The sequence below is a fragment of the Dromiciops gliroides genome, chromosome 5 (genome assembly GCF_019393635.1).
Source record: "Dromiciops gliroides isolate mDroGli1 chromosome 5, mDroGli1.pri, whole genome shotgun sequence".
Taxonomy (NCBI): Eukaryota; Metazoa; Chordata; class Mammalia; order Microbiotheria; family Microbiotheriidae; genus Dromiciops; species Dromiciops gliroides.
In genome coordinates this window covers 100838641-100910729 of record NC_057865.1, presented here as the reverse complement: position 1 = coordinate 100910729, position 72089 = coordinate 100838641, and the positions used below count along the sequence as shown (strand labels likewise).

Here is a 72089-nt window from a genome sequence, read left to right as displayed (position 1 = left end):
AGACCTACCTTTCTTCTGAACTTCCTTATTACTGTCAAGGTCACTATGATTCTTCCAGTCACCTATGTTTGAAATCTTGGTATTATTCTTGTCTCTTCTTTCTCACTGACCTTATATATCCAATCAGTTGCCAAAACTTTTAATTTTTTCTATGACATCTCTTAAGTATATCACTTCTTGCTACTCATATGACTACCAACCTAGTTCAGACTATTGTATCTCACACCTGGGATACTGTAATAGTATCCTAATTTAATTTCCTAAGTCTCTCCCCACTTTAACTCCACCTCCACTATCTTACCAAAGTTATTTCCTTAAAGAAGAGATCGAACCCTGTCACACCTCAACTCAGAAAACTCTATTGCCTCTAGAATCAAATAAAAACTGTTAGGCAGTTAAAAATTTTAATAATCTGGTCCCCTTTTATTTTTCAGTCTTTTATAATACATCACTCTCCACCATACTATGGTCCCACCATACAAACCTAATTTATTTTCTTTTTGTCCACACATGATGCTCCATCTCTCATCTCAATGTATTTACATTGGCTGTCTTAGATTCATGGAACACTCTTTTTCCCAGCTTCTGACTCTTAGAGACCTTGGTTTCATTTAAGATTAATCTCAAGTGCTACCTCCTGCAGCAGGTCTTTACAAGCCCATCTGGCCACTGGTGCCTTCTGCCCTGAAGCTATGATTATGTGTTTATCCTATATATACCGTTTCATGTATATGTTATATACCCCATTTAAAAATATATATATAAACTACTTGGGCTTTCATTTTTTATTTTATATCTTTGCCCTGGAAAATAGTAAACAATTAATAAATGTTTGGTGGTTGATTTTTACAACTGTCTATAGCTAACATTTCTTCCTTAAAAACTGCCTCTTTATATTTTTGGAGCACATGACTATTGATGGTAGTGACATTTTAAGAGGTATATTGTCATGTGTGTGCAGGAAGTAACAACCAGGATGGTGAAAGATTTTGAAATGATGCCACATAAAGAATTGAGGAAGGGAAGAACTATCCAAGAGTTACTCACCTCACTATGAAACTAAAAAAAGATGTCATAAAGAACCAGAAGGGATCCCTGAAGAAATGTTCAGTTTCTTTTATGACCTAGACATCAAGGGTCAGGAAAGAGTAGCAAGGGGAAAAAAGCACAAAGATTGGTTGCTGCTCCTATAAAGAGTCAATTAAGGGAGGAATGTCTTAATTTAAGAAGAGCCTTAGTAGAGAAACCTTTGAAATTGGCAGAATCTAGGATGTGGCCAAAAGCAGTCACAACTTATCTATAGATAAGGCAGGAACTGAGAAAAATATTGAAAAATAGGACTGCACTTTTCTCACACATTTAACTTCTTGCTTTATGTCAATGATAATTACTTTTTTAATAATAAGCATTTTTATTTATAGTTTTGAGTTCCAAAAAAAAGGGAAAAATACCATGCTCAGTTTGTGCTCAATCAATATCAGTTCTTTCTTTAGAGGTGTATAGTATGTTTTATCATTAGTCTTTTGTGATTGTCTTGGATCACTGTATTGCTAAGAATAGTTAAGTCATTCATACTTCATCAAACAATATTGCTATCTCTGTGCACAATGTTGTCTTGGTTCTGCTCAGTTCACTATACATTAGTTCATACAAGTTTCTCCCAGCCTTTCTGAAATTATCCTTCTTGTCATTTCTGATAGCATAATAATATTCCATCACCATCATATACCACAGCTTATTTAGCCATTCTCCATTGATGGGCATTCCTTTGTTTTCTAATTCTTACCCAAAACAAAAAGAACTGCTATGAATTTTTTTGTAGAAATAAGCCTCTTCTCTTTTGGGGGGGGGTGTCAATGAGCATTTCTGACAAATAGAAAAATGATTATATCAAATTAAATTCATATTCTTTCAAAAAGCCTAAGCATCTCAAAACTCAATCTTATGAATTTATTTGTTTATAAATTATTTATTTGATTATATTTATGTAATTTATAAAATAATACTTGGCTACAAGTATGTGTAGGTTTTTTTTTTAATCTCAAAGATGTTTTTTTTTTAATTCAAATCAAAACATACCAAATTCTTAGTTTTTCTTAACTATATCTTGCAGGGATATGACTTGCATTCATCATCGACCATTCAAGTAGTGAGAGGACAGTATTTGGGGAATTCTGAGATCATAATGTTCCATTCCTTTTGGAATGAGCTTTTTTCAGTATAAACTTCACAAAAAGAAAATTTTCCAGAGAAATTTTCCCAAGTAGTCTATGTTCTAATCGATTAGTCTAATAGATAAAAATCTAACAACCTCCATTGGGACACGAGCTATTTTTTTATGGATTCTGCAATCCCCTATACTAACATTTTAATATTCCTCACAGACTTTCTATATTCTGCCTCTTGGATCTAGCCTCTTAGCTTGGTTATATAAAATTATTTACTTGTAGTAGATTATAGATTTAAATTCTTTGTTTTTATTACAACTCCAGTGTAGTAAGGGACCCAGGCCACAAGAGAAAGAGAAAGGATGAGTATCAGAAGTTAATGCCAAGCTCCAGTAGCCTAATGAGTCTACTTCCTCCGGTTTCTAATGAATTCATGTATGTGATTCTGGAGTTGGAGCAATCTCAGTAGTCATGAAATATCAGGGGAATTTAATTGTCTTTGTCTTTGAATATTATGACTTGTTTTTTTGAAGTTTTCAACGATCATCCTGTGAGTTGTCATCAGGTCTCTTTCTAATTGCCCTGAAATCATCTTGCTGGGATCCTGAAAGACTGAAAGAGATAAACCTTCTTCCTTGAAGGAAGGAAATAGTTGGGTCTGAGGTCCCATAAACCCTCCAATTACTTTCTTTATTCAGAATTATATAGGGATGAGTTTGGGTTGAGCTGTGCAAAGAATAAAACCTTTACTTGTGTATATCTCAGTGAAGAGGTCCCCAGTTTTTACCTTGGTCTTTGTCTGCCTGGGGAGTAAGGGCTCCTGAAACTGAATTTCTTCCCCACTAGCTGCTGATGGGAGTTGGATCTCCAGTCCCAGTTTGCATATGCCTTTCCCACTTCTCTGAGACTTGCATGTCTAACAAAGTGGAAAAGAGTGGGACTAACAACATTGTAAGTATAAATTTTTCATTCACTATGTGGTGACTTATAGGTTTTTTTGGGTAACCCAGGATGGTGTAAGTCACCAGTCCTGTGATGGAGACCAAGAGGCTACTTCTAAGCAGCCTCATTCTCAGGCTCTGATTCTGGGTTCACACAATTGGGCTAGACTTATAAGCCCCTTCCCAGAACAACTTCTTATGACTGTTATATCTATGGTGATGGTGATATCCCAGGACTTTCTGAGTTAATGATGAAATAAAGAGGGGTCAGAAAGCCATACAGTCAGAGCATGGCCAAGGACAGCTTCCAATACAGGGTAATATGCTGCTATCAACCCAAATTAAGATCCATGAGAGAAGCCCTTTTAGAGAGTAGTCTTCTCTAACCTTTTCATTCTCCTGGCCCTAGTACATCCAAAAAGTAAAATCGTTGAACAGTTATTAGAATATTGGAGTCTGCTGTTATTCTTTTCTGATACCCAGGTAAGAGATGAAATGACCATTCTAAGAATACATGATGTACAAAATGTGTCAGATATCAGCTATTGAAGACTTGGGCTTTCATTCTTGTTTTTGTCCCTATCAAATCATTAAGTTCTGTGGTGTGAAGAAAGCTGTTAAGAGTTAGATTTCATCCTCAATTTTCTTAAAAACCCTTTGCCATATTTCTCTCATTCCACTCCTTATCCCTCCTCATATCATACTCATTTACTCTCACAGGACTCGATATTCTTTGGGATCAATTTCTATCTTACCTATATTTGTATTTTAATTTTCTATTGGAGTATCTTGGACATAATAGATGTTAACAAATTATTATTGAATGAATTTTATTGAATTCAATCTCTAAGCCCAAGTTATTTAGTGATAGAAAATGTCATAAGTAGCAAGAAAGATATAGCAAAATGGAGAATCAAATTGCAAAGCAAAAGAAAAATACAATCAGTTCTGCTATAATGGTTGATTCAGTTTCATCAGTGAGAAATATAAAATTGGCCCCAGCTAAAGCACTGAACACAAAACATGAATATCTCAAACCTATACTAAAACCTCTATTCACTCCTTCTGTTATCTCTCAACACTGGATAACACAAACTCACAGTAGCTCACAAACTACAACCCTTCCCACGCCCACTTCCACAGGAAAACTACAAGTGTTTTTTAAATTAAAGTTTCATATTTGTTATATATCTTCTGGTACAGTAGGTGTTGTGGGGGGGGGGGGCAGCTAGGTGGCACAGTGGATAAAGCACTGGCCCTGGATTCAGGAGGACCTGAGTTTAAATCCAGCCTCAGACACTTGACACTTACTAGCTGTGTGACCCTGGACAAGTCACTTAGCCCTCATTGCCCTGCAAAAACCAAAACAAACAGTAGGTGTTGTGTATGAGAAAAGATAGTCCACGCTATCGACATGCCCAACTCCACTGCTGTCCCCTTCCTCTAAGACTTCCAGCCAAAGGACCAGAGTTGTGATCTGATTGCCCAACTTGGTCTTCCTTTTCCAAGGCCTTGGATGGCACCACTATTTTTTTCATTGTTATATATTTCTTAATCGTTTAACACATATAAAACTGAACTACCATTTTAAGTTCCTATCTTTTGTATGTTTTATTGATAAAATTTTGAGTATTTTTTCTCCTATCCCCATTGTCCTCATAAGGTCTGTAATTTTTATTGTACCATTTTGCAAAGCACAGTAATTTTTTTGGATCTCAGTATAGTAGAACTGACTGCATTCAGTAATCTGAGGATGCAACTAATCATGAAATGGTCACAAATCATGAATAAAAAAATAAGTAATTACTATGTATCAGGCACTGTGTTAAGTTTTGAGATTGTAAGTGCTGAGATAGCCACTGTTTTCAAGCAAGCTCATATTCTAACAGGAGAGTACAACACATATATAGAAGTAGAAGCCAGGGAACAGAGTTTTGGTCTAGTGATTCAGAGAAGTGATGAGGTGATATATAGTACTGTCAAATAACAAACCATTTCCAGAAAAAAATGGTAGCCAGAGGAAGGCAAAGAAAATGGCATAGCTTTGGGGAGACATGTGTGTATATATACATATGCATACATACATACATATATACAAACACATATATATGTGTGTGTTAATGTATACATATAAAATTAAACTCTAATGATGCTTTTTTTTCTTTTCTTTTCTTTTCTTTTTGTAGTGAAGCAATTGGGGTTAAGTGACTTGCACAGGGTCACACAGCTAGTAAGTGTCAAGTGTCTGAGGCCAGATTTGACCTCAGGTACTCCTGAATCCAGGGCAGGTGCTCTATCCACTGCGCCACCTAGCTGCCCCCAATGATGCTTTATTCTTGCATCTTTTTAATTTTGGTAATCCCATTAACAATTATTTTGTGTCCATGAAGATTCTGCCAAAAAGAAACAAGAAATTAAAAAAAAGAAACAACCCTTGAATCAAATATGCATTGCTACCCGAAAACAAGTATCCAACTAACTGTATCTGAAAATCAATGTCTCATTCTTCACCTTCAGTTCATCACTTCACTGTCAGGAGGGGGACAGCATTTTCCTAACTAATTCTATGGAATAAAGGTTGACATTGATCAAACCTCTTAAGTTTTTCTTAGTTGTTTTCCCTTTATAATGTCATTGTTGTTACATATTTTTCCTTAGGTTATGCTCACTTCACTGGATCATTGCATACATATCTTCCCAAGTTTATCTAAAACAATTCCTTTAATCATTTTTCAGATGCAGTGATATTCCATTAGACTCACATACCATAATTTGTTCAATCACTCCCCAGTAGGTGGCTAGCCTCTTAGAATCTAGTTCTGTAACACTACAAAAGAGTTGCTATAAATAGGTTGGGTTTTTTTTACATATATGCACTTTTCTTCTGTCTTTAATCTATTTGAGGTATGGGTCTGTTAGTAGCATTACAAGATTAATAGGTATGCACAATTTAGTGACATTTGGGTTATAGTTCAAATTGCTTCTAGAATGGCTGGATCAATTCATAGCTCCACTAACAGTATATTAGTGTGCCTGTTTACCCACAATTCCTCTAATAAATTTTTTTTGTATTATTTTTCTAATCTTAAGAGTATGAGGTAGAATCTCAAATTTTATTTCTGTATGTCTATTATTATATTGGATTTATTTCTTTGAGAGTTGACTTTTCATATATTTAACCATTTATATATTGGAGAAAGGCACATATTCTCATATATTTGAACAAATAATTTTATATCTTAGATATTGGACTTTTATCAGAGGAATTTGCTAGCAAGATATTTCCCAGTCAACTGTTTTCTATCTACATGGGATATTGTTTGTGGAAAAACTTTTCAATATATAATGAATTTTGTCTATTTCATCTTTTGATACCTTTTCTATCCCTTGTATGAACATGTCATCATCTTTTATCAATAGTTCCAATAAGTATTTTCTTCATTGTTCTTCTGATTTTAATATTATGGGACATTTAGCTAATTTTGACCTGATTTCTTTCTGCTTTTCCTGATTTTATCAAATAGAGAATCTTCCCTTCAGTAGTTGAGGTCTTTGGAAATAAAATATCATTTAAACAGGAATTCAGCTTTTAAGAATTCAAGAATGTCACAGCAAGGTCAATAAAAGTGTTTCATACTCAAAATACACAAAACAATTCTCAATATAGACATCTAAATTTACTGGACCTTGGTAATCTCTTTCTCTCTGTCACAGAAGCATGGCAAACAATCAGACAGTGGTCAGAGAATTCATCTTGATGGGATTTCCTGTTGGACCTGACATGAGAATGTTCCTCTTTGGGCTCTTCTCTCTGCTATACGCCTTATGTGGGCATAAGGATTTTTTAATCTCAATGATATATTTTTTTAATTCAAATCAAAACATCCCAAATTCTTAGTTTTCCTTAACTATGTCTTCCAGGGACATGACTTGCATCTATCATCTCCCATTCAAGTGATGAGAGGACAGGATTTGGGGGATTCTGATATTGTAGCATTCCATTCCTTTTGGAAGGGACTTTATTCAGCATAAACTTAACAAAAAGAAAATTTTCCAAAGGGAAATATTCCCAAGTGATATGTGTCCTAATCAAATACTCTAATAGATAGGATCTAACAAGTTCCATTGGGACACTAGAGATATTTTTTATGTGTTCTGAAATCCCCTATACTAACTTTTTATTATTCCTTACAGACTTTCTATATCCTGCCTCTTGGATCTAGCCTCTTAGCTTTGTTACATAAAGTTATTTATTTGTAATAGATTATGGATTTAAATTCTTTGTTTTTATTAAACTCCAGTGTGGTAAGGGGCCCAGACCACAATAGAAAAGAGAAAGGATGAGTATCAGAAGTTAATGCTGGGACAGCTAGGTAGCACAGTGGATAAAGCACTGGCCCTGGATTCAGGAGGACTTGAATTCAAATTCCGCTGTGTGACCCTGGGCAAGTCACTTAACTCTAATTGTCCCGCCCAAAAAAAAAAAAAAGAAAGAAAGAAAAGAAAAAAACTAAGGCCAAACTTCAGTAGCCTACTGAGTCTACTTCCTCTGGTTTATAATGAATTCACATATGTGATTCTGGAGTTGGAGTAATCTCAGTAGTCATGAAATATCAGGGGAGTTTATTTTTGTCTTTGAAGATTATGAATTGTTTTTGTTGAAATTTCCAATGTTCATTCTGTGAGTTGTCATCAGGTCTCTTTCTAATGCCCCTGAAATCATTTTTTTGGGATCCTGAGAGACTGAAAGAGATAAACCTTGTTCCCTGAAGGAAGGAAATAGTTGGGTCTGAGGTCCCATAAACCCTTCAATTACTCTCTTTATTCAGAATTATCTAGGGATAGGTTTGGGTTGAGCTGTGTAAAGAATAAAACCTTTACTTGTGTATATCTCAGTAAAGAGGTCCCCAATTTTTACCTTAGTCTTTGTCTGCCTGGGGAGTAAGGGCTCCTGAAACTGAATTTCTCCCCCACTAGCTGCTGATGGGAGTTGGATCTCCAGTCCCAGTTTGCATATGCCTTTCCCACTTCTCTGAGACTTGCATGTCTAACAAAGTGGAAAAGAGTGGGACTAACAACATTGTAAGTATAAATTTTTCATTCACTATGTGGTGACTTATAGGTTTTTTTGGGTAACCCAGGATGGTGTAAGTCACCAGTCCTGTGATGGAGACCAAGAGGCTACTTCTAAGCAGCCTCATTCTCAGGCTCTGATTCTGGGTTCACACAAGTTGGAATAGACTTATAAGCCCCTTCCCAGAACAGCTTCTTATGACTGTATATCTATGGTGATGGTGATATCCTAGGACTTTCTGAGTTAGTGATGAAATAAAGGGGGGTCAGAAAGCCATACAGCCAGAGTATGGCCAAGGGTGGCTTCCATTATCAGGGTAATATGCTGCTATCAACCCAAATTAAGATCCATGAGAGAAGCCTCTTTAGAGGCTAGTTTTCTCTAACCTTTCCCTTTCTCCTGGCCCTAGTACATCCAAGAAGTAAAATCTTTCAACTATTACTAGACTATTGAAGTCTGCTATTATTCTTCTCTGGTAAGAGATGAAATGACCCTTCTAAGAATACACGAAGTAAAAATGTGTCAGATATCAGCTATGGAAGACTTGGGCTTTGATTCTTGTTTTGTCCCTATCAAATCATTAAGTTCTGAGGTGTGAAGACAGCTGTTCAGTGTTGCATTTCATCCTCAATTTTCTCAACGCAATTTGTCTTATTCCATTCCTTATCTCTCCTATTATCAGTCATTTCCTCCCATAGGATTGAATGCTATTGAATCAATTTCTATCTTACCTGTCTTTGTATTTTTATTTTCTATTGGAGTATCTTGGACATAATAGATGTTAACAAGTTATTATTGAATGGAATTATATTGAATTCCATCTCTAAGCAAAAGTTATTTAGTGATAGAAAATGTCATAGGAAAGTAGCCAGAAAGATATAGCAAAATGGAGAAGCAAATCTCAAAGCAAATCAATTAATTAATGCATTCAGTTCTGCTGTAATGTTTGTTTCACTTTCATCAGTGAGGAACTAAAAATTGGCCCCAGCTAAAGCTTTGAACACAAAACACACATAAATAACTCAAACCTCTACCAACTACCTCTATTCAACTACTTGTGCTGTGTCTCAACACTTGATAAGACCACTTCATAGTAGCTCACAAGCTATAACCCTTACCATGCCCACTTCCACAAGCAAACTTCCAGTATTTGTTAAGGTAAAGTTTCATATTTATTATATACCTCCTGGTACAGTAGGTGTTGCTGGAAGAAAAAGGATAGTCCACACCATCTACATGCCTAACTCCACTGCCTTCCTCTTCCCCTAAGACCTCCAGCCCAATGCTCAGAGTTGTGGTCTGATTGCCCAACTTGCTCTTCCTTGTCCAAGGCCTTGGACACCACCACTATTTATTGTCATAGTTCTGTATTTCTTAATCATTTAACACATATAAAACTGTGCTACCATTTTAATTAAGTTCCTATCTTTTGTATGTGTCATTGACAGTTTTTGAGTGTTTTGCTTCTAACCCCATTTTTCTTAATAAGCTCTGTAGTTTTCCTTGTACCATTTTATACAATATAATGCTTTTTAGGATATCATTATAGCAGAATTTATTTATTCAATATTCTGAAAATGCAACTAATCATGAAGTGTAGTCACAAATAATGAAAAATTAAGTAACTACTATGTACTAGGCACTGTGTTAAGTTCTGAGATTCTAAGTGCTGGGATAGCCTCTGCTTTCAAACAAGCCCATATTCTAACAAGGGAAAACAAACGTATACAGGAGTAGCAGCCAGAGAACAGAGTTTTGGTCTAGTGATTTAAAAAGTGATGAGCTGATGTACAGTACTGTCAAATAACAGCATATCCAGAATCAGTGGCAGCTAGAGGAAGGCATAGCTATGTGGGGATATATGTGTGTCTATGTAGATATGTGTTTGTATGTATACTTATATACATACATATATACAAACACATGTATATATATATATATGTACATGTATATAATTAAATGCTAATTATCCTTTTTTTCTTGCTTTTATTTATTTATTTTTTGTTTTGGTAATTGCATTAACAATTCTTTTGTACCCATGAGGACTCTGCCAGAAAGAAATGAGGAATAAAAAAAGAAACAACCCTTAAATTATATATGCATTGTTACCCAAAACAAGTATACGACTGGCTATATCTGAAAACAAATGTTTCCTTCTTTATCTTGAGTTCACCATTTCACTATCAGGAGGTGGGAAGCATTTTTCATGACTAGTTCTATGGAATCAAAGTTGACATTGATCAAACCTCTTAAGTATTTCTAATTTTTTTCCTTTATAATGTCATTGTTACATAAAGGTTTCTCTGGGTTATGCTCGCTTCATTGGATCATTTCATCGATATAATCCCAAGTTTTTCCAAAACAATTCCTTTAATCATTTTTAAGATGCAGTGATGTTCCATTAGATTCACATACCATAATTTGTTCAATCGCTCCCCAGTAGATGGCTAGCCCCTTACAATCTAGTTATTTAATACTACAAAATAGTTGTTATATATTTTACACCTAGGTACTTTTTCTCTGTCTTTAATTTCCTTGGGGCAGGGGTCCAGTAGAAGTATTAGAGGATTAATATATATGCACAATTTAGTGACATTTTGTTATAGTTCAAGTTGCTGCCAGAATGACTGGATCAATTCATAGCTACACCAATACTGTTTTAGTGTGCTCCTTTACCCACAATTCCTCTAATAAATTTTCTTCTTTTCTGTATTATTTTTCTAATCTTAAGAGTATGAGGTAAAATCTCAAATTTGTTTCAACTTCATTTTTCCTTTAGTAATTTTGTATTATTGTATGTCTATTGTTATCTTGGATTTCTCTCTTTGAGAATTGACTTTTCATATATTTAACCATCTATATATTGGAGAAAGGCTCATATTCTCATATATTTGAACAAATAATTTTATATCTTAGATATTGGACTTTTATCGGAGGAATTTGCTAGTAATATATATTTCCCAGTCAACTATTTTCTATCTATACAGGATATTGTTTGTGGAAAAACTTTCCGATATATAATGAATGTTGTCTATTTCATCTTTTGATACCTTTTCTACCCCATGTATGACTAAGAATTCATCTTTTATCCATAGTTATAATAAGTATTCCCTTCACTGATTTCTGATTTTAATATTAAATGACATTGTATAACTAAGTCCTGAAATTATTTGGAATTTATATTGGTATATGATATCAATTCTTGGAATAAAGCTAAATTCTATCAGATTTCTTTCTGCTTTTCCTAGGAGTTTGTCAGAGAGAGTCCTTACTAAAGTAGTTGAGATCTTTGGAAATAAAATATCATTTGAAAATAAATTGTTTTCAAGAACTCTATAATGTCACAGCAAGGTCATTGAAAGTGTCTCATATCCAAAATACACAAAACAATGCTCAATATAGACATCTCTCATTTATTGGACATTGGTAACCTCTTTCTCTCTGTCACAGAAGTATGGCAAACAATCAGACAGTGGTCAGAGAATTCATCTTGATGGGATTTCCTGTTGGACCTGATATGCGAATGTTCCTTTTTGGGCTCTTCTCTCTGTTATATGCCTTCACCCTAATGGGAAATGGAGTAATCTTAGGACTTATCTGTCTGGATTCCCGACTCCACACCCCCATGTATTTCTTCCTCTCACACTTGGCCATTGTGGATATTTCCTATGCCTGTAACACTGTGCCCCAGATGCTAGCAAACCTATTGGACCCTGTCAAACCACTCTCCTATGCAGGATGCATAACACAAACTTTTCTCTTTTTGACTTTTGCTCATACAGAATGTCTCCTCCTGATGGTAATGTCTTATGATCGCTATGTGGCAATCTGCCACCCCCTCAGATACTCTGTCATCATGAGCTGGAAGGTGTGTATCACACTAGCTGTGACCTCTTGGGCCCTTGGATACCTTTTAGCCCTGGTCCATCTCTTTTTGTTATTGCCATTGCCTTTCTGTGGCCCCCAGAAAATCAACCACTTTTTCTGTGAAATTATAGCTATTCTCAAACTTGCCTGTGCTGACACTCATGTCAATGAGATCTTGGTCTTGGCTGGGGCTGTTTCTGTGTTGGTTGGACCCTTTTTCTCAATTGTGATCTCCTACATTCGAATCATATGTGCAATCCTGCATATCCAGTCAGGAGAGGGGAGACAGAAAGCCTTCTCCACTTGTTCCTCTCATCTCTGTGTAGTAGGGCTCTTCTATGGAACTGCTATCATTATGTACATTGGGCCCAAGCATGGGAACCCCAAAGGAGAGCAGAAATATCTTCTCCTATTCCATAGCTTATTTAACCCCATGCTGAACCCCCTTATTTATAGTCTGAGGAACAATGAAGTAAAAAGTGCCCTGAAAAGAGTTTTGGGGAAGGAGAGACCATCTTAAAAGACTTGAGCACCTTTATGAACTGCTGATAGATTAATCAAAAATTGTAACTATTGTCAAAATAGCAAGTTAAATCTTATCTCATACCACTAAACTGTTCCATAAAGTGGAGCCTGTGTACGTACATGTGTGTATGTTGCTTCTCTTTGTCAGTCTGTGTAAATATTTTATACAAGCCAAAATAGAAGATCCCACTGAGGACAGAAGCATTTCTATCTATTGGGCTGGCAAGACACCAGGAGCTATGCATAGACTAGATATACGAAGGCACAGAAGAAACAAAGTGATAAGGAAGTGCTGAGATAACAAAGAAAAGTTTTCCAGTACAGAGTAAATGCAAATGCCCTTTGACTTCCCCAGTCAAATAAAGATCCAGAGAAATTACTATTTCTGGAAATATTTCATCAAAGCTGGAATATTTTTGCAATTCTCAATAATTAATAATAAATATAAACTGTGCAGGAACATAAAAATAGTAGAATGAGTATGTGATTATGTGTGTACCACAGTACATGAAACTGTGATTAGTAAGTTTGACAAAAAGAATTTTATAATTATCCTAATACCTGCTTCATTCAATCACACATTATATGCACACTTGTGTCCATGGTAGCATTACCCATATTCATCTTGACTATAGCAATATTCATGGTCTGCTCAATGGCTGAGTATCCTCTTTATAGGTCAGAAAAATTAGTGGCTTCTCTCTCAGACAATCTTCAGAGATTTAGGAATCATGGATGGGGAACTGACTCTTTGCCCTTCCTGGCATCAGTCCATATATAGGATTCAGAAAATAACCACTCAGCTCCAGTTATTTCTGGATTCCAGAAGTAGAGATGCCATTTTTTGACATCTTCTGCTTCTTGCCGTGTGCTATTATGGCTTTTTCTTTCCACCTTTATGTGAGGGGAAGAGGGGAAAGGAGGGAGGAAACTGATTGTTTTACAATTTGATCTCTTTTGATCTTCACAACAATCCTGTGAGGTAGGTGATGTTATTATCCCCATTTTAAAGTTGAAAAAATTGAAACATACAGAGTTGTGCTCAGGTTCATGCAGCTAGAAAGTGTCTAAAGCTGGACTTGAACTCAGATCTTCTGACTCTAGGCCTAGTACTTTATCATCAGTGCCACTTAGCAGCCCCTTAGGTGTTTTGATTACTAATATATGGACATGCACATAGTAATTCGCTGATATAGGGAACTCCAGGCTGAGGAAATTACCTCTAACAATTTAGTTCAGTTCTTTCTCTGTAATTTATGTTCTTGAAGACTTTTCTACATCACTCTGACTTTAGTTTTCTTACCCAGGTTTATGCAGCCAATGTAGATCAGAGGTAGAACATTAAACAAGGTCATCCTGACTAAGGCTGATTCTCCATCTCTTAAACTATGATGTCTCGGCTTTGTACATGATACATATTTAATAAGTCCTAACTGATTTGAACAGCTGTGAATTATATAGCCAGGGAAAAGACCATAAAGAGTTCTGTTAGGTGTCATGGATTAATAGAAGAACAGAAAAAGTTCCCTATGAATTTGTACCCAAAATTCTACTCCCTGACTGTCAAAAAAATTAAATAGGATATAGGTGAAGCTTCAAAGAAAAATATAAATTGGTCTCAGGCACGAAAAGAATTCCTGGAAGAGTTTACAAAGGACTTTAAAAGGCAAATTAGAGAAATAGAATAAAAATTGGGAAAAGAAATGTATAATGCAAGAGAACCATGAAAAAGATTTACAAAAATTTACTGAGGAAAAAAACTCCCTAAAAAACAGATTTAGCCATATGGAAGGAGAAGTACAAAAGACCACTGAAGAAAATGATTATTTAAAAATTAGAATTGACCAAATGGAAACTAATGACTTATGAGACATCAATACAACAAAACAAAAAAGTTTGAAAATGTGAAGTTTCTCATTGGAAAAACAACTAACCTAGAAAATATAAGAATTATTGGGTTACCCAACAGCCATGATCAAAAAAAAAAAAAAAAAGAAGAAGTCAGAACAATAGCTTTCAAGAAATTATCAAAGAAAATTGCCCTGATATATTAGAACAAGAGGTCAAAATAGAAATTGAAAGAATCCATTGATCATATGCTGAAAGTCATCACAAAATGAAAATTCCCAGGAATATCATAACTGTATTTCAATGCTCACAGATTAAGGAAAAATATTGCAAGCAGCCAAAAAAAAAATCTAATATCATGCAGCTATAGTCAGAATTACACAGGATTTGTCAGCTTCCACATTAAAGAACCACAGGTCTTGGAATATGATCTACCAGAAGGCAAAAGAGTTGGGTTTACAACAATCACCTACCCAGCAAAATTGAATATAATCTTTCAGGGGTAAATGGACATTTAATGAAATACATGACTTTCAAGCATTTCTGATTAAAAGGCCAGAGTTGAATAAAAAATTTGACCTCCAAATATGACTCAAGTGAAACGTAAAAATGTAAAAAAGTAACAAGAAATTTAAAATGTAATAAATTCGATAAGATTAAACTGTTTATATTTCTACATAAGATAATATTTGCAAGTCTTAACAACTTTATTATAAGAGCAATTGGAAGGAGTATACCAGAAATTGTGGTTATAAGGTGACATTGATGGGATAACAGACATACAAAAAATAAATAAAATAAAGGGGTAAGAAGGAAATTGCATGGAAGAAGAAGGAGGGGGAAATTGAAAGGGACAAATTATCCTACAAAAAAAAAGAGGCATGAAAGTATTATCATAATGGAGGGGAAGATTGTGAGGGTGGCAGGTGAAGATTAAACCTTACTCTCATCAAATTGGCACCAAGAGGGAATAATACACTCAGATATAGAAATCTATCTTACCTTATATGGAATTTTCGAAAGGGACAGGGATAATAGAAAGGGAAGGGGGACTAAAATAAAGTATGGGAATTGGGGAAAGACTTGATCATAAAATATTTGTGAAGAGAGAAAGGGTGGGAAGTAACAGTGTGGGGAATAAACAGGTGAAAATAAAATGGAGGGAAATAAAGTTAGTCATCTTAACTATAAATGTGAGTGGGATGAATTCACCCATTAAATGGAAGCAGATAGCAGAATGAATTAAAAACCAAAATCCTACAGTAGGTTGTTTACAAGAAATGCATTCGAAGCAGAGAGATATACACAGGGAAAACATAAGAGGCTGGAACATAATCTATTATACTTCAGATGAGGCAAATAAAGCAGGGGTAGCAATTATGGTTTCAGACAAAGTAAAAGCAAAAATATATCTAGTTAAAAGAAATTAAGAAGGAGACTACATTTTGCTGAAAGATACCATAGACAATGAAGTCATATCACTAGTTAACATATGTGCACCAAATGGTATAGCATCTAAATTTTTAAGATGTTGAATAATTTTTTTTAAAGTTTTAAAATGAAGTTGAATAATATACAGGAGGAAATAGGTAATAAAGCTATCCTAGTGGGGGGGGGGCTTAACCTTCCCCTCTCAGAACTGGATAAATCTAACCAAAAAATAAACAAGAAAGAAGTTAAGGAACTGAATAAAATTCTTGAAATTTAGCTATGATAGATCTCTGGAGAAAACTGAAAGGGAATAGAAAGGAATATATCTTCTTCTCAGCAGTACATGAGATCTACACAAAAACTGACCATGTATTGGGGCATAAAAATCTTACAACCAGATGCAGAAAAGCAGGAATAGTAAATGTATCCTTTTATGATGAAATACGATAATGACTGTATTCAACGTTGGACAATTGAAAGAGAGGTTAAAAATCAATTGGAAATTAAATAATCTGATCCTAAAAAAACAAGTGGGTCATAGAAAAAATCATAGAAACAATCAATGATTTCATTAAAGAAAATAACGGGGAAAAAATGACAATGATGAGAAAATATATCAAAATTCATGGTATACAGCCAAAGTGGTGCTTAGGGCAAAATGTATAGCCCTAACCTAACAGCTCACATAAATAAAATAGACAAAAAGCAGATTAATTAATTGGGCTTACAACTAAAAAAGCTAGAAAATAAATAAATTAAAAATTCCCCGACTAAACACCAACTTGGAAATTCTGAAAATCAAAGGAGAGCTTAATAAAATTTAAAGTGAGAAAACCATTGAATTAATAAATAAAACTAGAAGCTAGTTTTATGAAAAATCAATAAAATAGATAAACTATTAATTTGATCAAAAAATAGGAAAGAAGAAAAGCAAATTATTAGATCAAAAATGAAAGGGGTGAACTCACCACCAATGAAGAAGAAATTAAGACAAATATTAGGAATGATTTTGCCCAATTATATGTCAATATACTTGAAAATCTAAGTGAAATGGATGAATATCTATAAAAAATATAAATTACCCAGATTAACAGAAGAATTAAAATATTTAAATAACCCAGTTTTAGAAAAAGAAATTGAGGACATCAATAAACTTCTTCTTTTTTTTTTTTTTTAGTGAGGCAATTGGGGTCAAGTGACTTGCCCAGGGTCACACAGCTAGTAAGTGTTATGTGTCTGAGGCCGGATTTGAACTCAGGTACTCCTGACTCCAGAGCCAGTGCTCTATCCACTGCGCCACCTAGCTGCCCCTATCAATAAACTTCTTAAGAAAAAATTCCCAGGACCAGATGGATTCTCAAGTGAATTCTACCAAACATTTAAAGAAAAATTAATCCCAATACTATATAAATTGAGAAAATAAGTGAATGAGTCTTTCCAAATTCCTTTTATGAGACAAATATGGTGCTGTTACCCAAACCAAGAAGAGCCAAAACAGAGAAAGAAAATTATAGAACAATTTCCCTAATTAGTATTGATGCAAAAAAATTTAAACAAAACACTAGAAAAATAATATAGCAATACATCACAAGTAGCATACACTATGACCAGGTGGTATTTGAACCAGTAATGCAGTGCTGGTTTCATATTGGGAAAACTACCTGCATAATTGACCATATCAATAACAAAACCAACAGAAATTATATGATTATCTCAATGGATACAGAATAGGCCTATGACAAAATACCACACCCATTCCTAGTAAAAACACTAGACAACATAGGAGTCTATCATAAAATTATAAGCATTATTTATCTAAAACAATCAGTGACCATTATCTTTAATGGGAATAAGCTAGAAGTCTTCACAATACAATCAGGGGTGAAGCAAGGATGCCCTTTTTTATTACCTCTATTATTTAATGTTGCACTAGAAATGTTATCTATAGGAATAATAGAAGAAAAATAAATTAAAGAAATTAGAAAAGGTAATGAAACAAAACTATCATTCTTTGCAGATGATATGGTGTTATACTTAGAAAAGCCTAGAGAATCAAATAAAAAGTTGAGAGCATGGAATAATTTATCTGTCACATTTATGGGCAGAGGAAGAATTGAGGACCAAAGAAGATATAGAAAACAAAACAAAATGTAAAATAGATCATTTTGATTATATAAAATTTAAAAGGTTTTGGACAAACAACAGTAATGTAACCAAGATCACAAGTAAAGTAGAAAACTGAGAAGGAATTTTTGCAAGAGTATCTCTGATAAAGGCCTTATTTTTCCATTACATAGAGAACTGAATCAAATTTATGAAAATACATTTCCCAATTGATAAATAGTCAAAGGATATGAACAGACAGTTTTCAGACAAATAAATGAAACCTAACTATAATCTAATGAAAAAATCCTCTAGATCACTCTTGTTCAGAGAAATGCAAATTAAAACAAGTCTGGGGGATCATCCCACACCTATAAGAATCACAAATATGACAACAAGAAAAGACAATATGTGATGTTGGAGGGGATGTGGGAAAACTGGGATGCTAATCCACTATTGGTGGAGTTGTGAAAAGACCTATCACCCTGGAGAACAATTTGGAACTATGCCCAAAGGACTGCAGAACTGTTCATGCCCTTTAATCCAGCAATACCACTGCTAGTTTTATGTCCCAGTGACATTCCCAAAAAGATCTATTTGTACAAAAATATTTATAGGAGCTCTTTATGTGGTGGCTAAGAATTGGAAATCAAAGGAATGCCCATCAACTGGGGAATGGCTAATCAAGCTGTGGTATATGATGGTGATGGAATATTATTTTGCTATAAGAAATGACAAGCAGGATGATTTCAGAAAGGCCTGGAAAGACTTGTATGAACTGATGTATAATGAAATGAGCAGAACCAAGAGAACGTTGTGCACAGTTACAGCAATATTTTTTGATGAAGAACTGAATGATTTAACTCTTCTCAGCAATACAATGATCCAAGACACTACCAAAGGACTATGATGAAGCATACTATCCATCTCCAAAGAAAGAACTGATATTGATTAAACACAGACTGAAGCATGCTATTTTTATTTTCATTTTTCTTTTTTGTTTGCTTATACAAAATTGCTAATATGTTAATGTTTTACATAATTAAAAATGTATAATCTTGATCTGATTGCTTACCACCTCAGGAAGGTAGAAGGGGAGGGAGGGAATAAGGTATAAAATTTTGAACTCAAAACTATAAGTAAAAATGTTTATTTTTTTAAAAAGAAAGTATTGGAGTGCAGCCAAGATTGCAGAGGAAAGGTTGTGACTCCCTCAAGCTCCCAAAAAACCCATCCACACACTCCAAAAATAATGCCATAAAACAACTCCTGGAGCAGCCCAACCCACAAAAGAACAGAGTGAGACTATTTTCTAGCCAAAGAGGGTAACTGAGATCACCTGCTGTTCTGGCTGAGAGAGGAGCTCAGTGTGCAGTGCAGACTCAGCCAGCCCAGGACAGACCTCACCTCCAGGTCCTCTGAGTCTTCAGTAATAGCAGCTTCTTCTGAAGCCTGGCTTGTGGAGCAATGAAGGGGTTCCGAGGTTGGCCAGGGTGAAGTGGCTACAGTTTCTGCTGGAGTTGGGGTGGAGCGCCCATGTTCTGAACAAGTGGGCTGACTCAGATGGCAGTGGCCTATTGGGGGAGGGGCACAGGTATGCCAAGCTTCTGACCATAGAGAATCAGATGTCAATCAGACATCTGCTTCTGGGTTGAGATGAGTAAGGAGAGAAAGCAGCAGACCATCAAAAGCTTCTTTGGGGAAAAGGTAGACCAGAATACACCCTCAGAAAAAGAGGATAACAAAGTCAAAGCTCCAACATCCAAAGCTTCCAAGAAAAATATGAATTGGTCTCAGGCCATGGAAGCACTCAGAAGGGACTTTGAAGAGAAAGTAGGAGAGATGGAAAGAAGATTTAGAGAGGTGGAGGAAAGAGTGGAAAGAGAAATGAGAGAGATCCAAGAGAGTCATGAGAAAAAAGTCAACAGCTTGAAAAGCCAAATGGAAAAGGAGATACAAAAGCTCTCTGAAGAAAATAATTGCCTAAGAATTAGGATTAAACAAATGGAAACTAGTGACTTTATAAGAAACCAAGACACAATAAAGCAAATCCAAATGAATAAAAAATAGAGGGCAATATGAAATATCTCCTTGGGAAAAAACAGCTTACCTGAAAAATAGGTCCAGGAGAGATAATTTGAAAATCATTGGACTACCCGAAAACCATGATCAAAATAAGAATTTAGACATTATCTTCCAAGAAATTGTCAGGGAAAATTGTCTTGATATTCTAGAAGCAGAAGGTAAAATGGACATTGAAAGAATCCACCAACCACCTCCTGAAAGAGATACCAAAAGGAAAACTTCCAGGAATATTATAGCCAAATTCCAGAGATCCCAGGAGAAAATATTGTAAGCAGATAGAAAAAGTGAATTCAGAGCCACAGAGGAGCCACAGTCAGGATAACATAAGATCTAGCTGCATCTACATTAAAGGACCAGAGGGCATGGAATATGATATTCTGGAGGGTAAAGAATCTGGGACTACAGCCAAAAATCAACTACGCAGCAAAACAGAGTATAATCTTTCAGGGGGGAAATAGGACTTCAATGAAAAAGAGGACTTTCAGGCATTTGTAATGAAAAGACCTGAACTAAATAGAAAATTTGACTTTCAAATAGAAGACCCTAGAGAAGCATAAAAAGTAAACAGGAAAAAGAAACCATGAGGGATATTAAAAAGTTAAACTGTTTACATTCCTGCATGGGAAGATAATACTTCTAACTCACAAGAACTTTCTTAGTATTAGGGAAGCTGGAAGGAATATACTTAGAGGGCACAGGTGTGAATTGAATATCAAGGGATGATATCTGTAAAGCATTTATTTTTTGTGGGGCAGGCAGGGTTGAGTGGCTTATGTCTGGGGCCGGATATGGGCTTGGGTCCTGGGTCCAGGACTGGTGTTTTGTCCACTGTGTCACCTAGCTAACTCATGATGATATATTTAAAACAAATTTAGGGGTAAGAGTAATGCAATGGAAGAAAGGTAAAGGGAGAGGTGGACTGGGGAAAAGTAGTTCACATAAAAGAAACAAGAAAAATCTTATGGAGTAGAGGGGAAAATGAGGAAGGAGCCAGGGGGGATTGAGTGAACCTTACTCTCATCATAATTGGCTTAAAGAGGGAATAACATTCACATTCACACTCAAGTGGATATAGTAATATACTTTGCCCTGAGGGAAAGTGGGGGGGGGGAGAGAGGTGAAGAAAGAGAGGCCAGATTGGGAGGGGCCAGTAAAAAGCAAAACAATTTCATGGAGGGATAGGGTGAAGGAAGATAGAAAATAGAATACATTTCAAGGGGAGGGAATAGGCTGGAAGGTAATACTGTTAGCAATGGTAACTGTGAAAGAAATGATGAGCAGGATGATATCTGAAGGACATATGAAAAATGCAAACCATCAACAGAGGAAGAACTGATGGTATCTGAATACAGATTGAAGTGTAATTTTATTTGTTAGCTCCTCTTTCTAAAGTTATTTTGTCTATATTCTTTCACAACCTGACTAATATGAAGATGTTTTGCAAAAATGTACATTATTGACTTATATTGAATTGCTTGATTTCATACGGAGGGTTGAGGAGGGATGGAGGAAGAAAATTTAGAATTCAAAGTTTTAAAAAATCAATGTGAAAAAAATTGGTTTTTAATATGTAATTTGGGAAAATTTCAAAATAAAAATTTTTTAAAAGAAAGTATTTAAAGAGGATGCAAATTGATAATCAATAATTAATCAGGAAATATAGGGCATATATAATCATAAATCTGATAGAGGCTTGGGATAGATATGATAATCCTAGTGAGTAGGAAGAAGTAGCTTAAAAAATAATTACTGTGGGATCTACTTTAAAAAAAAAAAAGAGGTCAGTAGCTCATGTTCTGGTTCTGCCACAACCAAAGAGGGTTGCATCAGCACTTCTAGGTATTAGCTTTACCCTAATGGTTTTGTTGTATGTCTTTTTCTCTAATATTATCAGGTCAAGCCCCAACCCATTGTGTTTCCCCTCTGTTAAGTGCCATTAAATAGTTACCCCAATTCCATTTTACCTTTTAACATCAATTAGCTTTTACAAAGGGCAATTTATTTCAAATATATAGCATTGACAAAAGTACAAACATTTTCCCCCAAATAGTTTAGAGAGCATATCTATCCTATCTATCCTCAGTTTCTGGAGGGAGTGTTCAAGCTTAGTTCAGTTTCTACATAGCATTGGCCCAACTAAGTTCATGTCTAAAGTCATCATCACTGTCAGATTAGTCTTTGTTTTAGCTACTGCTGGGCCAGTTAGTGAACTAGAAACAGTGTATGCCTTGCAATCTTTCCAACATAATTTCAGTATACATTATTGTAACTGTTCCAAAAGCAGGTTTTCCATCTTCTCCTGTATAAGGAATTTGTATCAGGCAAACATACTGATGCATACATTCATTGCATGTGCCAACAATTAAAACTCAGAATCAGCTTAGGTTTGCAGTAAATGCCAAAGACATCAAATGGTAAAGACAGAAAAGTTTGATGCGGGGAGGGGGGAGGAAAAAAATAGTGCCTCCAAAAATGAAACTACTCAACTCCTGTTGGTTTTTTTCCTCTATAAAGGAATATGATTTTTAAATTGGAAAGCGAAAAACAAACAAAAAAGTAGTTATGAGGAAATTGATGAGATTCTAATATGACATTTAGCTTATTTGAATGACTTCTTATCTCATAGTTTCAATTAATGGTATTTTATAGTCCAGATTTTACACATGGGGCTAAAAGAGATGGAACAACCTCTAAGTTCCCTTAGAGTTTAGCATTTTACGACTCCATGAACCCCTCTAAGTGATATTTGAGAAAGAATGGAGAAGGGGAGAGGTGCCAAGGAACTGAAACTTGGCTTTTTTTGCTTTGATATTCAGAAGAGAGATAATGAACTCTGCAAGCTATAAGGTAATTCTTAGGAAAAAGAGAGTTTATTAAACGTTTCTAAATATTTTGAAAGATGTTCTGATTGCTATGAGCTATCCTAAAAGTTAATATGGATGTCATATATTCAAATGGTCACTAGAGCAAGAATCAAACACATCATTGTAATCTCACCTCTATAACAATAAAAATGGGCTTGAATAGGTCACTTTACCTCCAAGATTTTAGCTTCCTTATCTGTAAATGCTTATATTTGATGAGATGAATGCTCAAATTAACTCTAATTCTAATATTTTTATGGTTCTATAATTCTAAGTCATGCCCAAGTGATTTAGGTCTCTTTTTATAGTTTCTGTATAATTGCAATAGAACAGTAGTATCTGAGCATTGTGGGTTTAAGGCTGGTATTTAGACATATATGGGGTGATCATCTCTCTATTTTGCATGATCCTGACCCATTTTTCCTTCCTAAGGAAATCAAGGTAAGTATTTTTATATTTCCTCATATACGTCTAATATTACAATCTCTCTCAATAATTAATTGACTTGGGGCTTCCATCAAAAGTTATCATTTATTACATAGACTGGAGGAACCACTTCCTATGAGTTTTTGCACAGCTCTATTTATTAACATTTCAACTGTTCCTGACCCCTTATCTCCTAGGCTTAGATAAAAATCAAGGTTATAGGCCGTATAATTTATAAGCAGTATAACAAATAATATAAATAGTTAGCTCTGGGAAAGATCCCAACCAGAATTAATTTAAACCATCACTATAAATTCAGGCCTCTCAAGTTCTTTTTTTTTTTATCCGACAATCAGAATTAAGTCACTTGCTTATGGTCACACAGCTAGTAAGTATCTGAGTCAGAATTTGAACTCAGTTCCTTTTGACTCCAGTGCTGGTACTCTATTCACTATGCTACCTAGCTGCTCCTGTTCTCTCCTAAATTATTCAAACACACGTCCATCTTTCAGGGATATCATTTGAGACTCTTCAGAATAATTTCCTTCATGTTTCTTCAAATGATAAAAGTTAAAACCATTTTTTCAGCAAATAAGTTCTTAGTCTTAGTCTTTGTCCATCTATCATAGCTAATAAAGACTCCAGGATAGGAGTTAAACTATTAATCTCTCAAAATTATATTTCCTCCTAAAGATGCAATAATATTAAAAAATAAAATTTTTAAAAGATACAATAATATTACCTATGGCATGAGTTCTTAACTTCTTTGTGTCATGGACCCCTTTGGAATTCTGGTAAAACTTATGGACCCCTTTATTAAAATGTTTTAAATGAATGAAACAAAATTCATAGGATTACAAAGAAAATTAATTATATAGAAATTAAGATCTCTTTATTTGGTATCCAAATTTACACAACCCTTGAAATCAATTGATAAACCATAGATTTCAGGTTAAGAAACCCTGTTCTCTAGGGGCAGCTAGGTGGTGCAGTGGATAAAGTACTGGCCCTTGATTCAGGAGGACCTGAGTTCAAACCTGGCCTCAGACACTTGACACTTACTAGCTGTGTGACCCTGGGCAAGTCACTTAACCCCCACTGCCCCTCAAAAAAAAAGAAACCCTGTTCTCTAGTGTCTGTGGAAGATATTAACATTGCTATTATAACTTTATTTAAATAGAACATTTGACATAGTCTCTCTTATACTCAAAAATTTCCAAGTTACCTTCTAACTCTAAAATTCTGATACTGTGATCCAGGAATTAAGGGAAATGAGTGCAATGATATGGAGACATGATATGGAATATGTCATATGTGGGGAATAGTAAGAAAGCAAATTTTCCTATACCCCAGAATGTATGAAGAAGAGTAACCTGTATTAAGGCCAGAAAGGTACCTTGGAGACAGGTTGTAAAACAACTTTAAATGTAAAATGAAGAAGTTTCTTTTTGATCTTAGAAAGAATAGGGAGGGACTAAATATAGTTTATGTGCAAAAAGATTGGGGATTTGTTGACTAGGATCTCAATGTGACCCAAGATTATATAATAGGACAGGCAAAAAAAAAAAAAAAGAATGGGAATACACTTCCTAGAAACTCTATTCTTTTTATAAGTAGTCTTAGAAAATTGCCTGGGGCAGTGATATAATTTGAATTTTAAAATTGAAATGGGCTGCCATCATTGAAATTCTCCAAGAATTGTCTAGATAACCACTTGCCAGGCATCACTGGAAAATAGTGTTATGTGGGGTAGTAGATGGAGACGTGTACTTAGAGTCAGAAAACCCTTTCTTCCAATCCTATCACTGACACTTCCTAGCTGTGTGACCTTGAGTAAACACATTGCCTCTGAGCCTCAGTTTCCTCATATATGTGAAATATTTTTAAATTGACTAGCCTAATTTGGGGGCACTAACACTGACTGGAGGACTAATCTGGGGACTTTTGACTATTTGGCTATCTGACTTCATTAATTTAATGTGGGCCATTTATAAAGTTCCACCACACTGCTCCCAAACTGATAGACTAAAGATTAAGAAGCCTCTTAACCAAATAATTAAAGCAGAGTTTATTTATGAGATACTATTTCAAATTAAGACTACAGAGAAATAAAATGTACAACCTGACTGCTTTCCTGCAGTCTCTGTCTCTTTCCACTGAGTCTCTTTCCCACCTGCTGCGCCTAGAACTTCTTGAATACAATAAGGGCCTTAGCCGTCTCCGGTCTCAGGGCACGTTACACTTTCCCTGGTTTGTAATAAGGCCTGTAACCTTGTCAGCCCCGTCTCTCCTTTTCCTAACCGAACTCTCCCCCGTCCTTGTCCGCGCTCCCCTCTAGTCATGTCTATCTAGTCCGTCCTCCTCTAGTCAGCCCCCCTCCTTAATCTTGTCTCTCTATCTAGTCCATCCTCACTCCTTCTTTTTTTTTGCATTACTGTTCATCTTATCCCCCCTGACAAGATTCCTTCTAATCTAACTCCCAGGTCTATATATACCTTTTTTTCTCTCCACTTAAATCTTGGGGCTTCCTTCACCCCCACAGACCAAACTAATCCGCCAGCCAGGGCTGTGGCTGGTTGGGGGAGGGGGAGTGCACTCCCACTTCACGTACCTCAGCACAGGCTATCTTTCAGATAGCTCCGCTCAGGTCGGAGGGAGCTGGGGGCTGTTTTTCCCCCCAGCTGTCTGACCTGGCGTCTTGTATAGCCCATGGGGCTACCCCCCCCTCCGCTGAGGAGGAGGGGGAGAGACCCTGAGGGCCTAAGGCTTTCTAATCTGAGTCTAAAGGTAGGGTTTCCAAATCAAAATAAATTTCCACATGTATAATATAGGGAGAAAAATGATAGCACCTTTCTCACAGGGTTATCATGAGGACCAAGTGAGAAAACATATGTAAAGCATTTTGCAAATCTTAAGGCATTATGCAAATATCATCTGTAATATTTTGACATCTTCTCCAGTATTCTAAACAGAATGTAATGCTAATGCCATGCTATTACACATGACTCTAACATTTGATAATATTTTATTAGAATGAGGACAGAAATATGGAAGTATTTTTAGATGTTTCATATGTAGTCATTGTTGTTTGAATTGGAGTTCAATGTCAGCAGAAGCATTTAGGAATTGATATGCCTTAGATACATTACTTGAAGGTAAGGTATATATTTATATTCACTTGGGGGATGGAGGGAAAGAAGATGTGACCAAGAACCATTGCCTCAAACATGTCTTGGGGAACAAGAAAACAAAGGTTGAAGACCTAATTGCTGCAGCCACCAGGAGATCTTGAGGGGTGAGATAAACTCAAAAGGCTACATTGGCAACTTCTACTGATATAGTTGAGGGAAAGAAGAGTAAAGGTAGAGAAGATGCTTGGTGAGGCAGATAGGAAGGCTAGATCAGTAATAGTACTTTGGAGAAGTAAAGAAAGGAATTAGAAAGAGAGAATTTGAGAAGTCATAGAACCAGGCTCTTTCTAGTAAATGGGGATATGATTGTTCCTGGACTCTCATACTTATCTATCATATGGTTCACTGAATTGTCTACTGTCAAAAATAATAAAGTCAAAAACCCCTTGCTAATATGCTTAATTATCTGCAGGCAAATTCCAAGTATCTAGGGCAAGGCAGTGAGAAATTTTTGAAAATTTATTGGTATATCAATTAGATTTTTGATTGATTTGTTTATTTGAAGAATAAAATGCTTTGTCTTAGCTTCAAGTACAAAAAAAGTGCTGGGGTTTTTTGTTCTTTTAAAATAAACCAAGCAGATTAAAACTATGAAATTATCCCAGTCCCTGAGATTTTCTGACTGTTTCTCTTGGATAGGTGACTTGAATTTCTTATCTATTGGGATGGCAGTGATAAGAGGAAAACAGTTACTTTAGAATTCACCAAATTCCTTTAGGAAAAGTACAAAATGTCAGTTGAATTGAGGATTATTCGAAAAGGAAAATTTCTCAATGATTTGTGCCAAAAATAAATCCTACAAGAATTAGAACATAATACATTCCATTGGGATACCCTAGATCTTTTCTTTACTCTCCAAGTCCCAAAAATTACTCCCATTTCCACTACCCAATATCCTTAGATCCAGCTCTTAATTATGCCTCTAATCTCTGTAACATAGAAAGATGTACTGGTACAGTGATCTTGGATTGAAGTTCAGTTTCTTACTACCTCTAGTTAAGTTGTGTGTATATATGGGCTATGGAGAAAAGGGGAGGGAAGATCATGAGAAAGGAACAAATATAGCCTCTATTAAAGAAAAGGTATAATAGAATATGAGCTATAAGAATATGAACCAGAGTCAGTTCATTGTCACCTAGAAATAGGCTTTGCTTCCTCTAATCCCAGTCTCATCTTTGAAAGTGGTTCCAGACATGGAACAAATTCATATTCAGGGACAAACAAGAAGATGACACATTTAGCAGAGGGTACTATCTAATGGATATTAGATGATAATTGATAGAGGCAGTTAGATGGCTCAGTGGATAGATTATTGGGTTTGGAGGCAGGAAGATGTGAATTCAAATCCACCTCAGATACTTTCTCGCTGTATGACTCTGGGAAAGTCATTTAACCTCTCTTTGCCTTGGAGGCAGCTGGATAGTTCAGTAGATAGAAGGTTGGGCTTGGACTCAGGAAGATCTTAGTTCAAATTCAGTCTCAGAGACTCACTAGCTGGGTAATCCTGGTCAAGTTACTTAACCTCTGTTTGCCTTAATCTATTGGAGGAAGATATGACAAACCTTCAGTATCTTTGCCAAGAAAATCCCATATAGGGTCATGAAGAGTTAGACATCACTAAATGACTCAATGATAATAACAATATGCAATGGATACCTAGGAATACAATCTCTTTCTTGAAATTCCTATATATAGACACTTCTGTGTATTGAAAGTATCTGCTCATACATCTTCCCTTGGATTCCTTCCCCAAGGGTCCTGAAAGGCAAAAACAGTTTTGTGTCATTCTATAGGGAATAGGTAGGTGGCTAAATGCATGTTGATTGATGATTGGGCTCTTATTTTCCCTGGATGGGTATGAGATCCCATGGATCTTCTTTCACTGAACTTTAGGATTATAAAGGCATATGGTTATATTTAGCTAAAAGGGAATGCCATAAAAGTTATGAGTCACTCAAATAATATCTCAGGTAAAAACCAGGGGGGATGGTGAGATTTCTGTACCCAAGACATCTTCCAGTGTAGTGGTTGGACAGGATTGGAGCTTCCAGACAAAAATCACAGGTGAGTCCTAGCTCTCTGTTTGGGTGATGCTTCCTTTCAGTCCATGCCTAACAAAGAGCGGGGCTTTTGTACTGGGATCATAAGATAATAATATCATAAGCATAGAAATAATGGATTTAAAAAGGAAAAGGAAGCCAGAGGTCATAGAATTGTATGACCACAGATTGGAACTAGAAGCGACCCATAGACGTCATGTAGTACTGTCTTCTCATGTTTCAGCTGAGAAATTGAGGCTCAGAGAGGTTAAGTATCTTCTTGATTTTCTAGTTTTATTATTTACTCCCCTCCTGGTAAACTGGAGTCCACTGATACAACTTCCTTACTTTTCCTTGCACAAATTCCATTTCATTATTCCCTGCATTTTCACTGGCTGTCCCCCATGCTTGCCATTCTTTCTCTTTATCATATCACCTGCTTTCCCAGGTTTCCTTTAAGTCTCAGCTAAAATCCCATCTTCTGCTACAATCCCTTCCTTATCCTTCTTTCATGTTTATGCCTTTGTTCTGCTGGTTATCTGCAATTTATTTTGTATGTATTGTGTTTGTTCACAATTGTTTGTATGTTGTCTCCCCATTAGAATGTGTTTCTCTATCTTTTGCCTTCTTTACGTTCATAGAAATAACCATAGTGCCTGACACGTACCAAATGTTTAAGAAATGACTGACTGACCAACATCACATAGATAGTAAGTAAAGCTTGAACTGGAGGTCATGTCTTCTGTGCCCAAATGTCGCACTCTTGGGAGGTTTAGGTGATAATTCAGAAAAACAGAAATCACCATTTCAAGGTACTAGTGGTCAAGCCAATCCCTAGATGGCCGCAGCTTGATTTGGTCCATTAACTATTTTGCTAAGAAAATGTTGACAGCCATTTTATGAATCCTAGGGCCTCTTTTTCCTCTCAACTTCCTCTTCCTGTGATCACCACAGGAGTTACACATGGCACAACTATGTCCATGAGGAGCCAAAGGGAACGAGAAGTCCACTGTACCAGAAGATGACTTATGCAACTGAACGTCAGTACTGTTTGATTATGCTGCTCTCAACCCAGATGGAGGCTCAGGGAATCAGCGCTCCCTGAGGCTGATCTTTCTGCTGTCAATAGTGATTCTTACCTGCATCCAGCACACTCTACAGGTAATTTCTTAAGACAGTGACCTAGTTAGTGATCTACTCTTGGTTTCCCTTCCAAAGACACTCAGAAGAAAGGTACAACAATCTATTTGGGATGCACTAAGCAATGAAACTGTAAGGGTAAAAATTCTCATTATTCTTTTCCTATTGTCACTACCAAATTGGTAAGCTCACATAAGTAATAAAATTCCTCATAATTAATCAGGAAATCTAAATCTGACTGACAATCAATGTTATAAGAAGGCAAAAAAAAAAAAATGGGGTCCTGGAATTTGGTGACCTAAGTAGCAAGCGGAAAATAATCTTTAAATTCATGGCTATTGCAAGAATGCCTCCACAATCATTTCTAGCAAAGAACAGGGGCTTAAGAAATGCTTCTTTCTATGTTGATTGGGTAACTAGACATTATGAAGACCAGTTTACATTATGTTATTTCTACCTTGGTAATGATATATTTTCAATAATAAAAATTTGTCCCCTCAAAAAGTAGTATAAAAATGAAAGAAGGGATCCAGGGAGCTTCATATCTGTTTATACTACATGAGATTCCCTGAGAGCCAGTTCTCTCTCTAGCAACCATTCCAGAGGACCTATCTTTGATCGTTCACTTTTCACTCCTTTTTAAACTTACAGGGTATATAAGCGTCAAATAGAAATGATGAGCTTGTGAGCTTCCTGTCCACAAAGTCCATTCCTCTTCCTCTGTCACTGACTCTTCTGAGTACTTTCCTCCACATTCATTTCCTTACTTCTATTCTGCCATGTCACTGCAAATCCCTGAAAACTACAGTGATTTTTTTCTAGCATAGATGTGTAGATATAATATATCTATACTAAGATGTGAGTTCTATGAAAGGTATCAATTTTTGAAAAAAATTCCTTTGATATCTATCACAATTTTCTACATACTATAAGTGATTAGTAGGTGATTGCTAATTCTTTTTTAATTAAGGGAGAAAAATAAAATACATACATTTACTACACAGCATGCATTATTATTCAAAGATCAGGCAAAGTGAGGTAATAAAGGCTTAAAACTCTAAGTTTGGCTATGAGATAATGGAAATTTTTAACCTATACAAACTTGTGAAGCTTACCAAATATAGCAGAGAAGTTATCACGTACGTAGGAAGGACGATCCTCACCAATGGAGAGCAGGTATGTCTTTAAAATACTATCTTTGGCAAGAGAGACAATACAATGTAATGGACAGAAAGTAAGCTACAGAATCAGGAATACTTTGATTCACATCCCTTTTCTGACTTAAAATAGCAGCATGACTGTGGGCAAGTCATTTAAACACTCAGTCCCTGCCATAGCATTCTTAAGGGCTATTAATTGCAGAGAAGGTCCTATTCTTCATTAATGAAAGAGAATAGAGAAAGTTCCTCACTGGAAATTCCACATTTGTATGAAAAGGAACTAAGATAATAATGTGTTATTTTAATCAAAATAAGATCTCTAAAAGCACATTAAAGTCAAATAAGGTCATTGGAATGGTTTCATACTCATGTATTTTCTTAAATATACAAAAGAGTGGATAGCAATTCTCTATGAAATACTTTCCTTAAATCATCTCTTTGTCTTTGTCACAGAAGTATGATGAACAATCACACACTGGTTAAAGAATTCATTCTGATGGGATTTCCTGTTGGCCCTGAAATGCGAATGTTCCTCCTTGGACTCTTCTCTCTGCTCTATGCCTTCACCCTAATGGGGAATGGAGTAATTTTGGGACTCATTTGTCTGGAGGCCCGACTCCACACTCCCATGTACTTCTTCCTCTCACACTTGGCCATTGTTGATATTTCCTATGCCTGTAACACTGTGCCCCAGATGCTAGCAAACCTCCTGGACCCAGTCAAACCCATCTCATATGCAGGGTGCATAACTCAGACTTTTCTCTTTTTGACTTTTGCCCTCACAGAATGTCTTCTCTTGGTAGTGATGTCTTATGATCGCTATGTGGCAATCTGCCACCCTCTCAGATATTCTGTCATCATGAACTGGAAGGTGTGTATCACTCTATCATTGACCTCCTGGGCCCTTGGATTCCTTCTGTCATTGGCTGATCTAATTTTATTACTGCCATTGCCTTTTTGTAGTCTCCAGAAAATCAACCACTTTTTTTGTGAAATCTTAGCTATTCTCAAACTTGTTTGTGCTGACACCCATATACTTGAGACCATAGTCTTGATTGTGGCTACTTCTGTGTTGGTGGGACCTCTTTCCTCAATAGTGATCTCCTACATGCAAATAATCTATGCAGTCCTGCGTATACAGTCAAGAGAGGGGAGACAGAAAGCCTTTTCTACCTGCTCCTCCCATCTCTGTGTGGTAGGACTGTTCTATGGCACTGCCATCATTATGTACATTGGGCCAAAGCATGGGAACCCCAAAGGTCAGAAGAAATATCTCCTCTTATTCCATAGCCTATTTAACCCCATGCTCAACCCCCTTATTTATAGTCTGAGAAACAGTGAAGTAAAGGGTGCCCTGAAGAGAGTGCTAGGGAAAGGAAAACCATCCTAAATAATTTAACAAATTATAAACTTGCAGTAGAATTCATTAATTATGACTATAGTCATCTGAAACCTTATTTCACATTGCTTAATTAAAAAATAAAGTAGAATCTATTTCTTCCTCCCTAATATAAGGAATATGGAATGGATGGACTCTGAGGTCACTTCTGGCTTCAAATCAATGAACCTATGAATCTTCAAAAGTATATATGTTTTGCTTATGTTTCACTAGCCTGTGAAAATTTCTAAGGTACCAAAGTGCCAAAGGAAAGATGAAATGTTTCTACTTAAATATTTGTGATCAATATTCAAGTGTTTCCTACTCGATGTAAAAATTTTTGAGTTTCGGGGTGTGAAACAGTGAAGTTATAATCCTTTGAATAATGATCCAGGAAATTGTTCAGGGCTATGCTTGACTTTGTACCCTGAGAGCCAATCCCAAGTTCGTGACTATCATGCTACAAGAACATTGTGGAAATCTCATTTAACAAACATGCATACCTTTGAGAAAGGAGGAGAAGGGGAGAGAGGAAGGGAGAAAGAGAAAACAGCGATAGAAACAGAGACAGAGAAACAGTATGGAATGAATACTGCCATAGGTTTGTGAAAATTTTTCAGCTCAGTATAAATATAAAACTATCAACAATTACTTATACTAATTTTAATCATTTAAAAATAATAACCAAGAGAAAGAGAGGGAAGTCAAACATCATTTCACAGACTAATCAAACATAATTTTCCAGAATCATTGGCTTGAGGGGAAGTGGGGGAGTGTCACACAAAACCAATGTCATACAAAGAGTGTGGAATTAGAATTAAAATTGATATCTCTTCTAGGATTTGATTGTGTTTATATTACCCAAGGTCATGTGGCGCATTAGAAATGGGGCGACTAGGTGGCGCAGTGGATAAAGCACCAGCCCTGGATTCAGGAGGACCTGAGTTCAAATCCGGCCTCAGACACTTGACACTTACTATCTGTGTGACCCTGGGCAATCACTTAACCCCCATTGCCCCACAAAAAAAAAAGGAGGTAAGAAAAATAAAAGAGCAATTGAGTTGTGGTGGGAGAAAGAAAATATTATAGGTTCTGACCAATTTCTTGATAGAGAGAGGTGGATGCTGAGTTTGACTGGATTAGGAGCAAGAATAGACAAAAAGACAAATACAATGTGATCTGACTAATAGCAAGAGCAAGAGATCAATATTGCAATTGGTCTTTGTATGGAGACACACAGGCAGAAATTGTTTGGGGTGGGGCTAATATTGCATGACTGCTAAGATAGATGAAAGACACTGATAAACTGAAGAACAGCTATAGGAGTGCCACCAGGATGATGAAGGACCTGATGTTGATTCTTTTCGAAATTTAGTTGAAGAAAACTGGAAAAGAGAAGATTTAAAAGGGACATGACAGTTATTTTTAAGTATCTGAAGAATTTCCATGTGGAAGAACTCTTTTATTATGTCCCTACCTTAGGTTTCTCCCTTCTCCAATTCATCTTCCACATGATCGAGGCTAAAATGATATCTTTAAAGCATAAGTCTGACAATGTCACCTTCTGGCTCAAAAATCTTCAGCAGTTACTTATTATTATGGAATAAAATACCAACTCCTCTATTTGGAATTAAAAACCCTTCACAATTTGCTTCCAGCTTACCTTTCCAGCCTTATTGTACATTATTATATTCCTTTTTCTAGACAAACTAATTTACTTGAGGTTCTTCCCAACTTGACATGCTATCCTATTCTCCATCTCCACACCTTTGCACAGGCCATCCACATGCTTAGAATGTATTCCCTTCACAATTTTACCTCAGAATCCTTCATTTGTCTAAAGTTCGATTCAAATGTCACCTCCTGCATAAGGTCTTTTTTTTACTTCCTTCCACCAGCTGTTCATTATCCCCAAAATCACCCTGTTATTTTATATTTACTTGTATGTATACCTTTTGTTATACTACCACCCTCCCCATTAAAAAATAAGTTCCTTAACACCAACTACTGTGATGTTCTTATTATTCTATACCGAGAACCTAGAACAAGATATGGCTTATGACACAAATTTTAAATGTACTTATTTGTATACTGAAGGACAATTCAAGTTGTTCTGCTTAGTCGCAGAGCAATAATTAAATTTGAAAAGAGCTAAATTCATGCTTTATTTTAAGAACATTGTCTTGCTCATTGTTGTTATTGCTGTTGATTTCTTTTTATTCATGTTTGACTCAGTGAGGCCATTTGGGGTTTTCCTGGCAAGGTAATGGAGTGATTTCCCATTTCCTTCTCCAATTCATTTTACAGATGAGGAACTGAGGCAAACAAGGTCAAGAGACTTGCTCAAGGTCACACATATAGTAAGTGTCTGATCTGAACTCAGGTCTTGCTAGCTCTGGGCCCTGTGCTTTATCTACTGTGCCACCTATTTCCCCTTCTAAATCATTATAGATGTATAAATATGCTATGCACCAGATTTGGAGGTGGTGGGTTGGTTTCCACTAGGGATCTTCAAGCAACAGTGAGATGATGTGTTGAGTATGTTATAGAAGGGATTCCCGTTCACATCTAGGTTAGAAAAATTACCTCCAAGGTGCCTCCCAACCTTGAGATTCTATGGATAAGTATTTTTACAATTCATAATTTTCTGTCCATTAGTTCTCACATTAATCTCTCCATCCATCACTCTGGAATTAGATCCATGCACTGGCAATTTATTATCCACACTACATTGCAACCAAATACTTATTAGCAACTCTCTTTGTGGTGGTAAAGAACTGAAAAGTGAGGGGATGCCCATTAGCTGGGGAATGATTGAACAAAATGTAATAAGATTTTGACTGAATACTATTGTTATAAGAAATGATGAACAGGATGGTTTCAAAAAGAACCTAGGAAGACATATGAACTCAAGCAAAGTAAAATGAGCAGAACCGGAACATTATATACTGTGACAACAATATTATGAAAGTCTTTGTTATTCTAATCAAGACAGTGATCCAAAACAATTTCAAAAGTCTCATGACGAAAAATCCAATACCTCCAAAGAGAAAACTTTTGAACTCTGAATGCCTATTGAAGTATACTTTTTAAAGCTTTCTCTATTTTTCTTTTTTTATATTCTTCCTTTACAACATTGCTAATACAGAAATGTGCTTTTTTATCACATGTATAATTGATATCAAATTGCTTGCCTTCTCAAGAAGCAGGAGGGAGGAGAAAGGGAGAAAATTTGGAACTCAAAATTTTTTTTAAAAATAAAAGTTAAATTTTTTACATATAATTGGCACATATTGAATAAAATAAATAGAATATATGTGTATATGTATATATGTATGTTTGTGTGTGTATGTGTATAAAATATCTTTGGCCCTTCCTAGCATTGACTCTCCCATGACTCCATTGTTAACATTGTTCAATTTCTATAATAGTCTGGTTTCTGGAAAATACAAAAAAATGAGTATTTTTGACATATTTCTTTACATGCTCATTGAGGGATATCAGTCAAAGGCATTTATTTCTCTTGTGGTCATGAAGCATCAGAGCACATGAGACATTGAGATAATCAGGATTTTCTACCCAAAAAAAAATCCATCTGGAAAAGATAATGATAGAATATCATCCACAGGTTGCACAGAGTACAACTTTTGAAGATTTTTCTCATTTTTTTATTACAAATATAAGAGAAATTCAGTGTGTGGAGGGATAGGATAGAAAAATTAGCTTATAAACAACAATTCTGTATCTCTGGCTGTCCAAATAATTTTTTTTTGGTGAGGCAGTTGGGGTTAAGTGGCTTGCCCAGGGTCACACAGCTAGTAAGTGTTAAGTGTCTGAGGCCGGATTTGAACTCAAGTACTCCTGAATCCAGGGCCGGTGCTTTATCCACTGCACCACCTAGCTGCCCCCCAAATAAAATTAAATGAGACAAAGACTTTTTATTTCAAATAATATTTTATTTTCTCCCAGTTATATGTTGATAATTTTTTAACATTCATTTAAAAAATGAGTTCCAAATTTTCTTTATCCCTGCTTTACCTCCCTATTCGGCTGCAAGAGTAAACAATATAATATAGTTTATAAATATTTAACTGTGCAAAATATTTTACTATATTAGTCATATTGTGAAAGAAAAACCAAATCCAAGGACAAAAAGTACAGAAAATTTAAAAATAATATTATTTTATCTGTGTTATCTGTGTTCAGATTTCATCAGTTCTTTCTCTGGATGTGGATAGCATTTTTCATCATGAGTCTTTTGGAACTGTCTTGGATCATTGTATTTCTGAGAATATCTGTCATCTACAGTTGATCATCATGTAGTATTACTGTTACTTTGTACTGGTTCTGCTTACTTCATTTTGCATCAGTTTATATGTCTTTCTAGGTTTTTCTGAAATCAACTTATCATCATTTATTATAGGACAGTAATATTCTGTTACACTCATATACCACAATTTGTTCAGTGATTCCCCCAGTTGATAGGCATCCTCTCGATTTCCAATTCCTTGACACTACAAAAAGAGCTGCTGTTAATATTTTATACATATAGGTCCTTTTCTTTTTTGGCTTTTTTATCTCTTTTGGGATACAGACCTATTATTTCACAGTTTTATTACCCTTTGACCAGTTTCAAATTGTGCTCCAGAATTGTTGGATCAGTCGAGAACTCTACCAATAATGTGTTAGTGTGCAAATTTTCCAATATCCCCTCCAATGTTTCCTACTTTCCCTTTCTTTCATTTTAGCCAATCTTATAGGTGTGAAGTGGTACTACCTCAGAGTTGTAATTTGTATTTCTCTAATCAGTAGTGAATTAGAGCATTTTTATATGATGATAGATTTGATTTCTTCATCTGAAAATTGTCTCTTCATAGTCTTTTACCATTTATCAATTAGGGAATGACTTGGGTTTTTTTTGGGTAATAAACATTTTTATTTATTGTTTTGGGTTCTAATTTTTACCCCTCCTTCTGTCCCTCCCCTCCCTCCTCCCTGAGTCAGCAGGTAATCAGATATGGGTTTTACATATATGATTATGCAAAGTATTACCACATTTGTCATTTTGTACAAGGAAACGTCATTAAAAGAAAAAATGAAAGTGAAAAATAGCATGCTTCAGTCTGTTTCATCAATATCAGTTCTTTCTTTGGAAGTGGACAGTATGTTTCATCAATAATCCCTCGAGATTGTCTTGGATCATTGTATTGTTGAGAAAAGTCAAGTCATTCACAATTCTTCATCAAAAGATATTGCTGGAGCATTTTTTCATATGACGATAGATAGCTTGGATTTCTTCACCTTAAAACTGCCTGTTCATAGCTTTTGACCATTTATCAATTAGGGAATGACTTGTATTCTTTTTTTAATTATAAACATTTTTATTTAAAGTTTTGGATTTTAAATTCTATCCATTTTTCCCATCCCTTCTTCCCCTCCTCTGAGATGGTAAGCAATCAGATATAAGTTATACATATTAATCATTTTTTATAAGAAAACAAAAGAAAAAAATGAAAGAAAGTGGAAAATAGCATGCTTCAACCTGCATTTAATCAATATCAGTTCTTCCTTTGGAGGTGTATGGTATGCTTCATCATTAGTCCTTTGGGATTGTCTTGGATCATTGTAATGCTGAGAAAAGTTATTCACGTTCTTCATCAAACAATATTGCTGTTACTGAGTACAAAGTTTTTCCTGGTTCTGCTCACTTCACCATACATCAGTTCATAAAAGCCGTTCTAGGCCTTTCTGAAGTCACCCCCCTTGTCATTTCTCATAGCACAATATTATTATATAACCATTATATACCACAGCTTGTTTAACAATTCCCCGATTGATGGGCATTCCTTTGATTTCCAATTCTTAGCCACTACAGAAAGAGCTTCTAGAAATATATTTTTACAAATAGGTCTTTTTTTGGAATGGAATGACTTGTATTCTTCAAAATTTGAAGATATCAAAACTATTTACAGTCATATAAAAATATTCTAAATCATTATTGATTAGAGAAATTTAAATTAAGACAACCTTGAGATTTCATTTTCCTCTACCAAACTGACTAAAATAATTGAAGAGGAAAGCAACAAATGTTGAAGGGGATGTGGAAAAATTGGTACACTAGTTAATTGTTGTGGAATTGGGAACTGATTAAGCCATTTTGGGGAGCAATGTTGAATTATACCCAAAGAATTATTAAACTACTAACACGCTTTTACCCAGAAATACCACTACTAGATTTATTTCCAAAGATGATTAGGGAAAAAGAAAAGAATTTATATGTTGTAAAATATTTATAGTAACTCTCTTTGTTGTATCAAAGAACTGGAAACTGCAAGTATACCCAATAATTGGGGAATGACTGAACAAGTTATGGTATATGGTTGTGATAAAATACTACTGTACTACAAGAAATTATTAGAAAAATATGGAGAGACTTGTGTGAAATAATGAACAAAATGAGCAGAAACAAGAGAACATTCTATACAATAATAGCATTATTTTTAAATGACTTTAAGTGATTAGGTTATTTGGACATTATAACTCTCCAAATTAATTGTAATGGACATATACAGACTAATGCTACCAGCATCCAGATAAAGAATTGATAAATAGAAGTATGTATAGAATAATTTCACATATATAAATCTATTTGTGTCTGATGATAGCTGTCCCTAGGCCAGAGTGGAGAAAGGGAAGGAAAAAAAGGGGTAAAAATTTGCATGATAATGTATATTTGAAAGGAATAGCAAGTTGTACGTGGTAGATTTCAAGATTAATATGGAATCATCTTTTTTATTGTCCTGTGTTATGGAAATGCTTGTTTTATTCCATAAATTAAAAATAAAACAAATTTTAAAAATAAAAATTTAATTAAAAATTGACTCAGTTCTCTGTATATTTGAAAAATGGAACACTCGCTTTAAATATTATTTTCCAGATTTCTACTTTCCTTAAAATCTTAATTAAATTGGTTTTGTTTATGCAAAAACATTTTAATTTAATATAATCTAAATTGTCCATTTTATATCTAGTAATGCTCTCTATCTCTTGTTTGCTCATGAATTCTTCCCTTCTACATAGATCTGACAGCTAAACTTGCCCTTGTAATTTGCTAATAGTATAGCCATTTTATAAACATAAAAGAAAAATCATGTACCCATTTTGATCATAGCTTGGTATTACCAATATCTTGGTAACATACTGGTCTCTACTTACTCTCTTTCATACTGTTTTCTAGTTTTCTCACAAATTTTGTCAAAAAGTAAGTTCTTGCCCCAAAATCTTGAGATCTTTGGGTTTATCATACAGTCTATTACTAGGGTTATTTACAACTGAGTATTGTGTACCTAATCTCCTCCACTGATCCCAACACTCTATTTCTTAGCCAGTACCAGATAGTTGGGGGGGGTTTTGGTTTTGTTTTGCAGGGCAATGAAGGTTAAGTGACTTGCCCGGGATCACACAGCTAGTAAGTATCAACTGTCTGAGGCCAGATTTAAACTCAGGTCCTCCTGAATCCAGGGCTGATGCTTTATCCATTGCACCACCTAGCTGCCTCCCAAATCATTTTGATAAATTACTACTTCATAATACAGTTTGATATATGGTATTACTAGGCTACCTTCCTTCACATTTATTTTCATTAATTTCCATGATATTCTGGACCTTTTGTTTTTCCAGGTGAATTTTATTCTTTTCTCTAGCTCTATAAAATATTTTAGTAGTTTAATTGTGGTGGCACTGAATGACGAAATTAGTTTAGCCAGAATTGTCATTTTTATTATATTGGCTTGGCCTACCCATGAGCAATTGATATTTTTCTATTTTTTTTTTAGATTTGACTTTATTTGTGTGAAAAGTGTTTTGTAATTGTGTTCATGTACATCCTGGGTTTGTCTTAGTAAGTAGACTCCAAAGTATTTTATATTGTCTTCAGTTATTTTAAAAGGAGTTTCTCTTTCTAACTCTTATTGCTGGACTTTGCTGATAATATATAGAAATGCTGATGACTTATGTAGTAGGCTTATCTCATACCATGCAACTTTTCTAAAGTTGTCAATTATTTCTAGTTTTTTTTTTTAGTTTATTGTCTAGGATTCTTTAGGTATACCATAATATCACCTGCAAAGAGTGACAGTTCTGTTTCTTCATTAACTATTCTGATTCCCTCAATTTCTTTTTTGTCTCTAATTACTATAGTTAATATTTCTAATCCAATAATAGTAATGATAAAGAACATCCTTATTTTACTCCCTAGTCTTATTGGGGAGGATTCTAGCTTATTGCCATTACAGATAATTTTTACTAATGGATTTAGATAGGTATTATTTATCATTTATGGAAAGTTCCATTTATTCCCATTCCCTCTAATTTTTAATAGGAGTGCTGTATTTTGTCAAAATTTATTTCTGGATCTATTGACATGATCATATGATTTCTGTTGGTTTTGTTATCAATATGGTTAATAGTTTTCTTAATATTGAGCCATCCCTGGTTTCCTTGTATAAAAATGACTTGATCGTAGTGAATAATCTTTTGGATATATTACTATAATATCCTTCCTAATATTTTACTTACAAATTTTGTAGTAATATTCATTAGGGAAATTGGGCTATAATTCTCTTTCTCTGCTTTGGCTTAGTCTGGTTTAAGTATAAGCATCATATTTGTGTTGTAAAAGGAATTTGGTAGAATTCCTTCTTCACCTATTTTCTGCAATAGTTTATATAGTCTTAGAATTAATTATTTTTTCAATGTTTGGTGGGATCCAATTGTAAATCCATCTGGCTCTGAGAATTTTTTCTTAGGGAGTTCTTTGATGACTTGTTCAACTTCTTTTTTTATGATGGGGTTTTTATTCTATTTCCTCTTCTGTTAAACTGAGCAATTTATATTTTTAAATATTCATAAATTTCACTTGGATTATATGGTTTATTGGCATACAGTTAGTCAAAGTATCTTTTAAATATTACTTTAATTTCCTTTTTACTCTCCTCTTTCTTTTTAAAAAATGTGAATGGAATGAACTCTCCGATAAAATGGAAGCAGATAGCAGAGTGTAGCAAAACCCATAAACCTGTAGTATTTTGTTTACAAGAAACACACTTGAAACAGAGAGAAATATACAGAGTAAAGGTAAAAAGTTGGAGCAGAATCTATTTTGCTTCAGCCAAACTAAAAAAAAATCAGGGATAGCAATCCTGATAGCAAAATCCAAAATTAACCTAATTTTAAAAGATAAGGAAGGAGGGGGCAGCTAGATGGTGCAGTGCATAAAGCACTGGTCCTGGATTCAGGAGTTCCAGAGTTCAAATCCAACCTCAGACACTTGACCCTTACTAGCTGTGTGACCCTGGGCAAGTCACTTAACCCTCATTGCCCCACCAAAAGAAAAAAAAACGATAAGGAAGGAACCCACACCTTGATAAAAGCTACCATAGACAATGATGTAATGGTTTTGTTTGTTTGTTTTGGGGGCAGCGAAGGTTAAGTGACTTGCCCAGGGTCACACAGCTAGTAAGTGTCAAGTGTCTGAGGCTATATTTGAATTCAGGTTCTCCTGAATCCAGGGCCAGTGCTTTATTCACTGTGCCACCTAGCTGCCCCCAACAATGATGTAATGTTAATACTAAAAGTGTACATACCAAGTAGTATAGCATCCAAATTCTTCAAGGCAAAGTTAAGTGAGTTATAAGAAAAAGGAGACATCAAAACTATACTAGTAGGGGACCTCAACTGTTCCCTCTTAGAATTTGGTATATCCAACCAAAAAAGAAACAAAAAAGAAACTAAAGAGGTGAATAGAAAATTAGAAAAGTTAGATATGACAGATCTTTGGAGAAAATTGAATAGGAATAGAAAAGAATATACCTTTTTCTCAGTAGTACATGGTACCTACACAAAAATTGACCGTGTATTGGACACAAAGCCTCAAAATTAAATGTAGAAAGGCAAAAATATTAAATGTATTCTTTTTTATCATAAAGTAATAAAAATTATATTCAACAGAGGGCAGTGGAAAAATAGATGAAAAATTAACTGGAAACTAAATTATCTTATCCTAAAAAATAAGTAGGTCAAAGAACAAATCATAGAAACCATCAATAATTTCCATGAAGAAAATGACAACAATAAGACAACATACCAATATTTATGGGATACTGCCAAAGCAGTACTTAGAGGAAAAATTATTTCTCAAAGTTCTAATATCAACAACATAAAGAAATAGCAAACCAATGAATTGGGCATGCAACTAAAATATTAAAAAAAAATTAAAAATCCCTGATTGAGCAGCAAATTGGAAATCCTGAAAACCAAAGGTAAGATTAATAAACTTAAAAGTAAATATATGTATATATATATAATACAATTAAAACTGGTTCTATGAAAAAAATAACATAGATAAGCCATTGTTTAATTTGATTTTTTAAAAAAATTTTCCAATTACATGTAAAGATTTTTTTGAGTTTCAAATTTTTCTCCTACATACCATTTCCTTCCCCCTCCCCAAGACAGCAAACAATCTGATATAGGTTATACATTATGATCATATTAAACATATTTCCACAATAGTCATGTTGTAAGAGAAGAATCAGAACAAAAGGAAAAAATGCAAGAGACAATAAACAAGAGCAGCAAAAAAACAACAAAAGTGAAAATAGTATGGTGCAATGTGCATTCAGACTGCATAGTTCTTTTTCTGAATATGGAGAATATTTTCCACCATAAGTCTTTTGACATTGTCTTGGATCACTGTATTGCTGAGAAGAGTTAAGTCTATAAAATTTGATCACCATACAATGCTATTGATACTGTGTACAATGTTCTCTTGGTTTTGGTCATTTCACTCAGCATCAATTAATGTAAGTCTCTCCAGGTTTCTCTGAAATCTGCCTGCTCATCATTTCTTACAGCACAATAGTATTCCATTACATTTATATACCACAACTTGTTCAGCCATTCCCCAGTTGATGGGCATCCCCTCAATTTCCAGTTCTTTGCCAAAACAAAAAGAGCAGCTATAAATGTTTTTGGACACGTGTATCCTTTTCCCTTTTTTATAATCTCTGGGATATAGACCTAGTAGTGGTATTGCTGGGTCAATTTTATAGCCTTTTGGGCATGGTTCCAAATTGCTTTCCAGAATGGTTGGATCAGTTTATAGCTCCACCAACAATGTATTAGTGTTCCAATTTTCCCAGAACTTCTCCAACATTTGTCATTTTCCCTTTTTTTCATAATAGCCAATTATATAGGTATGAGGTAGTACTACTGAGTAGTTTTAATCTGCATTTCTCTAATCAGTAGTGATTAAGAACATTTTTTCATATGCCTATAGATAGCTTTAATTTCTTCATCTGAAAACTGCCTGTTTAAATCCTTTGACCATTTCTCAATAGGGAATGACTTGTTTCCTTGTATATGTGATTCAGTTCTCTATATGTTTTAGATATGAGGACTTTATCAGAAACACTGGCTGTAAAAATTGTTTCCCAGCTTTCTCCTTTCCTTCTAATCTTGTTTGCATTCATTTTGTTTATTAAAAAACTTTTTAATTTAATGTAATCAAAATGATCCACTCTGCATTTCATAACATTCTCTATGTCATCTTTTGTTATAAATTCTTCCCTTCTCCATAGATCTGACATGTAAACTATTCCTTCTTTTTCTAATGTGCTTATGGTATCACCCTTTATGTCTAGATCATGTACCCATTTTGACTTTACTTTGGTGTAGTGTAATATGTTGGTCTGTGCCTGGTTTCTGCAATACTATTTTCCAGTTTTCACAGCAGTTTTTGTCAAATAGTGAGTTCTAATCCTAGAGGCTAGAGTTTTGGGGTTTATAAAATAGGAGACTGCTATATTCATTTACTCTTGTGTTTTGTGTGCCTAACCTATTCCACTGATGCACCCCTCTATTTCTTAGCCATTTCAAAATAGTTTTGCTGATTGCTTCTTTATAATATAGTTTTAGATCTGGTACAGCTAGGCCACATTCCTTTGCATTTTTTTGCATCAATTCCCTTGATATTCTTGACCTTTTTCTCTTACATAAGAATTTTGTTATTTTTTCAAGCTCTATGAAATATTTTTTGGTAGTTTGATTGGTATACCACTGAATAGGTAAATTAGTTTAGGTGGAATTGTCATTTTTATTATATTAGCAAAGCTTACCCATGAGCAATTTATATTTTTCTATTTGGTTATATTTTCCATTTGATTCTATTTTTCCATTTGATTTTGATTTCCATTTGATTTTATTTGTGTGAAATGTTTTGTAATTGTGTTCATATAATTACTGGGTTTGCCTTGGCAGGTAGATGCCCAAGTATTTTATACTGTCTCTAGATATTTTAAATTGAATTTCTTTTTCTACCTTTTATTGCTAGATTTTGTTGGTCATATAGAGAAATTCTGATGATTTATGTTAGTTTATTTTATATCCTGCAACTTTGCTAAAGTTGTTCTTTCAAGTAGATTTTTAGTTAGGATTCTCTAAGCATACCATCATATCATCTGCAAAGAGTGATAGTTTTGTTTCTTCCTTGCCTAATCTAATTCCTTCAATTTCTTTTTCTTCTCTTATTGTAAGGCTAACATTTCTAGTACAATATTTAATAATAGTGGTGATAATGGACATCCTTGTTTCACCCTTGATCTTATTGAGAATGCCTGTAACTTATCTTCATTACATATAATACTTGCTAATGGCTTAAGATAGATATTTTTTATCATCTTGAGGAAAATTCCATTTATTCTTATGCTCTCTAGTGTTTTTGATAAGAATTGGCCTTGCATTTTGTTAAGTTCTTTCTCTGCATGTATTGAGATAATCATATGATTTTGGTTTGTTTTGTTATTGATGTGGTTGATTATGTTGATAGTTTTCTTAATGTTGAACCAGCCCTGCATTCCTGGTATAAATCCCACCTAGTCATAGTGTATTATTATGGTAATGAATTGCTGTAATCTCCTTGCTAATATTTTATTTGAGATTTTATTTGTGCATCCTGTCTTTCCCCTCCATCGTGCATGTTTATCTCCACCTCAGCACCCAAGCTTAATAAAATGGCCTCCTTCCTCCCCCAGCAAAAATAAAAGTACCCAGATTAACAGATCAGGAAATAAAATCCCCAAATAACCCCATCTATGGAAAAGAAATTGAACAAGCCATTAATGAACTCCCTCAGAAAAAATCTCCAGGGCCAAATGGATTCACAACTGAAGTCTACCAAATACTTAATGAACAATTAATTCTAATACTATAAAAAGTATTTGGGAAAATAGGTGAATAAAAAGTCCTACCAAATTCCTTTTATGACACAATATGGTGTTAATACCTAAACCAGGAAGAAGTAAAACAGGGAAAGAAAATTATACACCGATTTCCTTAATGAAGACTACTGCAAAAATTTTGAATAAAATACAAGCAAGGAGATTGTAGCAATATATCACAATGATTTTATACTATGACCTGGTGAGATTTATACCAGGAATGCAGAGTTGATTCAATATTAGGTAAACTATCAACATACTTAACCATATCAATAACAAACCTAACAGAAATCATATGATTATTTCAATAAATTCTTTGGGGGGGGGATTTGTGGGGCAATGGTGGTTAAGTGACTTGCCCAGGGTCACACAGCTAGTAAGTGTCAAGTGTCTGAGGCTGGATTTCAACTCAGGTCCTCCTGAATCCAGGGCCAGTGCTCTATCCACTGTGCCACCTAGCTGCCCCCTATTTCAATAAATTCTAACAAAGCTTTTGACAAAATACAATACCCATTAAAAACATTAGAGAGCATAAAACAAAGCTAGCATTCCTTAAAATGTTAAGCAGTATCTATGTAAAAACATTAGCAAGCATTATCCATAATGTAAATAAACTAGAAGGCTTCCCAAAAAGACCAGGGATGAATCAAGAATGCCCATAATCACCACTATTATTCAAATGGTACTAGAAATGTTGACTGTAGCAATAAGAGAAGAAAAGAAATCAAAGGAATTAGAATAGGCAATGGGGAAATAAAATTATAACTCTTTGAAGATGATATAATGGTATACTTAGAGAACCCTAGTGAATCAACTAAAAAAATCTACTTGAAATAATTAACAACTTTAGCAAAGTTGCAAGATATAAGATAAACCCACATAAATAGTCAGCATTTCTTTACATGACCAATAAAACCCAGCAGTATGAGATAAAAAGAGAAATTCCATTTAAAATAACTTAAAACAACATAAAATACTTAAGAATCTACCTACCATGATAAACTGAGGAACTAAAATCTTATCACACAAATAAAGTCAGATCTAAAAATTGAAGAAAATATCAATTGTTCATGAGTAGGCCAAGCCAATATAACAAAAATGACGCTTCTGCCTAAATTAATTTACTTATTCTGTATCATATAAAACTACCAAACATCATTTGGCAGAGAAAAAAAATTCATCTGGAAAAACAAAAGATCAAGAATATCATGAATCACTTGGAAAAATGCAAACAATACCAGATTTCAAACTTTATTTTAAGCCAGTAATCATCAAAACTATCAAGTACTGGCTAAGAAACAAAATAGTGGATCATTAGAATAGATTAGATACACAAGACATAGCAATAAATGACCATTGTTACTTAGTATTTGATAAACCCAAAATTTCAGCATTTGGGATAAGAACTCACTATTTGACAAAAACTCTTGGGAAAATTGGAAGACAATAGGGCACAAACTAAGTGTAGACCAACATCTAACACCATATACCAGGTACAATCAAAATGGGAACATTTAAATGTAAAGGATAACACCATAAGCAAATTAGAAGAGCAAGAAATAATCTACCTGTCAGATCTATGGAGAAGGGAAGAAATCATGAGTAAACAAGAGATAGAGAGCATTATGAAATGTAAAATAAATAATTTTGAATGTATTAAATTGAGAAGCTTTTGCACAAGCAAACCAATGCAATCAATATTAGAAGGAATTAGAAAGCTGGGAAATAATAGTTATAGCAAGCATCTCTGAGAAAGGCCTGATTTCTCAAATATATAGAGAACTGAGCAAAATTTATAAAACTGCAAGCCATTTCCCAATTGATAAATGGCCAAAGGCAGTTTTTAGATAAAGAAATTAGAGCTATATATAGTCACATAAAAAGTGCTCTAAATCACTTTTTTTCATTTTTTAATAATAATCATTTTAATTTAAAGTTTTGAGCTCCAGATTTCATCCCTCTTTCCCTTCCTCCATTCCCCCTTCCCTGAGGCAGTAAGCAATCAGATATGGATTATACATGTGTAATTATGTAAAACATTAACATTAGTCATTTTGTATAAGAAAACTTGAATAAAAGGAAAAATTAAAATTAAAAATAACATGCTTCAGTCTGTGTTCAATCAATATCAGTTCTTTCTTTGGAGGTGGAGGATATGTTTCATTAGTCCTTTGCGATTGTCTTGGATGATTGTGTTGTTGAGAATTGTTAAGTCATTAACAGATCTTCATCAAACGATATTGCTGTCACTGTGCCCAATGTTCCCTTGGTTCTGCTCACTTCACTATACATCAGTTCATATAAGTCTTTGCAGGCCTTTCTGGAATCATCCTGGTTGTCATTTCTTATACCATAATAATATTCCATCACCATCATAGCTCATTTAGCTATTCACCAATTGATGGGCATTCCTTTGATTTCCAATTCTTAGCCACCACAAAAAGAGCTGCTAGAAAGATTTAGGTACAAATAGGTCTTTTTCTCTTTTGGGGGATATCTTTGGGATATAAAGCTAATAATGGTATTGCTGGATCAAAGGGTATGCACAGTTCTATAGCCTTTTGGGCATAGTTCCAAATTGCTCTCCAGAATGGTTGGATCTTTTCACAACTCCACCAACAGTGAATTAGCATCCCAGTTTTCCCATATCCCTTCCAACAATCAATATTTTCCTTTTTTATTACATTTGCTACTCTGATGTGAGGTGATACCTCAGAGTTGTTTTAACTTGCATTTCTCTGCTCAGTAGTGATCTGGGAGCATTTTTTCATATGATTATAGATACCTTTGATATCTTTGAAAATTGCTTATTCAGGGGCAGTTAGGTGGCGCAGTGGATAAAGCACTGGCCCTGGATTCAGGAGGACCTGAGTTCAAATCTGCCTTTAGACACTTGACACTTACTAGCCGTGTGACCTTGGGCAAAGTCACAACCCTCATTGCTCTGCAAAGAAAGAAAGAAAGAAATGAATAAATAAATGAATGAATGGATAGATAGATAGATAGATAGATAGATAGATAGATAGATAGATAGATAGATACCTGTTCATATCATTTAACCATTTATCAATTGAGGAATGACTTGTATTTTTATAAATCTAAATCACTTTTTTTTTTGCAGGCAATGGGGGTTAAGTGACTTGCCCAGGGTCACACAGCTAGTAAGTGTCAAGTGTCTGAGGCCAGATTTGAACTCAGGTACTCCTGAATTCAGGGCCAGTTCTTTAACCACTGTGCCATCTAGCTGCCCCTTAAATCACTTTTGATTAGAGAGATACAAATTAATACAACTCTGAGGTACCATGTCAAAACTACCAGATTGGCTAATATGACCAAAAAAATGATAAATATTGGAGAGTATGTGGAAAAATTGGGATACTAATGCACTAGTGGTAAAGATATGAACTGACCCAGCCATTCTGGAGAGCAATTTGGAAGTATTCCAAAACAGCAAACAAACTGTGCATACCCTTTGATCCAGTGACATCACTACTAGGTCTGTATATCAAAGACATTATAAAAAGGAGAAAGGACCTCCTTGTGAAAAAATATTTATAGCAGCCTTTTTTGTGTTGGAAAAATATTAGCAATTGAGGGAATACCCATCAATTGGGGAATTACTGAACAAGTTCTGGTATATGAATGTAATGGGATACTATTGTGCAATAAGAAATAATGAACATTTTTTTACTTGAGTCTTTGTATAACATGACTAATATAGTAATGTTTTACATAATTGCACATGTATAACCTATTTTGGTTGCTTGTCACCTCAAGGAGGGAGGAGGATAGGAAGAAGGAACGAGAGAGGGATAGAAATTGGAACTCAAAACTTCAGATAAATAAATAAGCAAGCAAGCAAGCAAATAAATTAATTAATAAATGGATAAATAAATGAAAAAGGTTAAAAAATGATGAGCAAGCAGATTTCAGAAAAACCTGGAACTGTATGAACTGATGCAAAATGCAATGAGCAGAATCAGGAAAACAGTGTAGACAGTATCAATAACATTGTGTGATGATCGAATATGAATGTCTTAGATCTTCTCAGCAATATAATGATCCAAGACAAATACAAAAGACTTATGGAAAATACTATCCACATCCATATAAGGAACTGATGGACTCTGAACTCAGATCTCAGCATACATTTTTTCACTTACTTTATTTTTTCTGTGTGTTTTCCACAACTCTGACTTATATGGAAATATGATTTACATAATTACATGTATATAACCTATATCAAATTGCTTACCGTTCTAGGAAGAAGTAAATGGAGGGAGGGAAAAAAATTTGGAACACAAAATCTTGTAAAAGTGGATGCTAAAAATTGTCTTAACATATAATTGGGAAAGATAAAATATTATTTAAAATATTTTTAATTAGAATTGAGCAAGTTAAAGCTAATGACTCCACAAGACTGTAAGAATCAATCAAACAAAATCAAAAGAATGAAGCAAATTGGAGAAAATATAAAATATCCTATTGGAAAAATGACTGACCTGGAAAATAGATCCAGGAGAGATAATTTTTAAATTATTGGGCTACCTGAAAACCATGATAAATAAAGAGCCTCAACAGCATCTTTCAAGAAATTATCAAGTAAAACTGTCTTGATATCCTAAAAGTAGTGGATAAAACAGTCATTGAAAGAATCCACCAATCACCTCCTGAAAGAAATCCCAAAATTAAAACTGCCAAGAATACTATAGCCAAATTCCAGGACTCTCAGTTCAAAAAGAAAATATTGCAAGCAGCTAGAAAGAAGCAACTCAAATTGACTGTGACACGGAACCAGTCAGGATCACACCAACTTTATCAGCTTCCATGGATTACAACTAAGAATCACCCACCCAGCAAAACTGAACATAATGCATTGGGGGGGGGGGAAATGTATATTCAGTGAAATAGAGGACTTTCAAACATTTCTGATAAAGAAAACCAGAGATAACAGAAATTTTTTATTTTTACATACAGGACTCAAGAGAAGCGTAAAAAGGTAAATACAAAAGAAAAAATATAAGTTATTCAAAAGGGTTAAACTGTTTATAGGACCTGTTTATACATAGGAATATTATCCATATAGAATTGCAGTTGGAATTATATCCATACATACTTCTAACTGGTAAAAAATTATATCAATTATTGTACTTAGGAGTATACATAGACAGAGGGTGTGGGTATAAGTTGGCTTTGATGGGATGATATAGAAAAATAATTGTAACCCAAGTTCTTATAGTCAAATTAATTGTAATTATCATCTCTCCCACAGCATTATTGTAAGGCTCAAAGACAAATGAGTTAATATCAGTAGTGATTTAGCACTGTGCCTGGCACATAGTAAGTGCTTTAAAAATGCCTATTCCCTTACCCCCTTCCCTTTTTTTTTTGTTTTTTTTTTTGTTTTGTTTTGTTTTTGTTTTTGTTTTGCGAGGCAATGGGGGTTAAGTGACTTGCCCAGGGTCACACAGCTAGTAAGTGTTAAGTGTCTGAGGCTGGATTTGAACTCAGGTACTCCTGAATCCAGGGCCAGCGCTTTAACCACTGCGCCATCTAGTTGCCCCCACCCCCTTCCCTTTTAAAGAAAAGGTCATGACAAAATTCCTCAACCAATTAGATCAGACTTCTGCTGATGCCATTTCACTTCATGCAAAGGTTTTCAAAGACTTTTCACACTTAATTAAAGCCTATAGTTGAGAAAGTTAGAGGCAGAGCCAAGATGGTGGAGAGAAGCCAGAAAGCTGCTTAAGTACTACCAAATTTCCCTCAGAAATGATGTTAAATTAAGCCTCTAAATGGATTCTGAAGCTACAGAACCTACAAAAAGATGGAATGAAGCTTCTGGCTCAAAGGACTCCAGGAAAGGTTTGTCTTACCTTGGTAAAAGGGGAGCACAGCTCAGTACAATGTCTGGGCAAACCAGCAGAACGCCTTAGCCACAGCACAGATCAGCAACTGAGGACCCTCAGGCCTAACTCAGCAAGCTAGTGGCACAGCAGGCCAATTATAAGGCCCCCAACTTCAACACAAAAGGCAGTCTGCCAGCTGGGGTATCTGTTACCCAACAAGCACAACTAGGCTGGGCCACCCCAGTGCAGTTAGCAAGCTGCAAGCTGCCAGAGACCTCAGAGCAGAAAAACATTGATCAGACCCCTGTCCCCCCCCCAAAAAAAGAAGCTTGGGACAGTGCACCCTATCCCCCAGGAGTGGAATTCAACTTTAAAAGTCACAAAATGGCTAAAATATGAATAAGAAACAGAAAAGAACCCTCACCATTAAAAACTACTATGGCAACTGGTAAGACGAAAACACAAACTCAGAAGAGGACAACAATGTCAAATTGCCTACATTAGAAGCCTCAAAGAAGAAAAGGAATTGTTCTCAACATCAAAAAGTCCTCTTAGAAGAATTCAAAAAATATTTTATAAAATAAATAATATATGTAGAAAAAAATTGGTAAAAGAAGTGAGAGTTATGCAAGAAAGAGTCATTAGTTTGGGAAAAGAAGGACAAAAATTGACTGAGGGAAACAACTCATTAAAAAAAGTTAAATTGTCCAAATGGAAAAGAAATTGCAAAAGCTGACTGGGGAAAATAATTCCTTAGGAAGTAGAATTGATATATCTGATTGTTTATCACCTTGGGTGGGGAGGGGAGAGGAAAGGAGGGATAAAATTTGGAATTCAAAACTTTAAATAAAAAAATGTTTATTATTTATCTATTTTTTTAAATGACACAATGAGACACCAGGAAGCAGTAAATCAGAATCAGAAGAATGTAAAAGTAAAAGAAAACATAAAATACCTCTTCAGAAAAAACAACAGGTCTAGAAAATAGATCCAGGAGGGACAATTTAAGATCAAGTGGACTACCTGAGGGCCATGATAAAAAAAAAAAAAAAAAGAGCCTGGACAGCATATTTTACAACATAATTAAGGAGATCTGCCACAAACTCTTACAACCAGAGGAAGATATTCATTAAAAGAATCCACCAATCACCTTCTGAAAGAGACCCCAATAGGAAAACTTCAAGGAATATCATAGAATTCCAGAATGATCAGGTAAAGGAGAAAATACTTCAAGCATCCATAAAGAAACAATTTAAATATCAATGAGAACTGATCAGGAATATACAGCACCTGGCAGCTTCAACATTAAAGAACCAGAGGGCTTAGAATGCAATATTCTAGAGGACAAAGGAATTTGGATTACAACCAAGAATGTACTACCCAGCAAAATTAATCATAATCTTTCAGGGAGAAAAATGGGCATTCAAAAAATGGGGGAATTTAAAACTTTCCTAATGAAAAATCCAGAACTAAAAAGAAAATTCAGTCTTCAAATATAAGACTCAAGAGAAGCATAAAAAGGTAAAATGAGGGGAAAACAAATGTATTATTCTAAAAGGTTAAAAGATTTATATCCCTACACTTGAAGAAGATACTTGTAATCCTTGAAAACTAAATATCTGTTAAGGGAGATAGGAGGAGTACACATAGACTGAGAGTGTGGGTATAAGTTGATTTTGTTGTGATGATATAAAAAAACTTAAGGGTTGGAAAAAAGGATTATAATGGAACAAAAAAGGGAAAGAAGAATGGGGTAAATCACATCACATGAAGGGACATAAAAGACATGTTACAAGAGAGGGAATGAAGGAGGAGTGAGTATTGTTTTATCTTACTCTAATCTGATTTGGCTCAAAGAGGGAATAACATATACACTCAATTGGGTATAGAATTTTATCTTACCATATAGGGAAGTAAGAGGGGAAGGGGGAAAGAAAACAGCGGGATCCCAATATAAGAGAAGGCAAAACTTGGAGGCAAAGGCAGGGGAAAGGAAGTGGGGCTCATAGAAGGGAGGGTAAATTGAGGGAGTTAGTGGTCAGAAGGAAGACACCAGTGATAAGAGACAGAGTAAAAGGAAAGGGAAAAGTAAAAACAAGGGGGGAAATAGAGTGGAGGGAAATACACAGTTAATAAACATAACTGTGAATGTGAATGTTATGAACTCTTCCATAAAAAAGAAGCAAATAAAATAGTGGTTAAATATGTTGTTTACAAGAAACACATTTGAAGCAGAGAGATTCACACAGAGTAAAGGTAAAAGACTGGAACAGAATATAGTATGCTTCAACTGAAGTTAAAAAAGGCGGGGGAGCAATCCTTATCTCAGACAAAGCAAAAGCAAAAATAAACCTAGTTAAAAGAGATAAGAAAGAAAACTATATGTTACTAAAAGGTACCCTAGTCAATGAAGTGATATCAATACTAAACATATATACACCAAGGAGTATGGATCTCAATTCTTAGAGAAGTTGAGTGAGTTACAGAAAGAAATAGACAACAAAACTACACTAGTGGGGGGGACCTCAAATTCCCCCTTTCTGAACTAGATAAATCTAACCAAAAAATAAATGACAGAAGTTATAGAGGTGAATATGTCTTACATACATGATTGGAGGGTAAGAAACATATTCATATTCATTTAGGGGATAGAAGCAAAGAATATGTGCCCAAGTATCATTGCCTCACTTGTGATTTGGGGAACAAGATAAAAAAGGGTGAAGACTTAATTGCTGCTGTCACCAAGCTATATTGGCAGCATCTACTGAGAGAGTAGAGGGAAAGAAGAGTCAAGGTGGAGAAGAGTCCTGGTGAGAAAGGTAGAAAGGCTAGATCAGTAATAATACTTTGTAGAAGCAAAGAAAAAAGTTAGAAAGAGAAAATTTGAGAGGTGGTAGAATCAGGCTCTTTCTAGTAAATGGAGATATGATTGCTTCTAACCTTTCTTACTAAATTATAAACTGGTTGACCAAATTGTAATATGTCAAAAAGTCCAGGCTACTATGCCTAATTATCTTCAGGCACATTCCAAGTATGTAGAGTAAAGCAGTGAGGAATTCTTAAGAATTTATTGATTTATCAATTAGATTTTGGATTTATTTGCTTCTTTTATGAATAAAATAAAACTTTGTCACAGTTTCAGGTATAATAAAAAGAATCTTGTTTTTGTTTCTTTTAAAGAACTTCAAAGAGACTGAAAGCTATGAAATTATCCCAGGCCCTAATATTTCTGACCTTTTTCTCATGGACAGGCCACTTGAATTTCTCACCTATTGGGATGTCAGTGATAAGAGGACTTTAGAGAATTCCACACTCCACTAAGAAAACAATACAAAGTATCAACAGAATTGAGTATGATTCCAAAAGGAAAATTTCTCAGTGGTTTTTATCCAAAATAGATGCTATGAGAATTAGAATCTAATACATTCCATTTGGATAGCCTGGATCTTTTCTTGACGTCCTAAGTCCAACAAATTGCTCTAGTTTCCCTAGATCAAAAGCTTAGTTATTGCCTCCAATCTGTGTAACACAGAATGATGTACTAGTACAGAGACCTTGGATTGAAGTTCATTCTTTCATCATCTCTGGTGAAGTTGTGTATATATATATGTGGACTATAGGGAAAGAGGAGGGAGGATCATGAGAAAGGAATACAGTCACTTTTAAAGAAAGAGTATAAGCTATGAGCTATAGGAATATGAGCCAGGAACCAGTACATTGTCACCCAGTATTAATCAGCTTACCCCAATCCCAGACTTATCTTTTAAAGTAGTTCCAGACCTGAAACAAATTTGTATTCAGGAATAAACAACAAGACCACACTTTTCCGGGAAGGTACTATCTAATGTATATTAGACAATAATGGGCAGAGCTAGCTGGATGGCTCAGTGGATAGATTGCTGGGTCACATGAATCCAAATCCAGCCTCTAACACTCACTAACCAGAGAACACTAGGCAAATTGCTTAACCTCTCTTTGCATTAATGCACTGGAGAAGAAAATGGCAAACCAGTCCAGTATCTTTGCTGAGAAAATCTCATGAAGGGTCATGGAGTTGAATATCAATGGATCACTAAATGATAACAATAGTAATATGTAATTGATACCCAGGAATATGATCTCTATCTTGAACTTTCTATGTATAGATACTTCTGTGTATTGAAAATATCTGCTCATATGTCTTCCCTTGGACTCCTCCCCCAGGGGCCCTGATAGACAAAAACAGTTTTTGTGTCCCTCTGTAGAGAATAGGTAGATGGGTAAATATTTGTTAATTGATGATTAAGCACTCATTATCCCTGGATGGGTATGATACCCCATGGATCTTCTTTCTTCACAGAATTTTGTGATTACTGAGATGTAAGATTTTATTTAGGTCATAGGGAATAAAAATTCCCTTTTAGGTATAATAGTGATGACTGTGTCGAATAATACCTAGGCTAAAAACCAGGGGAATATTGAGATTTCAGTATGTAAGACATCTTTGAGAGTTGTTACTAGAAAGGATGGGAACTTCCAAGGCAAAATAAAAAATGAGTCCCAGTTCTCTGTTTTGGTGAGGCTTCTTCATGCCTAACAATGAGCTAAAGAGCAGGGTTTTTGCACTAGCATCATAAGATAATGCATAGAAATCATGGTTTTAGAAAGGAAAAGGACCCCAGAGGTCATAGAATTGTATGACCAGAGATTGGAGCTGGAAGAGACATTAGAAGTCATCTACTACTGTCTTCTCATGTTACAGCTGAGGAAAGTGAGGCTCAGAAAAGTTAAGTATCTTCCTGCTTTTCTAGTCTTATTATTTACTCCTCTCCAGGTTATCTGTAGTCCACTGACTCAGTCTCCTTACTCTTCCTAAATTCCATCTCATTATCTCCTGAATTTTTACTGTCTGTCCCCCATGATTGCTGTTCTCTTCTTCCTCACACCACCTGGCTTCCCTGGCTTCCTTTGAGTCTCAGCTAAAATCTACCTTCTGCTATAAGTACTTCCTTGTACCCCTTTGTGTTAATGCCTTCCTTCTGCTCATTATCTCCAATTTATCTTCTATACATTGCATTTGTTCCTAGTTGTTTGTATGCTGGCTCCCAACTAGAATGTGAGTTTCTCTATCTTTTCCCTTCTTTATGTCCACAGCAGTAACCATAGTGCCTGGCACATACTAAATGCTTAAGAAATGACTGACCGACCAAGATCACATAGATAGTAAGTAAAGCTGGAACTGGAGATTACATGTTCTGCATCCAAACTTAGCACTCTTGGAAGGTTTAGGTGATGATTCAGAACAAGAAAAATTCAAAAATTCAAGACAGTAGTAGTCAGGCCAATCCCTAGATAGACAGCTTGATTGGTTCCATTAGTTTTGCTGAGAAAATGTCAACACCATTTTATGAACCCTAGGACCTCTGTTTCCTCTCAATTTCCTCTTGTGATCACCACAGAGAATAGTTGGTGGCAGAAGTTACACGTTGCACAACTATGTCCATTAGGAGCCAAAGGGGACAAAAGGGTCCACCTGACTAGAACATGGCTTATGGGAATTACTATCAGTACTGTTTGACTATGCTGCTCTCAACCTAGACTCAGGCTCGGGGAAACAGTACTCCCTAAAGATGATCTTTTTGCTGTCAACAGTGATTCTTGCCTACATCCAGCACATTCTACAGGTAATTTCTTAAGACAGTGGCCTGGTTAGTGAGCTACTCTTGGTTTCCCTTCCACAGACATTCAGAAGAGAGATACAACAACCTATGTGGGATGGACTAAGCAATGAAATGCAGGAGACTGTCAGGGTAAAGATCCTTGTTATTCTTTTCTTATAGTCACTACAAAATAGGTAATTTCTCATCAGTAATAAAACTCCTTACAATTGAATCAGGAAACCTAAATCCATCAAGTGACAGACACTGTCATAAGAAGGCAAAAATAAAAGAAAAAATGGGGTCCTGGAAATTAGGGACTCAATTTGCAAGTGAAAAATAATCTTTAAATGCATGGCTATTCTAAGAAAACCTCCCCCACCATGTCTAGCAGAGTAGGGGCTTAATAAATGCTTCTTCCTATATTGATCAGGTAACTAGACATTATGGAAACCAGTTTACATTATGTTATTGCTAACTTGGTAATGATCTGTTTATAATAATACAGATTTGGCCCCTCAAAAGGAAGTAGTATAAAAAAAGAAAGAATGGATCCAGGATGCTTTTAAGTCTGTTTACACTCAGTGAGCTTCCCTAAGTGCCAGTTTTCTCTCTAGCAAGCACTCCAAAGGACCTATCTTTGATCTTTCACTTTTTACTCCTTTTTTAATTTCCTGGGTCTATAAACAGCAAACAAAAATGATGAGCTTGTGAGTTTCCTGTTCTTGGAACTAATTCCTCTTCCTTTGCCACTGATTCTTCTGGGTATTTCCCTCCACATTGTGAAGTTTAAGATCTAATTGCTATGTCTAAAAATCTAATGTGTGGTTGCCTTAAATTAGAAACTCATAGCACCAGTCTTTGGGGCATTAAGCATTTATTAGAATATATTAGGGGTTAGTAAAGATAACACATGGAGCTCAGAAAGAAAGAACCTAGCTCCCCCTCACCCTGCAGCTGCCCCTACCATGACCTCCAATGGAAAAGAAAGATCCCCCTAACTCCCAGAGTAGAAGTTCCCTACAGGGCCTCCCAGGCTTGGTCCCTACACACAGTTCCAAGCTAATTGGCTGGTGCCATTGATTGACATGACTTACAAGAGGTTCTGTGAATAGATGTAACAGTTCTATGAATAGATGTAACTTCTGTACACTAGTTACATGCTTTCTTTTCAGGGCTGTACTGCCCTGGTTCTCACAGTGTCTTTCTCAGCAAGTTGGTGGCACTCTGAATCTCAAAACATTCATTTCCTTGCTTCTATCTTGCCATATCACTGCACATGTCAGAAAGCAAAAGTGATTTTTAAAGTTTATATCTATGTAGATATAATATCCTTCTACTAAAATGTGAATTCTCTGAGAGATATACATTTTTGAAAAGAAAATTTCCTTTAGTGCCTAGAATAATTTGCTACATATAGTAACAGATCAATAATTGATTGCCTACTTTTTTGAATTAAAGGAAAGAGAAAATATACACATTCACTATAGAGTATGCCCTATTATCCAAAGATCAGGCAAAGCAAGATTGTAAAGGTTTGAAAGTGTAGGGTTGACCATGAGTTAATAAATTTTTTTTAATTTATAGAAAGTAATAAAGGTTACAAAATATATCCCAGAGGGGTTGTCATATACATAGGAAGAAGGAGGATCCTCACCAATGGAGACCAGGTATGTCTTTAAAATATTATCTTTGGCAAGAGAGGCAATACAACATAATGGACAGGAAGCCGCAGAGTCAGGGAGACCTTGATTCACATCCTGCCTCTGACATATAATGGCAACATGACTGTGGGCAAGTCATTTAATCCCTCAGTGCCCATCATAGCATTCTCAAAGGCTATCAATTGCAGGGAAGGTACTAATCTTCATTAAAGGAAGAAGATAGAGGACATTCCTCACTGAGAATTCCATATTTGTTTGAAAATGAATTGAGAATAACAATGTGTTATTTTAATCAAAATAAGATCTCTAAAAGTATATTAATGTAAGGTCATTGGAAGGGCATCATACTCAAGCATTTTTTTTTATGTGCATGAAAGAATGGATAATAGCTTTTTGTGAAACACATTGCTAAATGATCTCTTTGTCTCTGTCATAGAAGTATGATGAACAATCACACACTGGTTAAAGAATTCATTCTGATGGGATTTCCTGTTGGCCCTGAAATGCGAATGTTCCTCCTTGGGCTCTTCTCTCTGCTCTATGCCTTCACCCTAATGGGGAATGGAGTAATTTTGGGACTCATTTGTCTGGAGGCCCGACTCCACACTCCCATGTACTTCTTCCTCTCACACTTGGCCATTGTTGATATTTCCTATGCCTGTAACACTGTGCCCCAGATGCTAGCAAACCTCCTGGACCCAGTCAAACCCATCTCATATGCAGGGTGCATAACTCAGACTTTTCTCTTTTTGACTTTTGCCCTCACAGAATGTCTTCTCTTGGTAGTGATGTCTTATGATCGCTATGTGGCAATCTGCCACCCTCTCAGATACTCTGTCATCATGAACTGGAAGGTGTGTATCACTCTATCATTGACCTCCTGGGCCCTTGGATTCCTTCTGGCCTTGGCCCATCTAATTTTATTACTCCCATTACCTTTTTGTAGTCTCCAGAAAATCAACCACTTTTTTTGTGAAATCTTAGCTATTCTCAAACTTGCCTGTGCTGACACCCATATACTTGAAACCTTAGTCTTGGTTGGAGCTACTTCTGTATTGGTGGGACCCCTTTCCTCAATAGTGATCTCCTACATACGAATCATCTATGCAGTCCTGCGTATCCAGTCAAGAGAGGGGAGACAGAAATCCTTTTCTACCTGCTCCTCCCATCTCTGTGTAGTAGGGCTCTTCTATGGTACTGCCATCATTATGTACATTGGGCCCAAGCATGGGAACCCCAAGGGTCAGAAGAAATATCTCCTCTTATTCCATAGCCTATTTAACCCCATGCTCAACCCCCTTATTTATAGTCTGAGGAACAGTGAAGTAAAGAGTGCCCTGAAGAGAGTTCTAGGGAAAGGAAGACCATCCTAAATAATTTAACAGAATATAAACTTGTAGTTAAATTCATTAATTATGATGATATGATGTTAAAAGTCGTACCATTAATCTGAAACCTGATTTCATACAGTTTAATTGGAAAATATAGTAGAATCTCTTTCCTCCCCTTTAATATGAGAAATATGGACTAGATAGCCTCTGAGGTCCCATCTCCAACTCTATGACCCTATGAATATTCAACTGTATGTATGTATTTTCAATGTTTGACTAGTCTGTGAAAAATTTTTAATGTAAAATGGGACCAAAGGAAAGATGAAATACTTCTACTTAGATGTTTGTAATCAATATTCAAATATATTCAGGGGCAGCTAGGTGGCGCAGTGGATAGAGCACAGGCCCTGGATTCAGGAGGACTTGAGTTCAAATCTGGCCTCAGACACTTGACACTTACAAGCCATGTGACCCTGGGCAAGTCACTTAACCCCCAATTGCCTCATCAAAAACAAATAAATAAATAAATAAGCAAATACATAAATAAATATTCAAGTATATTCTGTTCAGGGCAGTTTTTATTATTAATATTAGTTTGGTTGTGTTAAATAATGAAGTTATAATTGTTTAAATAATTTTCTGGGAAATGATTCCAGGGTATACTTGACTCCCTTTCATTGTTTTTGCTGGTCAGATATTTTGGTCATATCTGAGTCTTTCTGTCCACATTTCTGGTTTTCTTGGCAAACATACTAGGTCAGTTGGCCATTTCCTTCCCCAGCTCATTTGACAGATGAGGAACCTGAGGCAAGGAAGGTTAAGTAATGTGCTCAGGGTCATACATCTACTAAGTGTCTGAGTCCAATTTTACACTCAAGTCTTCCTGACTCCAAGCCCAGAGCTTTATTTATCACACCACCTAGCTGTCCCTATTTGACCTTCTACCCTGATAGCAAATCCCAAAATAATAACTACTCTGCCACAGAGACATTGTAGAAATATGACTTAATATTTTAAAAGTGAGAGAGAAATAATATTGAATAAATCCTGCCATAGACTTTATGAAAAATATTTTCTGATAAAAGTATTTTATTATTTTCCAGTGACATGTAGAGATAATTTTCAAAATTTGTTTTATAAGATTTCTAGTTTCAAATTTTTCTCCTTCCATCCCTCCCCAAGACAGCAAGTAATCTGATATAGGTTATATATGTACAATCACATTAAACATATTTCTACATTAGTCATGCTGTGAAAGAAGACTCAGAGAAAAAAGGGAAAACTTCAAAAAAGAAAAATAATAACAACAAAAACAATAGAAATACTATGATTCAATCTGTATCTAGATTCCACAGTTCTTTTTTTCTGGATTTGGAGAGCATTATCCATCATGAGTCCTTTGGAGCTCTCTTGGACCATTGTATTGCTGAGAAGAATAAAGTCTATCACAGTTGATCAACACATAATGTTGTTGATACTTTGTACAATGTTCTCCTGATTCTGCTCATCTCACCTTTATGAAAAATTTTAAGCTCAATATAAACTTGAAACTATCAATAATGACTTATACAAATTATAAGCAATTTTAATAATTGTAAAGATTCTCTCTCTCTCTCTCTCACACACACACACACACACACACACACACACACAAAACCACAATGACATGAAGAGGATAGAATTAGAATTGAAATATTGAAATTAGTATATCTTCTAGTATTCCATTCAGTTTATATTACTCAAGGTCATGTGACCCATTAAGTTCAAAAACCTGTGGGGATATAAAGGAGGTAAGAAAAATAAAAGAGAGATTGAGATGTGGTGGGAGAAGAAAAAAAAGATATTAACACCTCTGACCAATTTCTTTGTAGAGAGATAGATGGATGCTTAGTTTGACCTGATTAGGAGAAAGAGTGGGCAAAATGGCAAGTACAATAAGATCTGACTAGTAAAAAGAACAAGAGACCAGTATCAGAATTGGTCTTTGAATGGAGACATACAGGCACAAGTTGTTTGGGCATGGGGCTAATGCTGTACATCTGTGGAAAGATAGAAGAAAGACACTGATAAACCATAGAGAAGCAAAAGAAGAGCCACCAAGATGGTGAAGAGCCTGGAGTTGATTCTTTTTCAGAGTTATTTGAAAGAACTGGAGAAAAGAAGACTTAAAGTGGGCATGATAACTGTTTTCAAGTATCAGAAGAGTTGTCATTTGTAATCTTCTCACCCCTCAAATTCACCCTCAAGATTTCATCATGGGGCAGCTAGGTGACACAGTGGACAAAGCGCCCACCCTGGACACAGGAGGACCTCAGCACAAATCCGGCCCCAGTCACAAGACTTTCACTCACTGCTCATCCGCAGGCATGTCACCCAACTCTGACCACCCCACAAAAAAAGATAAACAAAAAATAAATGCTTTACATATATCATCCCTTCATAATGAATTCCCACCTATGCCCTCTGTATAAATCTATTTCTATCATCTGCCCTAATACTGAGAAAATTCTTATGAGTTAGATGTATCATCATCCTATATAGGAATGTAAGCAGTTTAACCTTTTAACATTCCTCTTAATTTCTTTTTCCTGATTACCTTTTTATGATACTCTATAGTCTTGTATTTGAAAGTCAAATTTTCCATTAAGTTCAGGTCTTTTCATCACGAATACCTGAAAATCCTCTTTTTTATTGAAGTCCCATTTTTTCCTCTGAAAGATTATACAGGTTTTGCTGGGTAGGTGATTTTTGGTTGTAATCTCAATTTCTTTGCCCTTTGGAATATCATATTCCATGCCCTCCTATCCTTTAATGTAGAAGCTGCTAGATCTCGTGCTATCCTGACTGTGGCTCAACAGTACTTGAATTGCTTCTGGCTGCTTGCAATAGGTTCTCCTTGACCTGGGAGCTCTGGAATTTGGCTATGACATTTTTTAGCAATTTAAAATTTGCAAAGCACTTTTACTAAATGAACCAGACAATTCCATAATGAGGGGATTACCATCAGAAATGTAGATCATGGTACCAAAACACATAAAAAGACAGTTTAAGGCCCAAGTATACAATCACAAAATGGAGTAAATACAACTTTGAATTATTGATAGTTGAGGCCACAATTGCAAATTTTTATATGATCTCAAACTTTGTTTCATCCTAACTTTTGGCTCCTATGGTTCTAGAGGCTCAAAAGTATACCCTAAACACCTCTGCATTTGTCCCTGACTCCACCAATTGCCTCACAGCCACTGAACATGATTATTTTTGTTTGTTTGTTTTTGTTTCTGTGGGGCAATGGGGGTTAAGTGACTTGTCCAAGGTCACACAGATAGTAAGTGTCAAGTGTCTGAGGCCAGTTTTGAACTCAGGTCCTCCTAAATCCAGGGCCAGTGCTTTATCCACCATGCCACCTAGCTGCCCCACTAGCATGATTATTTTTATTACTGGAGACTGCTTCCTGGAACATCTGGAAGAGGAGAGAAGGAGTTCATGAACCTCCTGACATTACCAAACATTATCAGAAAGAGAAAGAATTTTAGTCTTTAGTATAATCTCTCTTGAGTAAGAAAAAATGCATGGTCCCTATAAAATATATGTAAAATTCATATAAGTTGCATATATTTTAAATTATATTTGGCTTATAGCAAATAATAAAGGTAAATTTACACACATTTTATTAGTTAAGACTCATGTCTCAGAATGCAAAGCTCATTCATTCCACCTCAGCTCAAATGGATGAGCCCACCCTAGCTCTCACCATTACCTACAAGTGGTCTACTTCTTTAATTAGAAACCCTGATATCTGGCCATAACCTCCTATCACTCCAACTATCCTTATGCCTAATTTTTCCTAAACTTACTTTTTACTCCAATCAAGACCTCTAATACATCTGCTCCTCAGTACTTTCTCAAGTCATTATACTTGTTATGATTTCATATTTCTCTCTTACTAGACACAGTAATTAGCCACTTCAAACTCCACACTTTGCTCTCAAAACCCTTGCCCAACTTCCTAACACCTGTCGTTTCTTGAGAAAACTCAGCTGTGAGTTATCCCTAGCATCTATTCTAGCCTCTATTCTCTTCCACCTCTCCTACTCATTGTCTGCTCAAAGAAAATGGAGGAATTATTACAACCATATTGACAAGGTAGATTATATGCATTCATGTTAGCCAACTTAATTGAGACCTCACTGCAGTAAAGCAGTTGCATACCCAACCCTGCCCACCTCACCCTCAGCCAATGACTCCCTTATTATTTTAAGGAGAAAATAATATCATGTAACATGACCTCTCTCTTCCATTTTTATTCCTAGAAGCAGAAATATCAGGCTCTGGTAAGGGTGGGACCAGAGACCCACAGATTGTTCATCATACCCTGGTCCAGTTCTAAATCCAGGTTCAGGCTAAAACTAGGATCTAAATAAAAGTTAAAGCCAATGGAACTACCTGCATGGGGCTTTTTCATCTTTCTGATGATACCCTTATCTCTTATGTGACTTTTCTACATGTAGACCTAGAAAAAACACTAATGAACTATTTATCATTTGTTAGGAATCTTAATATACATATTATTACTCTTATACAACATTTGTATTGCCTGGTAACTACCTCATCACATCTGTGTTTTAATTTGAGTGACAAGGTAGATGGCTAGTAGTGATAGATTAAGCATACACCTATGAGGCAGAGATTTTCTAATGCCATTGGTTTGAGTCCCTGATAATCAGGTAAGTATCAATTCCATTAGCCAACATTAAATAATTGTTAGAAAGGGGAAATTTACTAAGGTGGTACAACAAGAAGAATCAGTACAAAGTTACAATGTGTTTGAGGTTAGGGTGAGTGTATATATAACTGTGAAAAGCTATATGCAAGGAAAATCATTTTAACATACTGGTGGCACTTAATTTTTTAAAGGACATACAGTAACTAATTGTAATTATCATCTCCCTTACAGGGTCCTTGTGAAGCTCAAATAAGAGAAACAAGACAACATTGGTAGTGATTAGCACAGTGTCTTGTACATAGTAGGTGCTTTTAAAATGCTGATTCTCTTACTCACTTCCCTTTTAAATAAAATGGCATGACAAAACTCCTCAGCCAATGACATCAGACTTCTGCTGAAGTCATTGCACTTCATGCAAAGACTTTTAACACAATTAAAAGCCTATGGTTGAGACTATTGAGATGATTGAACCTCTTATCACTTATTTTAGGGGCAGTAGGATAATGATTGATTTACTCAGTCATTCAGTTCTTGTATTTGCACATTGAAGTCTTCATGTCTATTGATAATTGTTAAGGTCATAATTAAAAAGAAAACTTGAAAAAAAATCAAGGCTAAGTGCTTGTTTATTTTTCTCCTAGGGCCTAGGTCCACATTTCTAGTAACTGTCACCAGCTGAATTGTAGTACCTGAAAATAGAATCTTAGGCCTGGGGACAGCTAGGTGGCGCAGTGGATAAAACACCGGCCCTGGATTCAGGAGGACCTGAGTTCAAATTCTGCCTCAAACACTTGACACTTACTAGCTGTGTGACCCTGGGCAAGTCACTTAATCCTCATTGCCCCCCACACAAAAAAAATAGAGAATCTTAGGCCTAATGGTACAGTAAACCCAAAGCATCGCTAAGAGGCTTTGAGGATTATATACACATGAATCTATTGAGGTTCACAGTGGGCAAGTGGCCTAACTTCATTCACGTAGTGAGTAGCAGAGACCCTCTGATTCTGGATCCAGTATTCTTTTTTTTTTTTTTTTTAGTGAGGCAATTGGGGTTAAGTGACTTGCCCAGGGTCACACAGCTAGTAAGTGTTAAGTGTCTGAGGCCGGATTTGAACTCAGGTACTCCTGACTCCAGGGCCGGTGCTCTATCCTCCAGTATTCTTAATATTCCAATATGCCGTAGCTTCACAGTTTGGTGGCAGACAGACTGTGGAAAACTTTAAATTCCAGGCTGAGGACTTTGTGATATATCCCAGTAGAAACAGGGAACCCGCAAAGATTTTGTAGCAGAGGAGTTATGTCATCAGGCCAATGTCTTGGATTTGGAAGCTGGTAGAACAATCAGTTGGAAAGAGAAGAAACTAAAACAACAAAATTAGATTTATGTTGCCATATTCCAGGTCCTAGGAAGAGACAAGGACCTTAAGCAGAATTCTGACTACATAAGTAGAGATTAGAATGAACAAATGTTGGGGTCCAGGTGAGAATACATCAAATTCCAAATCTGAAATCTTTATAACTCTATTAAAACTGCAAAGTACTAGAAATTGAGAGAATCATTTGAAATAAACTCAATCCCACTAAATTGAGGCAAAATGCTGAAATCAGAGGACTGGGATACAACTCTTAATTTTCTTATTTTCTTTCTGTATAACCTTGAGTAAAGTACTTTCCCTCTCTGGTCCTGCATTTCTTCATCTGAGAAATGAATTTGGTTTTATCAAATTATATCTATGGTTCTCTCCAACTCTAAAGTCTGTGATCTTTTGAAAGGAAAAATATTTCATAGTTATTTCTTCCCCAGTCACAAACTCTAGGAGAAAAATATATGTCTATCTCTTGGGGAAATCTATTCCCGTCATATTAAACCATAATAGGTTCCAAGGGGGTTAATTAATTAGAGATTTTCCTGGTCACACCCTCTATCTTACATCCATTTGGAGGCTTCAGGATTTGAAGCAAAATCAGGATATTGAACCTGTAACAAGTCCAGGTATTTGAGTATTATTATTGGTGATGTAGTCTCAATGCATATAACTGGCTATTTCTTGAGTTTCCTGTGTGGTCATGAAAATATCCTTTGTATTTATTCCTCAACTCTACCCCTGGATTCTCAAGAGAGAATAACAGAGAGAGACAATCAGTCCCTACTTTTCTACATGGAATTGATATTTGGGAGGGATGTCCCATGGACCCTTCTCTTACACTGAATCCTCATGAGTGTCTGGGGAAGGGACTGATTTGAACTGATCTCATGGGGGAAAAAAACCTTCATTTCCAAGCAACACCAAGAGCAGACTCAGTCCCTGTTAGGAAAGACACTGAGAGCTCCTGTATATAGAACTTGGAGACTTCTCAGGCTAACTTCCAGGTAAAGACCAGTGCTTGTGCCATACCAAGTTTAAGTCATTCATTTGCTCTGGGAAATGACCTAGACATGAGGGATGGGTGGTGAGATTAGGAATCACCAGCATTGGGAAGGAAAATCAGATATTCCCTCTGCACAGGGCATATTCTTAGCTACGAATCGAGATTCCAAGCAGAAAAGTAGTGTGCCATTGTGAGGAATAACTTCCAACAATCATACCCTATAGACAGTTGTCTGATTCCATTCAGATCCCACTTTGGGGACAATGGCGGGTCTTTTTGACTGAGGGATTTGGTAAACTGTGTCCCTGATGAGGAGCTAAAGGGGAGTTAGAACTACCACACAGTTTGAGCATGATCTATACAGGTTGCACCTGGAAACAGCTCAACATGTGGCTATCAAATCATGTTTAAAGAGGAAGTGATCTGCCTAGAGCGACTCTGATCCTTCCCTTGTCTCTGAAACATACATATCCTGGAAATAATCTTTGGAGTGGGTGATCAGACTAGAGAGATTCCCTTCTGAGTGTCCTTTGGTCATCTTGGTCAGAGAGGATGGATACTGTGCCCTGTAAGAGTTTAAAAGGCAGTGAAAAGTTCCTGTCTGCTGTGGGAAGGACTCTCATTTTGGTCTCTTGCTGTATAAGGAAAGCCAGTAAGTTCCTTCATAGTTCTTTTCTGATAAACACTACAACACTTGCTATGCTATAAGCATTCAACAGAAACAGCCAGAACTCCAGACAAAAACAAACCTGTCAGGCCATGAAAGTAAGTCAGATAGGTATACAGTGTGATTTTGGAGTAGCTATGGGCCTTTGAAGAAATCTGGTAAAGTCTCCCCAGCATAAGAAACATTTCCTTAAAATACCAGGTTTATTGGGTTGTGTGTTCAATTTGCCTTGGTTCAGAATTAGATTCATTTATTTATTCATTCATTCTCTCACCATAGACTCACTGTTATGTTCAAAGTGAGACATTGTGGAGGGTAGTGGGCTGCCTTTGAAAGCAGGAAAACATGCCTCTGACCCATACTTTGTGTCTCAGAAATAATCACTTAACCTCTCAGTCTTCTAGAAAACTGTCCAAGATTCCAAAAAAAAATTGTCTATCTACATCAGTGGAGAGATCTTCAACAACTAAGTTTCCTTCAATAATGAAGCCACTGGTTTAGACTTCCTAAAAAACAAGCAAACAAACAAAACACTGAACTAAACATTGAGACAATATGGATAAAGTCTTTGTGTTCAACCAATTTATACCCTCATTTGAAAGACTAAACAGGCATAAAAACAACTATAATTCAGCATATCATACCATAAGATATACAAGTTGCCATGAGAGATCCAAATACAAAGAGAATGAGATGGGGAAAAAGAATAAGGGAGAAGGACCAGCAGTCAGGGCAGAGGAGACAGTGAGCATATTTGCAGAAGGATATATCATAAGGTTGTCACAGTATTCAAGTGTGGCCAAGTAGTTTAATTTAGACTATGAAAATACTGAATATGCCTCTCTTCTTATTCTCACTCCCTTTTCTAAGGTGGATCCAAGCATCAGAGACCACAGTATTCCCCTTCCCATAATCTAAGTTGCTGCTGTTTACAAGAGTTCTTTACTATTTTCACATTCATCTCTTACTTACTTTTGAAAAACAAAAGAGACGCCAAGACCCAAAATATTTCTTGTTAATTGGGCCTTAGAAGTAACAGGAAAAGATTCAGGGATTCAAAGGTAAGTTTTCAGTTGTCTGTGTGATTATATCATTGGAACCAGAGAGTTTCCCACCTGCAAATGGGCTATGGCAGGTCATCTCCTTCTCTCTAACATTATTCTTCACATCCAGAGATGAAACTCTTAAAGGTTACTATTAGCTGTATCGATCTCTGGCTGAAAAGACTGACATTAACCTTCTGCCTGCTCCACAAGCCAAAACCTTTTCTTAATTCATGGTATCATAAATTTAGGGATAGAAGGGACCTTAGAATGTCATCTAACTCAATCCTCTCATCTTAGAGATGAGGAAAATGAGGCCTTGTGAGTTGAAATGGGTTGTTCAAACCCACACAGTTAATAGGTGGCAGTCAGCCATCTCCTGATTCTAAATTCGATGTTCTTTCCATTTTGCTATGTAGTTTTTCATCCGATGCAGTTCTCAAAGTTTGCAACTCTTTACAGAAACTATCCTACTTTGTGTGTTGTCCTTTCCATTTTCTACCTGCCCCAATCCTTTCCACAGAAAGAAGTCCTATTCCTTCCCTGCCCCCTAGAATGATCCACCACAGCACTGGTGTTTTCCAATTTTAAAAGTTCTGTCACATTTTCTAAAGCTTTCATAATAAATACGCAGTGCTCCTTTTGTCATGTTCCTTTGAATGGTTGTAGGTCATAGAGCAGAATGGCAGCATGGATCTTTAGGAATAGAAGGGATCTTAGACATCATTTCTTTCAGCTCCTTTTTAGTATGTTGAGAAAAATAAAGTGGCTTCCCAAAAGTCAACCTTGGTAGGAAAAATGATGCATTAGAAAGAGGTCTAGATTGGGAGTCAAAGGACTTGGGTTCAAATTATGCCTCAGTTACATGCTACCCCTGTTACTTTAAACAAAGGACCTTAGCTCTCTGGCCCTCCCTTGCATCATTTGTAAAATAAAGGGGAGGGGCAGCTAGGTGGCTTAGTGGATAAATCACCAGCCTTGGATTCAGGAGGACCTGAGTTCAAATTTGACCTCAGACACTTGACACTTACTAGCCGCATTACCCTGGGCAAGTCACTTAACCCCAACTGCCTCAAAAAATATAATAATAAAATAAATAAAGGGGAGATTCCAACTAACTTTTCTTTCTTTTTTTCTTTTTTTGCGGGGCAATGAGGATTAAGTGACTTGTCCAGGGTCACACAGCTAGTAAGTGTCAAGTGTCTGAGGCCAGATTTGAACTCAGGTTCTCCTGACTCCAGGGCCAGTGCTTTATCCACTGTGCCACCTAACTGCCCCTCCAATTAACTTTTAAAGCCCATTCTAGGTCTTAATGTCCAGTGCTTAGCATAGTGCCTGGGTTACAAGAGGTACTTAATAAATATTTACTGATTTGGTTCATTAAAATTTATGTTGCGGGGCAGCTAGGTGGCGCAGTGGATAAAGCACTGGCCCTGGAGTCAGGAGTACCTGGGTTCGGATCCAACCTCAGACACTTAACACTTACTAGCTGTGTGACCCTGGGCAAGTCACTTAACCCCATTTGCCTCACTAAAAAACAACAACAACAACAACAACAAAAATTTATGTTGCTATGAATTTCTGTCATCCATTTGTGCAGGCATTCAGTACAGTGGAGTTGTATGGTGGTCACTGTCTTCAAAGCTGTCAAAAGTTATCAATATACATGAAGATAGTGCTTTTTATTTCTCTCTTCACTCTTGTATGGTACAATCTGAGCAAGATACTGTATTAATCAATTGTTTCTTATTTTATTCAAGTCTTGATTTTATAAATAATATTTCCAAAGTCATATGCTTTTTGAGTTCCCAAATTCTTAATCATGTAAAACGAAATAATTTGGAAATTATTTTAATTTTGAACTTTTATTTTGATGAATCTGATTAGTACAATCATGGAGTAGAAGGAAGACAATTACTTGATTGTTGATTGTAACATATGGGGAGAAACTCAGTACCTACCTACCATGTCAAACAATATTACATGGTCTAATCTTAGATGTTTTACTGAAGGAGATTTAGAAATTAAATAGGCAAGAGAAGTCTTGTTGGTATCATTTTTCAGTTCTTCAAAACAGTTCACACTGGGGACTAAACATATTGTACAGGAAAAAGCCTAGAATATGGAACCCAAAGATCTGTACTATTTATTAGTATGCTATTATTAATATTTATTTGCCATAAATAATATTTATAATATAATATTTATTAGTGCATTATCTGTAGCATATCTTATTTATAGAATCATATTCTCATTTCAACGAAAATAAGATGTAGAAAGGATCAAGTGCAGGCAAGAACAAGACAATCATAGTGCATAAATGGTAGACTGAATTTCTCAGCAACAATTTGTGTCTAATATTGTACTCCTAAAGCAAAGAAAATAATGTCTTTTTTGTGCTGTTTTCACTGATAGTATATATCTATCTCAAGAAATGAAAATTCAAATAATGTAATGGGTATATAAATGGAATCAGAGAGGAATGTTATGTACTTTAAATAAGAATCACATCAAAAGTCAGTGTCAAAGTTGAATTCTGTAATCTGTGCGCACACTTAAAAATATTTTTTATTGATATCTTTTTTACATAGCCTACATTTCCTTTGTATCCTTTCCCTATGCCTCCCATACAGTCAAAACTTACAACCATTATTATTTGAAAAGAAAAAAAAACAGCCAAAAAATGATACGTTGTAAAATCTCTGATTTATATTCAGTATTCTACACTTGTGTATCTATACATTTGCAAAGGAGAAAAGGAAGTCATCTCATAACTTTTGGGGGGCAAAACCTGACCATTTTATTTTCAAAATGTTCTGTTGACATTTTTTATTGTTGTTATTTATATTTACATGGTTTTAATTAATGTTATATTGTTTTCCTTGTTCTTTGTACTTTACATCAGTTCATATGAGTCTTTTCATACTTCTCTGTATTAATCATTATAGTCATATATCACAATATGTTTAACCATTCCTCAATTTAGGCCAGCTAGATGGAACAAGACTGGAGTCAGGAAGACTCATTTTCCTGAGTTCAAATCTGGCCCCAGGCATGTTGTACTTGTGTGATTCTGGGCAAATAATTTACCTGTACTTTCTCAATTTCCTCAACAACAAAAACAGTTCCATGTTGTTCTTTTTCAGTGTATTTTTTGTCCGCTGAATTTATTTCAGTCACCTTACTTTAGACCTGATGTAGTCATTCACACTGGCCCCCTATCCCATTTCCTTCCACAGCTCTCTTTCTTCCCTTCTGATTCTCCCTCCTCTTCAAATGGGAAGTG

The 72089-nt window shown here is 35.6% G+C and overlaps 3 protein-coding genes across 3 annotated transcripts; all 3 read left to right on the top strand.

Moving 5' to 3' along the window:
- The first annotated feature begins 11631 nt into the window (after positions 1 to 11631).
- LOC122729182 (olfactory receptor 13-like) lies at positions 11632 to 12570 on the top strand. Its single transcript, XM_043967902.1, has one exon. It carries the CDS (start codon positions 11638 to 11640, stop codon positions 12568 to 12570), a length of 933 nt encoding a protein of 310 aa, XP_043823837.1. The 5' UTR covers positions 11632 to 11637.
- Positions 12571 to 31307: 18737 nt separating this feature from the next.
- Positions 31308 to 32252, top strand: LOC122729188 (olfactory receptor 13-like). The gene has a single exon (XM_043967908.1). The coding sequence runs from the start codon at positions 31320 to 31322 to the stop codon at positions 32250 to 32252; it is 933 nt and encodes a 310-aa protein (XP_043823843.1). The 5' UTR covers positions 31308 to 31319.
- Positions 32253 to 59094: 26842 nt separating this feature from the next.
- On the top strand, positions 59095 to 60039 carry LOC122729217 (olfactory receptor 13-like). Its single transcript, XM_043967947.1, has one exon. The coding sequence runs from the start codon at positions 59107 to 59109 to the stop codon at positions 60037 to 60039; it is 933 nt and encodes a 310-aa protein (XP_043823882.1). The 5' UTR covers positions 59095 to 59106.
- The last annotated feature ends 12050 nt before the right edge of the window (positions 60040 to 72089 follow it).

Bases quoted from the DNA above. Each gene is read 5' to 3' on its own strand.
- LOC122729182 (XM_043967902.1), top strand. From the start codon at position 11,638: ATGGCAAACAATCAGACAGTGGTCAGAGAATTCATCTTGATGGGATTT.
- LOC122729188 (XM_043967908.1), top strand. From the start codon at position 31,320: ATGATGAACAATCACACACTGGTTAAAGAATTCATTCTGATGGGATTT.
- LOC122729217 (XM_043967947.1), top strand. From the start codon at position 59,107: ATGATGAACAATCACACACTGGTTAAAGAATTCATTCTGATGGGATTT.